The 72,089-nt window shown below is 40.5% G+C and overlaps 1 protein-coding gene and 1 non-coding gene across 2 annotated transcripts; both read right to left on the bottom strand.

Moving 5' to 3' along the window:
* Positions 1-22,580: 22,580 nt before the first annotated feature.
* TEKT3 (tektin 3) lies at positions 22,581-68,702 on the bottom strand. Its single transcript, XM_047709163.1, has 8 exons — positions 68,566-68,702; positions 58,004-58,611; positions 55,423-55,506; positions 49,669-49,739; positions 45,456-45,599; positions 35,271-35,493; positions 32,259-32,413; positions 22,581-24,097 (listed from the first exon to the last, which is right to left on the bottom strand). The coding sequence occupies exons 2-8, from the start codon at positions 58,580-58,582 to the stop codon at positions 23,881-23,883; spliced, it is 1,473 nt and encodes a 490-aa protein (XP_047565119.1). The 5' UTR covers positions 58,583-58,611; positions 68,566-68,702; the 3' UTR covers positions 22,581-23,880.
* LOC125088225 (U6 spliceosomal RNA) lies at positions 36,786-36,891 on the bottom strand. The gene has a single exon (XR_007123627.1). It is a non-coding gene; the product is annotated as a U6 spliceosomal RNA (small nuclear RNA).
* Positions 68,703-72,089: the final 3,387 nt, after the last annotated feature.

The following is a 72,089-nucleotide window of genomic DNA, read 5'->3' as shown; positions in this document are numbered from 1 at the left end:
CAACACGTTCAAGTTCTTTATTACTACTGCTATTACCGGAGACAATGTCTTATATAAAATATCACAGACTGGTGGCTAATGAACAATAGAAACTTATTTCTCAAGTTCTAGAGGTTGGAGGGCCAAGACCAAGGTGCCAGCAGATTTGGTGTCTGGTAAGAACCTACTTTCTGGTTTGTAGATAGCCATCGTCTTGCTGTGTCCTCACACACTAGAAGGGACAATGGAGCATTCTAGGGCCACTTTTAAGAAACACATTGATCCCACTTAGGAGAGTTCCACCTCCCAAAGGCCCCACCTCCTAATACCACCACCTGGGACATTAGGTTTCAACATATGAATTTGGGAGAGAGACAAACATTCAAACCAGAGCAGACAATAAACACTAGTGCCTGACGGAACATTTTTCTCTACTTTTTCTTATTTTGGTTCATAGAAGATGGACCTTGCTTTCTCCTCCCTATGGAAGAATATTGAAAAAGAACACAGCTGACCTTTCTCTAACCCTTCAAGGGTCCTTAAGGGAAGAATGGCAATCATGGATTCATCGTGATTCATCATGTTATTAGTTATAAAGTTAAAGGGGGATCAATTAAAAAGTTGGAGTATCTCTAATAAAGGCCCAAAATACCCCAAAACCAGTTGGGAGTATTAAAAGGACATTGTTGAATAGAATGGAGAGGGGAAATCATATTCTCTGAGATCACAAGCTTTGAACTTCTCAGATTGTTTTCCATTTTCTGAAAATCAAAGAGGTAGGATTTTCTACTTTTATCTGTCTCTGAGGATACACAGTTCTGCTTATATTGTTTTCACAAGTCACCCAAATACAGTCTCTCCAGGGCACATGAGTTACCCCTCATCTAAATACCTTACACAGAAATATTCTAAACTTAATTTGCTGGAAAATTATCTTCCTGACCCACACACCTGATGGGAAAATATTTCCTGCTAAAGACTGCAGAAAATGAGATATGTTTTAAAGTCAACTTGTACTAAATATGTGCATCCCGTAAAATGAGGTCTACCTAATTCATGTAAGCACTTCATTTTATTTTCTTTACACATTACCCATTGGGTTTTTTTTTTAATCTTTTTGTTGTTGTTATTGCCTGCCTTCTGTTTTAAATCCCCAGTTCACAAAAAAGAATCAATGACTTAAAAGTGGCTTGTTAATAAGAGTGTCATGAAAACAGTAATATAAATACTACAGCTCAAAATAAAATCATAAATATAAACAGGAAAGAGGATTCCAGCCTAACTTAAATATAGACTGTGGAGCTGCATGTGCTAGAACAAGGGATAGGCTAGCAGATCTCTCACAAACAACCCCCAACTAAAGACTTAAAGGGGAAACCTGACAATGAATTTTAAAATCGGATTTCACTGGAGGCTCCTGGCTGACTCAGTCGGTAGAATATGTGACTCTTCATATTCAGGTCATGAGTTTGAGCCCCACATTGGGTGTAGAGATTACTTAGAAATATAAAACAATAAATTAAAGATTACACTTGACAGAGGAACTTACTTGTTTCTACTCTGCAATGATTTGTCTGCTTAGGAATTCTGTTGAACAGGAGACTAAGATTTTGCGTCATTTTCCAACAGTGACCTTTTTCACAAACCTGTTGAGAAATTTTTTTTTTCTAGAACAAGTGCAAGATATCACTTTCCAGTTGTAAATTGAATATTTTTTATTTAAGAACTTAAAACTTCAAAGCTAACATTCAAAGCCTTCTCCAAAGCATAAACAAATTTGAGTCAAAATATTTTCCCGAAGTTTGGGAAACCAGTTTCATAGCTTTTGACACATTTATGCTTGGCAAGGAAGTCAAATAAGCATGTGGAAATCATTAGTACCGTTCACTACCTATTTCCAGGTCTTCGTCTTCTGCGTGCATGAAAGCACCACATCTCCCTGCTGCCTTTGAAGAGAGGCATGGCCATGTGACCTGCTTTAGTCAGAGAAACAAGAGTGGAATAATAACTTTAAAAGTCAGTGTGCGATTTGCCATGTTCTCTCTCTCCCTATCACCATGAGGCATCGTCCATGTTCCAGGAGTGGCTGTCCCACCATCCTGGATCGCAGAGTGAGGAAGACATGCAACACTGCCTTCAGTGGACACGCGCCAGACATGAACTTTGCTGGGTGAGATTTGGGGCTCATTTACCCCTGCAGCATAACTGAGCTCATTTGAAGTGATACATAGTGTTGGAAATCTTTAAGCAGTGGACATAGTTGAGGGAAGTCGAGTATTAACAGCATATGGTATGGAAGAACAACGTCATGAAGGGTGGTAGGAAGGCCTGTGTTTGTTTTAGTTTGTGGTTGGATTAAACCATCGACGTACCAACACTTGAACTCACTCTTGAAATATGAGTGACGTGTTCAGGGAAGCAGAGACTGGTGACGTTTCTCTGTTGGAAACTATGGTACAGGAGAAGAGGTGTTTGGCTGGTGACGTTCTTCTGTTGGAAACTATGGTACAGGGGAAGAGGTGTTTATTTTAGTTAACAATTATTTTGTGAGTCATGGTGAGGATTGGAAAATGTGCGTAGGGGCCAGGTACATGGAACACTGGCTAAGTAGGCATCGAGGAAGGGAGTTGCCACCAAAGTCAGAGAAGTTGTTCCTAAAGGTCAGTCTTCTTGGTATTATGGTATTACTAAACACCACGCAATAACACAGGAAATGCACTCACATTGGACACTGAAATTGAGTGGTGCCTATTTCAGCACATGGTCTGAAGGTGTTGGCAGGGATTATAAGATTTTTTTTTTTAATTTTCTACACAGATTGTATTGGATTAAAGGGACTCAAATGAGTATTTGAAATTAGGACTAAGTTGTGTGGTTTTGGGTTTTGTTTTGTTTTGTTTTTTTAAGCCTTATTTCACGACACTGCTAATGTCAATTAAGGCCATTTCAGTGACGCCAACTGATTTGCCTATGTGACATGTGGTATAACTTACCTACATACGCGGCATTCTCGAGGATTCTTAAAACGATGGACACTTGGTGCAAATAACTTAATTGGAAAGAATTTGACTCCTTCCTGATATTTGATGATTTTCTCCAATTACCAGAGGAAGAAATACATGATGTTATTGAGTAGATGATATTTTAAAACTGTAACCAAATGATGCCACAGAATTTGAAAAATTCCAGTTTGAAAAATTCTAGTCCACTAAAAAATGCCATAGGGACCACTCACTGCTACCTCCCAGCTTCCGAGTTTAATATACTCTTATACTTCTGGATGTTTGAATAGGTTCAGAGAGGATGAAAGAGTTAGCTCTACCTCAGATTCTTTCTAACAGAACCACCTAGAATTTGCTTCTAGTTTCATTGGCCTAATAGCTGTGAGTTAGAATTTTATGCTTTTGATATGCTTAGATTACTATTAAATTTATGTACATTTTCTTTTAGTACTTTCATGATCTTTATTTTTTAAAATTTTATTTTTTAAAGATTTTATTTATGTATTTGAGAGAGAGAGTGCAAGCAGGTGGTGGGGAAGCAGAGGGAGAGGGACAAGCAGATTCTGTGCTGAGCACAGAGCCCAATGCAGGGCTCAATCTCACAACTCTGGGATTATGACCTGAGCAGAAATCAAGAGTCAGACACTTAAGCAGTTGGGCCACCCAGGTGCCTCTGTGTTTTCATGGTTTTTAAAACTCCATAACCAGCTAGAACTTATGTCAGTACATCACATGAAATTACAACCTAAAAAAATTTTTTGCAGATAACCAGTTCTTGAATAATCCATTTTTTCTCCTACTATTATGAAGTATTGATTTTGTTAGATCCATATGTATATATGGCTATTTTGGACTTTCTATTTCATTGATCTGTCTGCTTATCCCACTTCTAATCACTATTGCTAAAAAATATTGCTTCAAGATGGGATACCTGGTGGCTTAGTAGGTTAAACATCTGACTCTTGATTTTGGCTCAGGTCATGATCTCAAGGTCATGAGATAGAGCCCCACAATAGGCTCTACACTTAGGGTGGAATTTGCTTGAGATTCTCAAGATTCTCTCCCTTCCCCTGCACCCCACCGCATGCTCACTCACGCTCTCTCTCTTAAAATAAATAATTAAATCTTGAAGAAAATACTGCTTCAGGAATAATAAACAAGTAAGAATGGCTGAAAGATTTTTTTTTTAAAACCATGTTGAGAAATCTACGTGCAGTATGACTCTTCCAATATCTTTAATTTCTCATTCTCTCTGCTGGCTTCTTTCCCTTTGCTCCCAAATGTGAACATGCTTTTCTTCTATCTTGAAAAGACTTGCGTTGACTTCCTTGTGTTTTTCCAGTTGTTGTTTTTCTGTCCTTCCTTTCACTGCCAGTCAACCCCTGCTACCCATAGAACATAGTCCTCTTTCCCTTAAATTCCTGTGTTATCTGGCCACACTGTGCTCCCCAAAGAGAACTATTAAAAGTTATCAGCGGCCTCCCTCATGTCCTTCAGGTCTATTTCTGATCATCAACCTCCCACAACCCCTTACATAAAGTTACACCAATCAACACACAGCCTGGACTCCTTTCTCCTCTCTTGCCACTGCCACATTCTGGACCTCCTCTGTCTTTTCTGAGGTGACTTCCCTGTCTCTTTGTTCTTCTTGTATTTCCCCTACACACTTTTCTTCCAAGACTGGCTGACTGGCCTTGCTCAAGTTATTTAACTTCACTCTCCCTCGATTCCAAAGATCATGCTGTGGTTTGCTCTGTGTTCATCAGGAACAACCTGGAACTTTCTGCGGCTCAGTCCATGATCTTTCTGTCAACAATACCTGGACCTAAAAATGAGCTGCTGACCTTCCAATGGACTTCCAGAACAGCTCTGGTCCTTGACATTCCCATGCTATCACTGTCCTCGGCACCTCTAAAACATCTGGATGTGAGAGAAAGCAAGCCCCTAAGGCACAAAACCTTAACACACGGTTTTTCTTGAAGCCCTCCCATTTTTCCCCTCTAACACTGCTACTGGCTTGTTCTTCTTACTTCCTACTTCTTCAGTAGCTTCCACTGAGAAGTTCATTAAAAGATTCTCTGGATGACTGCTGTCAATGGATCAAATCCGAATTTATTAGCCTGGCACTCAAAACCACCAGAATCAGTGCACAAACTGTATTTGCAACATCGGTACCCTCTGCTATGCTGACTTATATTGGGGTCAAAAGGATTTAGATTTCAATCCAGACTCAGCCTCTTAGTAGCTGTGTGGGTTTAAGTAAATTACTAAGACTCACTGTCACCAAGCCCAAAGACCTTGGAATGGCTTAGCAGATGAAATTGACCTCCTGTATCTTGTGTGTACCAAGCACTAAAGAACCTTCAGTGATCAAGAGACGTGTGTATCCAGCACAGAGACAGAACTCGACCCATCTTGTGCAACAGTCATGGTAACATATCTGGACTCCTGAAGATGAACACAAGGCCTCTCCCCCTTCTTCTTTGCTCTTAGAGGTCAACAAAGTGATTCTCTCTTCTTATTGCTAACCCCCTTTTGATGAATGGAGCTGTCTTATTTATTTGTGTCTTCCCAATACTTAACACACTCAACAGATGGTCTATAAAACTTTGCTAATAAGTGCTTGTTGAGACCACCCATCGTGGTATACAGAAAAGATCTCCAAGAAACAGAAGACCCAGGTTTATATCTGGAGTTGCACTACTAAATAGCATTCCTGAGCTTTGGTGGCCTAAATTTTCATGTAGAACTCTAATCAGTGTTCAATAGCCATATGTGGTTGGTTGCTACCATTTTGGACAGAGAAGATATGGGATATTTCCATCATTGTCAAAAGTGTTATTGCACAGGGCTGATAGATAAAACATCACAAGAGAGTTGGTGTGGCTGGCAATAAGATCACAAAATAGTATTTATGGGAAATGCCTAGAACAGAAGCTTCACTAACAACAGAAACACAGCTGCATTAAGTGGAAGAGATAGCCAAGTGTCTCTGGGATGGACTCCCATGCATCTGAAGAATTAGATTAGTGGAGATTCAGATAAACAACTGAAAAACCTCATCATAATCCTCTGGGAGTTATCTGGACTCACTGGATGATAGGAAGGAAGAAGGGAAAGAAGCCCCACCTTCTATGGGAGTCTTTAGTATTAAGCTGAAGATACAAGACAATTCCAAAAGCTACTGTGAGGCCCCCAATAGGAAATGGTGATTTTTCAGATCATTAAGCTTCTTGACTAAGAAATTGAGCCTCGAGGTGAAGAGCCAAAAAAGTACTGGGTGGTGTTTAGCTCAGAGAAGATTGGGAGGAGCCATGTAGGAGATTATAACTTTTCCCAACATAGAGACTTTATTAAATGACCTTCCTCCCAAGGAAATGACCTTCCCAGGATCCTCTTCAATATATTTCTATAATATATTACCTTTAATAATAGCCCTTGGCCATATTTGGTTTTATCAGCCATACTATAAGTTCCTAAAGGGCAATGATAGTTTCCATTCTTCCATTCTTCATATCACAACCAGAGTGGTCTTTCAAAAATCAAGATGTGTCTCTTCTCACCTAAAACCCTTCCATGGCTACATACAACAAGTGAAATCAAGATCAAACTCCCACAGCCAGCTACCTGCATACTTTATGGGTCTTGGTGAAAAATGAAAATGCAGGGCTCCCCATTCAAAACTTTTTAAGAATTTCAGAATATTGATGGGAGAGCATAAACCAAGCATGAGTCCTTCCTGAGCCTAGGGCCCTGACTGGCTGACAGGTATCTTGCCCATGAAGCCAGTCCTATTGGTATCTAACACCTCTATATAACCTCCTCAACCTTCCAGGTTTTTAAAAAGTGAGATGTAGTGAAAAGAAGGGCCATATGTACCCCAGTGTTCATAGCAGCAATGGCCACAATCACCAAACTGTGGAAAGAGCCAAGATGCCCTTCAACAGACAAATGGATAAAGAAGTTATGGTCCATATATGCAATGGAGTATTATGCCTCCATCAGAAAGGATGAATACCCAACTTTTGTAGTAACATGGACGGGACTGGAAGAGATTATGCTGAGTGAAATAAGTCAAGCAGAGAGTCAATTATCATATGGTTTCGCTTACTTGTGGAGCATAAGGAATAACACAGAGAAGGAAAGGAAAAGTGAATTGGGGTAAATCAGAGAGGGAGACGAAGCATGAGAGACTGTGGACTCTGAGAAACAAACTGAGAGTTTTAGAGGGGAGGGGGTGGAGGGATGGGTGAACCTGGTGGTGAGTATTAAGGAGGGCACGTATTGCATGGACCACACCCAGTGGGACCACACGTGCCCTCCTTAATACAATGAATCTTGGAACACTGGGAAAAAAAATTAAATTAAGATGTTAAAAATAAATAAATGGTGATTCTTTCTACCTAGAAAATGCCCGGGGGCGGGGGAGGGGCCCCTTTCATCCCCACCACTTTGCATATTGATTTCTTACCTTCCAGATAGTTGCTTAAACGTCACAACTTCAAGAAAACCTACCAAGGTCTAAGTCCTCTCATAAATTCTCATAACTAACTTAGTTCTGTGTATGAGTATCTGATTGTCAGTTAATCCATTGGTCCGTAAGCTCCATGACCTCAGAGACCGTGTCTATCTTGTTCATCAAATTCTCTCCAGAGTCAGGTAAGGCCCTAGCACCTGGAATGTACTCAGCAAAAATCCATGTATTAAGTGAATGAACAGACTGAATTGCAATTTTCCACATACCATTTCTTCAGAGATTTGGTCAGTGAGGAGAAGAAGAAGAGGACTCCTCAGGAGAGCATATCAGAGTTCCCGGTCTATTTTCCAGTTCCTAGATTAGCTTCCTTCCATATGCCTTGCTCTGCTCTCTGCTGAGGAATCAACCAGCCAGCGAGCAGGGACCTAGAGTAAGGCCACGGCTCCAATTACTCGTTATTGAACCATCTTGGGTCTCAGCGTCTTCTCACTTCCCACTAGATTGGACTTATATTTTGTTTAGGGACTTAATTGATTACATAAAATACATAATTAGCATATTTCTTTTTTAATTTAAATTCAATTAATTAATATATAGTGTATTATTAGTTTCAGAGGGAGAATTAATTAGCATATTTCTTAAGGTCCTATGGGGTTTTAAAAAAGAGTCCCAGTGGGTTTTAACCTCTGCACTGAAGGAACATAGTAATGGTTTCCAAAGAGCCAAACTACATAGTCTTTACAGTTAAAAACATGACACTATCTTACCAAACCAATCACAGTATTTGCCTCTAAGAAGAGAGAGGCTGGGACTAGACGCAGTGGTCAAAGGAGAATTTAGCCTCACTAGTAATGTTTCATTATTTTAAAAGGATAACATATTTCTATGTTATCATATAATTTTGTGAATATTAAAATATAAAATATAAATCCTGTGCTGCATTGCCCTGGCTATACAAAATTTAGAACTTAAATCCTTAAAATTAGAATGTCCTAGCCAAAAACAAATAAATACATATATATAATAAAAATATATAATATATCTATAAAACTATATCTAGGGGCACCTGGGTGGCTCAGTGGGTTAAATCCTCTGCCTTTGGCTCAGGTCATGGTCTCAGGGTCCTGGGATCGAGCCCCGCATCGGGCTCTCTGCTCGGCAGTGAGCCTGCTTTCCCCCTCTCTCTCTGCCTGCCTCTCTGCCTGCTTGTGATGTCTCTCTGTCAAATAAATAAATAAAATCTTTAAAAAAAATCTATATCTAAATACATATGTAGTTATATAAATATAAATTGTTTTATATATATATATATATATATATATATATATATATATATATATATAGTTTAAGTGTTAAAAATAACCAGCTGCCTTCATTATATCAGTCATAACTGACTTTACCTAGCTTTTCGTCACTGGATTGATTTCGTTGACTAGTTTAATTCCTAAGGTCATGCAAGAATATTTGCTACCAGATCCTTCCAAGTGATCAGGCTGGAACGTGTACAAAGTCCTTCGACTATGTGTAGCCCATATGTGCCTCTCCCTCTGCTTGCCCTGTTGCCATCTCAAACTTAACACTAGAGAATGTCAAGCTCCTTTTATTTTTCATAAATGGAATTAAACTATATACCATTATACCGCTTGTGCAGACGTGGAAATATGTGTATTTGCATATTGCACTCTAAGTTAGGTCCTGTCTCTTGATTTATGATAGCTCCGTACACTTAAAGTTACTTTCTAGGTCTTGGTTCCCCTAAATGGTCTTCAACACAATCTCCTATTTTTCTACTGGACTGTATACTGGTATGATAAACTAAAACTACTTGAGGTTGCCTGTCCCCACTGGCGCATTCTTGCATTTCAAGGCTTTGGTTCATCTCACTGTGGTCATCAGCACTCTAATTTATAGTATGAATAATAAACCTAAGCTCCAGTTCTAAATCAGAGTTCCCACCCCACCCCACACCTTATTGTTCGGTTGTTTTGTAAATAAGCATCGGAAGGTATAGTATTATTGTAGGCTTGCCCTTTCTCATCTCTCCAAAAGAAATACTCCCAACTCTTGCTAGGGTTTGAATCACTGCAACAGAGAGGTGCAGAATCTCCAGCTCTGTGAGGCCACCTTCCTGCATGGCAGTAATGAGGCAGAACAGGACAGTGGCTCCCTTTTTTAGACTGAGCGTGCATTCTGCAGTTTACTCCAGGCTAACTCTCGAGTTCCAGGTTAGTTCTCTGTTGTTTCCCCAATACAGAAGCTCTATCTTAGCCTAATTCTTGCTAGAATACTTTCTTATGGAAACTAATGATTTCTCTGTCTTCAAAACACTCTTCACATAAGTAGACGATAAAACAAGTCAGATAGCTATTTGACATTAGCTCAGAAGCATGCCCCGGGTGGGTGACTGGTCCTCAGTATTTTCTTCTGTAAAGCAGGGACAAGACTCCTACCAGTAATCACTTTATAATGTGAAGAACCTCAAATGAGTGTAATATACAAGTTTTAAGCAAAAGCAAATCAAAGGGAACTCTCCTGTATGTCTAGTCATACCTTCAGCAAGTGGCTCCCTTTCTCTTCTTTAACAATTGCATTCATTCAAAACCACTATACATTTGAATGAATTTATGATTTTTAATATTTGAATGTGAGCTCTCTTCAAAACCAAATCCAAACTCCTAATCAGAGTCAGTTGTTACAGGTCAAACAATCTCTTGCCATCCTTGCACAATTTTAGTTCGGATGGTGGGTTTGACTCCCTCGATACCTACGCAAACCTTCTGAAAATATTCCCTACCATACTGTAGAGGCCAAAGTTTTTTTTGAAAAAACAAAACAAACAACAAAAAACTCCATTTCCCAGACCATCGTGCTGCTCAGGCTCTGGATGTGATTGGGGTCATGTTGAACGGGCTGTAGCATGAGACTGGCCTTTGGAATTCAGCTCCATAGGAAGAGAGGAAGGACTCAAGGCACGAGATTTTTTCCTGTGGATGACAGATGTCATGTTTTTGGAGTTGGTAGCTGTGTTTACCACTTCCTGATTTAGCAGAGGTGCCTTTCTGATCCCAACAGAAATAGTGCTGGAGGGCGCCTGGGTGGCTCAGTGGGTTAAGCCGCTGCCTTCGGCTCAGGTCATGATCTTGGGGTCCTGGGATCGAGTCCCGCATCGGGCTCTCTGCTCAGCAGGGAGCCTGCTTCCCTTCCCCTCTCTCTGCCTGCCTCTCTGTCTACTTGTGATCTCTCTCTCTGTCAAATAAATAAATAAAAATCTTTAAAAAAATAAAAAAAATAAAAAAAAAGAAATAGTGCTGGGTATAGTAGCAGTTAGTGGTGGCTTCTCAACTCAATGAGAGATTTCCCAACCCATAAAAGGCATCTTCTTTGGTGGCCTAGTTTAGCGACGTAGTTTGGGAGTAATTCAGAAAATCAGCCAAGAATCTGTTTCTTTAGCTTTACCAGTGACCCTAGAAAACTTTCAATACCCTATACAGATGGTCTCCTACTTAAGATGGTTTGACTTATGATTTTCCAACTTTATGATGGTGCAATAAGCATTTGGGAGAAATCATATTTCAAATTTTGAATTTGGATCTTTTCCCAAGCTAGTGATATGTGGTACAATCCTCTCTCGTGATGCAGAACAGTGACAACCTGAAGGTCCCAGTCAGGCAACCATTCTTACAACCATTCTGTACCCATGTATCCATTCTGTGTTTCACTTTCAGTAGAGTATTCAATTAATTACATGAGATATTCAACATTTTATTACAAAATAGGCTTCGCATTAGATGATTCTGCCCAACTGTAAGTTAATGTAAATGTTCTAAACACATTTAAGGTAGGATAGGCTAAGCTATGGTGCATGGTAGGTTAGGTGTATGCCTTTTCTGACAATATTTTCAGCTTATGATGTGTTATCAAGATGTAAACCCATCATAAGTTGAGAAGGTTCTGTGTTTCTTTCTGTCTAATGTAGCTGGAGGAGATCATCCTCTCATGAAACTGTCTAACAGGGATAGTCATTATTTTACCTTGATAGGTCTCTCTCATCCCAGAGCCCTTGAGCATTCTCCTCCTCAAGAGATAAACATTATCCTTCTCTTCTTTTTTTTTTTAAATGTTCCTTCCTTTATTTATTTGGTAAGATGCAAATGATTTAACAGTAAAGTATACCTTCCTCTGAATTTATTTAAAGATCCATTTTTTTTAAATTTTATTTTTTATAAACATATATTTTTATCCCCAGGGGTACAGGTCTGCGAATCGCCAGGTTTACACACTTCACAACACTCACCATAGCACATACCCTCCCCAATATCCATAACCCCACCCCCCCAACCCCCCTCCCCCCATCAACCCTCAGTTTGTTTTGTGAGATTAAGAGTCACTTATGGTTTGTCTCCCTCCCAATCCCATCTTGTTTCATTTACTCTTCTCCTACCCCCTCAACCCCCCATGTTGCATCTCCTCTCCCTCATATCAGGAAGATCATATGATAGTTGTCTTTCTCCGATTGACTTATTTCGCTAAGCATGATACCCTCTAGTTCCATCCACGTCGTCGCAAATGGCAAGATTTCATTTCTTTTGATGGCTGCATAGTATTCCATTGTGTGTATATATACCACATCTTCTTTATCCATTCGTCTGTTGATGGACATCTAGGTTCTTTCCATAGTTTGGCTATTGTAGACATTGGTGCTATAAACATTCGGGTGCACGTGCCCCTTTGGATCACTACGTTTGTATCTTTAGGGTAAATACCCAGCAGTGCAATTGCAGGGTCATAGGGTAGTTCTATTTTCAACATTTTGAGGAACCTCCATGCTGTTTTCCAGAGTGGTTGCACCAGCTTGCATTCCCACCAACAGTGTAGGAGGGTTCCCCTTTCTCCGCATCCTCGCCAGCCTCTGTCATTTCCTGACTTGTTCATTTTAGCCATTCTGACTGGTGTGAGGTGATATCTCATGGTGGTTTTGATTTGTATTTCCCTGATGCCGAGTGATATGGAGCACTTTTTCATGTGTCTGTTGGCCATCTGGATGTCTTCTTTGCAGAAATGTCTGTTCATGTCCTCTGCCCATTTCTTGATTGGATTATTTGTTCTTTGGGTGTTGAGTTTGCTAAGTTCTTTATAGATTTTGGACACTAGCCCTTTATCTGATATGTCATTTGCAAATATCTTCTCCCATTCTGTCAGTTGTCTTTTGGTTTTGTTCACTGTTTCCTTTGCTGTGCAAAAGCTTTTGATCTTGATAAAATCCCAAAAGTTCATTTTTGCCCTTGCTTCCCTTGCCTTTGGTGATGTTCCTAGGAAGATGTTGCTGCGGCTGAGGTCGAAGAGGTTGCTGCCTGTGTTTTCCTCGAGGATTTTGATGGATTCCTTTCTCACATTGAGATCCTTCATCCATTTTGAGTCTATTTTCGTGTGTGGTGTAAGGAAATGATCCAATTTCATTTTTCTGCATGTGGCTGTCCAATTTTCCCAACACCATTTATTGAAGAGGCTGTCTTTGTTCCATTGGACATTCTTTCCTGCTTTGTCGAAGATGAGTTGACCATAGAGTTGAGGGTCCATTTCTGGGCTCTCTATTCTGTTCCATTGATCTATGTGTCTGTTTTTGTGCCAGTACCATGCTGTCTTGATGATGACAGCTTTGTAATAGAGCTTGAAGTCCGGAATTGTGATGCCACCAACTTTGGCTTTCTTTTTCAATATTCCTTTGGCTATTCGAGGTCTTTTCTGGTTCCATATAAATTTTAGGATGATTTGTTCCATTTCTTTGAAAAAAATGGATGGTACTTTGATAGGAATTGCATTAAATGTGTAGATTGCTTTAGGTAGCATAGACATTTTCACAATATTTATTCTTCCAATCCAGGAGCATGGAACATTTTTCCATTTCTTTGTGTCTTCCTCAATTTCTTTCATGAGTACTTTATAGTTTTCTGAGTATAGATTCTTAGTCTCTTTGGTTAGGTTTATTCCTAGGTATCTTATAGTTTTGGGTGCAATTGTAAATGGGATGGACTCCTTAATTTCTCTTTCTTCTGTCTTGTTGTTGGTGTAGAGAAATGGAACTGATTTCTGTGCATTGATTTTATATCCTGACACTTTACTGAATTCCTGTACAAGTTCTAGCAGTTTTGGAGTGGAGTCTTTTGGGTTTTCCACATAAAGTATCATATCATCTGCAAAGAGTGATAGTTTGACTTCTTCTTTGCCGATTTGGATGCCTTTAATTTCCTTTTGTTGTCTGATTGCTGAGGCTAGGACTTCTAGTACTATGTTGAATAGCAGTGGTGATAACGGACATCCCTGCCGTGTTCCTGACCTTAGCGGAAAAGCTTTCAGTTTTTCTCCATTGAGAATGATATTTGCGGTGGGTTTTTCATAGATGGCTTTGATAATATTGAGGTATGTGCCGTCTATCCCTACACTTTGAAGAGTTTTGATCAGGAAGGGATGCTGTACTTTGTCAAATGCTTTTTCAGCATCTATGGAGAGTATCATATGGTTCTTGTTCTTTCTTTTATTAATGTGTTGTATCACATTGATTGATTTGCGGATGTTGAACCAGCCTTGCAGCCCTGGAATAAATCCCACTTGGTCGTGGTGAATAATCCTTTTAATGTACTGTTGAATCCTATTGGCTAGTATTTTGGTGAGAATTTTTGCATTTGTGTTCATCAAGGATATTGGTCTGTAGTTCTCTTTTTTGATGGGATCTTTGGTTTTGGGATCAAGGTGATGCTGGCCTCATAAAATGAGTTTGGAAGTTTTCCTTCTATTTCTATTTTTTGGAACAGTTTCAGGAGAATAGGAATTAGTTCTTCTTTAAGTGTTTGGTAGAATTCCCCCGGGAAGCCGTCTGGCCCTGGGCTTTTGTTTGTTTGGAGACTTTTGATGACTGTTTCAATCTCCTTACTGGTTATGGGTCTGTTGAGGCTTTCTATTTCTTCCTGGTTCAGTTGTGGTAGTTTATATGTCTCTAGGAATGCATCCATTTCTTCCAGATTGTCAAATTTGTTGGCGTAGAGTTGCTCATAGTATGTTCTTATAATTGTCTGTATTTCTTTGGTGTTCGTTGTGATCTCTCCTCTTTCATTCATGATTTTATTTATTTGGGTCTTTTCTCTTTTCTTTTTGATAAGTCTGGCCAGGGGTTTATCAATCTTCTTAATTCTTTCAAAGAACCAGCTCCTAGTTTCGTTGATTTGTTCTATTGTTTTTTTGGTTTCTATTTCATTGATTTCTGCTCTGATCTTTATGATTTCTCTTCTCCTGCTGGGTTTAGGGTTTCTTTCTTGTTCTTTCTCCAGCTCCTTTAGGTGTAGGGTTAGGTTGTGTACCTGAGACCTTTCTTGTTTCTTGAGAAAGGCCTGTACCGCTATATATTTTCCTCTCAGGACTGCCTTTGTTGTGTCCCACAGATTCTGAACCGTTGTGTTTTCATTATCATTTGTTTCCATAAATTTTTTCAATTCTTCTTTAATTTCCTGATTGACCCATTCATTCTTTAGAAGGATGCTGTTTAGTCTCCATGTATTTGGGTTCTTTCCAAATTTCCTCTTGTTATTGAGTTCTAGCTTTAGTCATTATAGTCTGAAAATATGCAGGGAATGATCCCAATCTTTTGATACCTGTTGAGACTTGATTTAGGACCAAGAATGTGGTCTATTCTGGAGAATAGCGGAACAGACTTTTAAAAGTCCTGATTTTGTGCTCCGTTGCTCCGCCACTCGCCGGGAGCCGGCCCTTCCCCCCGCAGTCTATCTTCCAGTCGCTTTGGATTCACTTCTCTGCCAGTCCTACCTTTCAGATAGTGGTTGATTTTCTGTTTCTAGAATTGCTGTTCTTCTTCTCTTCAATCTCCCGTTGGATTTGTAGGTGTTTGCAATCTTTAGATAAGCTATTTAGCTGATCTCCTGCTACCTGAAGTAGTCTCAGCCTGCTACTTCTCCGCCATCTTGACTCCTCCAAAAAGTTATCCTTCTCTTCTTGAAGCATGAACAATAAACACCTCAGAACTTCTACCCAATATGTTGGTAGTTACTCATCCTGAGTACCAATTAGCCAGAACAAGGATGATTCTGAAAATATCACTAGATATCTCTGTGTTTCTAGATTGAGACTTTTCATCAATTACTCTCTATATGTCATAATTAGACTCCTTTCTACATTACCTAACATTATCACACTGCAATACTTACTACTCATCTTATTAATATGTCCCTGTATCTCCTGAGCCCCATATGAGTAAACAAATATGTTGAGAACTATGGTGGGAATGAAGAGAGTCCAAACCAACTTAACAACAGAAGCGATCTAGTCCTGAACTCTCTTTTCTCTCTAGAGGAGGCTAGGGAGCTATTTTTTTTTTTTTTTAATTTTTTTTTTTTTTATTAATTTTTTTATTTTTTTCAGCATAACAGTATTCATTATTTTTGCACCACACCCAGTGCTCCATGCAATCCGTGCCCTCTACAATACCCACCACCTGGTGCCCCCAACCTCCCACCCCCCACCCCTTCAAAATTCTCAGATCGTTTTTCAGAGTCCATAGTCTAGGGAGCTATTTTTGTAGCTGTAACTCAACCTCAGATGAAAACATAAAATGCACACATATAGGAAAGAACTTATTTTAGTTAATTAGCACCAAAATGCTGGTGTATGTGGTCACTAAACACAATCAATTCCCATCTGGGACTGAATGTTCTTTAAGAAAAATATGCTGGCAAGACCCAGCACATAGAAGTCAATCCTACAGCCCATCAGGGTCTGTGGTTATTGCTGACAGAGTTCCAAGAGAGGTTGAGTGAAGGAGAATTTGATTTCTAAAACTGAGTACCTTCTATTGAACTGTCGGATATTTTTTTCCTTCTATCTGAAAAAACAGAGTATACACCCAGTTATCATCCTTAAATTCTACTTAAAGATAGAATCAAGGAAGTTTAGAGCTAAGACTTTGAAAGACTATGGTAAAATTAATCTATTGTGTTTATGAGACTGCTCAAAATATATCCCCATGAACATCTTTGGGGAAAAATAGCACATTGGTTGTAAAATATTTTTTTTAAAAACCCACAACTTTGAGAACATCTTATTCATTCTGAAGTGTTTAGAAAGAGGCAATGTAGTAATGTATCAGTGATTTTTTTTTCAATTTTTTATTTAAATTCAATTTAGTTAACATATCTGTATTATTAGTTTCAGGGGTAAAAATTCAGTAATTCATCAGTTGCATATAACACTCAGTACTCATTACATCAAGTACCCTCCTTAATGCCCATCACCCAGTTACCCCATCTCCCTACCCACCTCCCTCCAGCCCTCAGTTTCTTACCAATAGTTAAGAGTCTTTTATGATTTGTCTACCTCTCTGTTTTCATCTTATTTTATTTTTCCTTCCCTTACCCTATGTTCATCTGTTTTGTTTCTTAAATTCCACATATGAGTGAAATCATATTTGTCTTTCTCTGATTGCCTGATTTCACCAAGCATAATACCCTCTAATTGCATCCATGTCAATTGTGAATGGAAAGATTTAATTCTTTTTTTTATACTTTCTTTCTTTTTTTTTAATTTTCAACATAACAGTATTCATTATTTTTGCACCACACCCAGTGCTCCATGCAATCCGTGCCCTCTCTAATACCCACCACCTGGTTCCCCCAACCTCCCAACCCCCGCCACTTCAAACCCCTCAGATTGTTTTTCAGAGTCCATAGTCTCTCGTGGTTCACCTCCCCTTCCAATTTCCCCCAACTCCCTTCTCCTCTCTAACTCCCCTTATCCTCCATGCTATTTGTTATGCTCCACAAATAAGTGAAAACATATGATAATTGACTCTTTCTGCTTGACTTATTTCACTCAGCATAATCTCTTCCAGTCCCATCCATGTTGCTACAAAAGTTGGGTATTCATCCTTTCTGATGGAGGCATAATACTCCATAATGTATATGGACCACTTTTTCCTTATCTATTCGTCCATTGAAGGGCATCTTGGTTCTTTCCACAGTTTGGTGATCGTGGCCATTGCTGCTATAAACATTGGGGTACATATGGCCCTTCTTTTCACTACATCTGTAGGAAAGATTTAATTCTTTTTGATGGCTGAGTAATATTCCATTTGTTATATACAATTATGTATTTTATGTCATATATATATATGTCATATATATATATATATATATATATATATATATATATATATGGCGCCACATCTTCTTTATCCATTTCTTTGTCGATGCACATCTGAGCTCTTTCCACAGTTTGGCTATTGTGGACATTGCTGCTATAAACATTGGGGTGCAGGTGCCCCTTCAAATCACTGTTGGTATCCTTTGGATAATTACCTAGTAGTGCAATTGCTGGGTCATAGGGTAGCTCTATTTTTAACTTTTTGAGGAAACTCCATACTGTTTTCCAGAGTGGCTGCACCAGTCTGCATTCCCACTAACAGTGTAAAAGGGCTCTCCTTTCTCCCCATTCTCACCATCTGTTGTTCCCTGAGTTGTTTATTTTAGCCATTCTGACTGGTGTGAAGTGGTATCTTATTGTGGTTTTGATTTGTATTTCCCTGACGCCTAGTGATATTTAGAAGAGAACCTATCTGAGTTCAAATCCTGACTCTCAAACTTACGAGTGGCTTGACTCTGGATTATTCTACTTGCCTCAGTCTCAATTTCCTCATTTTTTTAATGTGGATAGTTAAATGTGTGCACCTTAGAGAACAGCTGTGATTGTGAAATAATAGTTATAAAGTTCTTCTACACAGCATGAGTTGATTATCACCATTATCATTACATGTGTCAATAAGAGATGATCATCAGCCCAGAGGCCAGATGTCACTCATGCTTTACTTTTAAGCAAACTTTCCAAACTTAAAGCTTCTTCAATGTCTCTGTCCTCAATTCTAAATCTAACAGTGCCATCATTTTAAACATTTTATTGTTGTTGTTGTTGTTGTTGCTGAGAACAATCTGGAGACCCTCTAACAGTATAAAATAGTGATTAAGAGCTCATATCCCAGTGTCACAGAAGGGGATTGAACACTCAATCCAGCATTTCTATCTGAGTAACCTCTGACTAGTTGCTTAACAACTGTGGGGTTATGCAACCTCTCTGAGTCTCAGTTTCCCCACCTGCAATAACAACTGTCTCATGAGATTGTTGCAATTATGATAAGAACGTAGTAATGAGCAACTCAAGAAACTTGAGTCATTAAAATTATCCAAGAACTTAGTAGTTCAAGACAACAGTTTATTATTTCTTATGATTCTGTAGGTTGGTTGGGCAGTCCTGCCTCCCCTGGGGTCAGCAGAGGCACTGGGAAGGCAGGAAGATTCCAAATGGTCTCATTCATATGACTGGCAGCTCGTGTCGCCTCCCCAGGAGCCTATCTGCAGCTATTGGCTGAAGTCCTTTTCCACAAGAGCCTCCCCATGTGGCTGTTTGGGCTCCTTCACAGCATGGTGATCTCAGGGCAGTCACACTTCTTATATGGCAACTAGGTCTCAGGAGCGTAAAAGCAGAAGCTTCCAGGCCTTCTCAAGGCTTGGCCAAGAATTGGCACAGTTTTACACTGCAGTATGTTGGGTCAAGTGATCAGAAAGTCAGCCCATAGTCAAGGAAATGAGAGGACTTTGCAATGTCATGACTACTTGGAGGTATGGTTATTTTCTCCCAAGATCCTAAGAAATATCTACTACATCTACTTTTTAGGAAAATGAGAAAGTTGGTTGCCCCTACCAGCATTATTTTAAAGTGTCAATGCTTTGGGGTGCCTAGATGACACAGTCAGTTGAGCATCTGACTCTTGGTTTCAGCTCAGGTCATGATCCATGATCTCAGGGTCCTGGGGTTGAGTCCCGAGTCGGGCTCTGCACTCAGAGGGGAGTCTGTTTGAGGATTTCTCTCTCCTTCTCTCTCTCTGTCTCTCCCTCTCCTCATGCACATGTTCTCTCTCTCGCAAATAAACAAATAAATCTTTATAAATAATAAATAAATGTGTCAATGCTTTAATCTTTCATTCTGTGATATAGATGGTGATTTTAAATCTTGTCTGTGGCCCTGGCTTATTATTTTCCCCTCAGGTTGCCTGACCTCATCTCTCTTAAAGAGCCTCCATCTTTGTGACACACATCAAGTGGCCTGGGTTTGAAAGGTGGAAAGGATCAGCTTATTGCAAATAAATTGGATACCCCCTAAAACATATAACAATTTTTGTTATCAGTGAAGGCATAGGTTTCCATAAAGTACAGGTTCTCAGGCAAGCAGAGGACCGTTTGATGGGGATCAGGGGAGTAGGAAAAGCATTCCTTATGTCTGAGTGACTGAAGACCTAAAATACCCGAGATGAGAGCCTTGAAACTTAGTTCAAAGTTATCACTTCACCTTACAGGGAGGAGGAAAAAGTAACTGAGAAAAAGAATTTGTTTGGTTCCCACAGCTCTGTCCATCCATACACAATGAGATAGCATTCATAGCAGCAGTAAAAGGCTCCCTCTTCCCCAACAAGCTCCCTCCTCACTGTGCCATGAAGACACCAGAGTTGCATTTTGGTCCTGGGGAGCTCTTTAGAAGGTCCTTTTTCTAAAAGGAAAAAGTTGGAGAAGAAAGGGACTTCTATTAGCTCCCAGCAAAATTAGCAATAACAGGATCCGGAGGGAATGAGCTATGGGTCACAAAGCAGAAACTTCTAGATGTTGACAGAGAAAGATTTGAGCTGAACAGGATTCAGAACAACTTAGAGAAAAGCTAACTGTATTCGTGCTGCCTCTTCTCTGCCCTGGACCCCTTGCAGACAACAGTCTTCTAGGGCACCTCTAGATTCTTACCTGTCCAAGCTCACTCGGGGCTGCAAATCCTTCTCAACTCAACACTCAATAAATACACACTACCAAGGTCTAGAGCTGGTCTGCAAGGTGAAATAGATTGTCCAGCTCTGGTGAAGAAATTAAATATTGTCTCTTTTCCCCCATGAATGCATGAATATATAGGGTTCCAAAAATACCATCAGAGCACTCTGCACAGAAGGCTGGTCTTGGCAATCACGCCAAGGACGAACCCAGCGTTGCTGGGAACAGTTGAAAGGTCAGGGCTAGCAGAGTGGACGCTGACACTGACCAGCCACCCCGCCCCCTCCTGTGTGCCTTGAGCCACCCCTGACGTACAAAGGGAAGGACTCCATCCCTGCTTTCGGAGCAAAGCAAAAATTATAACCTAAAACCAGACCCCACCTCAGCTATTTACAGCATGAACTCAAGACTCAAAAGTGCCAGGTGAGGTGTTTATGAAAACACTTCCCCGGAAGCATAAATGGACATTACTAAAATTATAGGTGACTTGGCTATTTGGGGCAGTTACACGCATTTCTAAATCTGAATGATGCTTGGGGAGGTGGAAGCCTTTGACGGTCCAGCAGCCCTTCTTAAAGCCACATACTATTAAAGATACTTGGGGATTGAGTATATAAAGCCACATCCCGTGTTGATATTTGCAGTTGTGTGATTCTCAAACAAGATCGCGCTTTGTGTTTCTTAGCTGTTCGTGGATTTCAGCATTAGAATATTTACCCTCGTGAAGCGGCCACAACATTTAAGACGAGCAACCGAAGGTTTATTTGTGGAACTTAGCCCATGGGTTACCGAAATAACAAGAAAACTGGCTTTTTCGGTGTCTGAACTGCGTTTTCTTCCCATCACATTCTTGCAATGCCAGCAACATATGTTTAAGGGAATAAACTCCGCAGGCATACAGTCTTTAAAAAAAGTAACAATTCATGGAAAAAGTCGGCAAGATTTTCCCCGAAATATATAACAACTTAGAGACGTGTGGAATTTATGTTTATTCTTACTGTCGTCTAAAAGTGATGACCATCAACGCTTAATTGCCCCTATTGCCTAAGTGCTCGAGTGGCACTTAAAGATCTTTGTTTCCATTAGAAGCGACGGGAGGACAAAAACTTACAATTTGATTTCTAAAATGATATATTGAGACGGCAAAACTATCTCCAGTCCAAGCTCACCATGTTTAAGTCAACTTTTCTAGCATTTTGAGATGTTTCATGAAGTTGACTAATCAAGGTCTGAGAAACTTTTAAGAAACACAGAGAGAGAGAGAGAGAGAGAGAGAGAGACAGAGAGATGGGGTTTGGGGCTAATCAACAGCAGTTAGATGGGAGTAAAGAGGACAGAGAGAGAGATGCAAACTAGCTAATGGGTGAGAGGGGGCTGCACCTAAGTGACAAGTAGGAGACAGGCAGAAAGTCTTTCCCTCCGGTAATCCCAACTTCCCATCTCAGGATTTCTGCATCAAAGGATTCAAAGTCAAAATGCTGTCGACATCCTATCAGGTTGAATTCCAGATGGTTCAGAAAACACTAGAAGAATTAGAAGAAATTACAAGTAAATCTTGAGATGAGGAAGAGCTTTCCCGGTGTAACTCCAAAGGCATAAATAAATCATAATGGAAACATTTGTACACTTCACCTTCTGTACATTAAAAACCATAAACAAAATGTAAAAGTGAGTGCCGTATAAAGAACCCATGTTCAGTACCTATGGCGAAAGTGTCCTATGATTGATATACGGAGAACTCTCACAAATAAATAGGAAAAAAAAAAATTAAAAAAGAAAATTCCCCTTCCTGTTTGGGGGAAATAGGAAAATAACAAAAACAAGCAATTAGCAGAAAAAATTCAAGGACCCAAGGAACAGTGCTCTACATCACTGGTGTCCAAAGAATAAGATGTTAAAGCAATTAAGACCATTTTTATACTATTAAATGGTAAAAAAAAAAAAAAAACACAAGTTATCAAAAATGCAGAAAGACTCACCCTCTCATAGACTGTTGGTAGGAGTGCAGAGTAACACAACTCTCAGGAGGGCAAAATGACAACACTCCATAAAGGCTTTTTTCCCAAAAAATTGGTTATAGAACATTCTAGAACTTCCTTACAATGGTACGTCAAAAAGCCATTAAAATGAAGTTGTGAAAAGATATTTAATGACATGAAAAGAGTAAGTAGGATTCAGCACAGAAGCATAAATGGGCTGAGGTGAATAAGGTACTGAGAATGGTATCAGACACATAGTAGGTGTTTTATAAGTACTAGCTACTTTATTTGGAATGATTCCGATTTTTGAGAGGAACACCAGTGTATAAGTACAGAAATAAAAATCTATACATATCAAAGTACCTAGTTTAGAAAAATAGAAGACATTTATTTTCTTCTTTTTTTTTTTTTTTTTTTTTTGTCTGTATTTTCTCAAGCTCCCACAAGCAAAACATATTGGGTTTTGGAGGTGGAAAGGAAAGATTTTCAAAAATGATGCTGTGGATAAACAGAAGGTGACATATTTATATATGGAAATAACCATAAACATTACCTATTACCCACATGTGTAGATAAATATTATACATATACACAGAGAGTCAAAGCAAAGGAATTGAGAGCACAGAAAAGAAAATGTTGACAGACCTCAGTGATCATTTCTGGGTGTTGTGATAACATGTGCATCTTAGGAGTTGGTGTGTGTGTGTTTTCATTTCCAAAATATGTCATGCAAATGTTTTTCATTTATAATAAAGAAAAAGTTATTTTAAACAAAAACGCCTGGGATACCACAGGACCTCCTGGAATTTAAGCAATGCCCCATTTTGCAACTCATCTAGGGTCAACGCCTCTGCCATCCTGGACCTCTTTGCACTCGGTTCCCTTGGAAAGAGTTACCAAGCCCTGTTGATTGGTGAGAATATGTTTTGCATTTCTCCTTTCTTTGTTTCTACTGCTATCACTCTAATATCGTTGCCCAATCACAATTTCATACAGCCATTTCCCTGCTCAGAGACGTCTGTCAGCTCCCCTCAACTCCTTGACCTGGAGATAAAGACCTCCCCACATTATACCCTTGGAATTATGAATCACAGTCAAACCGGTCTCCTTACTATCGTTCCAAATCCCCTGTGCGTTTTTCCACCCTTGTTTTTGCTCAGACTACCCCAACCACCACATACCCAAGGGCCTTTCTCCTTTCCTCTGGGTTTCCTTACAGACAGAGCTAAAAATCCACCTTATTCGTGATGCCTGCCCCCACCACCTACCTAGAGGAAATGCATTTCTCCTTTCCAGCCTATTCATGTTACACAGGCGACAACAAGAATAATACAAATAATCTTTTTTTTTTTTTTACCTTCTCTATCAGATTGATTATATTTCTTTATATTCTTCCCACAGCTCAGAAGTCTAGTACATAGTAGAAAATGAAGGTTTGGATGTAAACAACAGATTCTCTGAGACAGCACACCGGTACATTTCTATCAACACGATCCTTTAATAAGTGACTATATTAGCACTCTGTTTAAATTAACTGCAACAGGGCTGTGGTTCCACTTTGCCGGCTCCTGGCGGGGCCCCTAACAGAAGCCCTCCAGCCGGAGGGTGTTGGGGAAGGTCTTGCGCATGCTCATGCATTTTTCCTGGTCAATGTAGAGGGAGTTGGCTTTGACCGCCAGGTCATGCTCCAGGGTGGCCTTGGTGTGGACCAGCGACTGCAGGGTGTCCTCCGCGTCCCTCAGACGCTGCTGCAAGGTCTGGATGGTGTCGTCTACCTCGTACACCTCATTAACAAGGCTGCGTGAAGAAAGAAACACCAGGTTAGGTTAGTGGAAATCACACTCTGGAGGCTGGTTATGGGCTGAATTAAGGGCCTGCAGGGTTACTGAATTCCTGCCGGAAGGTGGCTGCTGGGCTGAGTGCACAGGAAGCCCCCAGTGGCACAAGGGTCATCCCAGTGTCAGAACAAATGAGCAGAGGAAGCAATACTTGGGCTTCCTTGGTGTTCTAGAATCAGGCCAGCGCCACTCCCAATAACAACGCCCAGAATCCAAAAGGCAAGCTAAGCATATTTTAGGGACACCATCAAATTTACCACCAAGTTGTCATACACACACACACACACACACACACACACACACACACTTAAATTATTATTTTTTTTTTTTTTTAAAGGGAAAACTTGGGCGCCTGGGTGGCTCAGTGGGTTAAAGCCTCTGCTTTTGGCTCAGGTCATGATCCCAGGGCCCTGGGATTGAGCCCCGCATCAGGCTCTCTGCTCAGTAGGGAGCCTGCTTCCTCCTCTCTCTCTGCCTGCCTCTCTGCATACTTGTGATTTCTGTCAAATAAATAAATAAAATCTTTAAAAAAATTTAAAATAATTAAAAAATAAAAATAAAAAGGAAAAACTTATAAATGTGACTTTTTAAAAAATAGTACAAATCAGAAAAATCAAAGTTTTGCTGGATTTCCTTACATTTTTTTATCATCAAAACTGTTTTCATTGTTAGGAAGAAGGGGACACCCAAGTTTACTCAGGGGCTAGAGTTCAGCACAATGGCAGTGGGAAGGGTTATCGAATGGGACATTCCTGAAATTTTAATGCCCCTACCCCCCAGGAACCTCCTAAGGCAATGCCTCAAGTTCCCAGACTGAATATATTTGTAATTGTCGAAAATGTAATAAAACAGGATAAGGCTTGAAATCAGCTCCATAGAGGGTGTAACGGGTTGTAGTTCTAATTACCTTGTGATGATTTTTTTTTTTAAATGGCACATTTTTTCATGAAGACAAAAGAAAAAATTCATGAAAAAACGTATAGCATCTCCTCCAATTATATTAGTCAATATGGTTTCAATTTTCATTTCTCTGATTATTAGCAAACCTTTCCTAAGTGTCTGTTGGTCTTGTTGCTTGCGTCATTTCTTCTGTGAACTGCTTCTCTCCTTTGCTCCCTTTCTACTGATTTATTACTATTTATCTGACTCATTTGCAAAGAGCTCTTTCCATATTAGGCATATTGATTTGGGGAGGGGCCTCTGTTTTGCTTCTGGCAAATGTTTTCCCTAATTCGTTTTTTGCCTTTTTAAATGTAGTTATTATGTTTTTATTATATGTAAGATTTCAATTTTTACAGTAAACCAAATCTTTCTTTTTCTTTGTGATTTCTTCCATTGTGTTTATATTTAGAAAGCCTTCCCTTCCTAGGGAGCAATTAAGCAGGTTCTCCTTTACCCACTGATTTGACCAAATATATTGTGGAGAGATAACTATGTTGTCACTTGAGAAAAAAATTAGGAAACAGTATATAAAAAGACAATAATAATAGTAATAACAGCAACACACTTATTAACTACTTTATTATATATATATACACATTATACATGAAGTATACATATAAATATGTACGTATTTACTATCCTCAGTACTTTACATGATCAGACAATTTAATCCTCATAATAACACCATGAAGTAGATATTATGATTATCCCCATTTTACAGATGACAAAACTGAGGTATAAGGAATTTAGAGTTTTGCATGGAACTACCCATCGGCTGCTTTTAATTACCACGCTGCTCCCCTACCTAACTCCAGTCAACCGAAAACACAACTCCAAATTTATCAAATTGACTCAATATTAAGGTTATTTTATTTGGGAACTCATTTATCAACAGACTGGAGGTGCATGGAATTAATTAAAATATACAGTAATACAGGGGCTCCTGGCCAGCTCATTCAGTAGAGCATGAAACTCTGAATCTCAGGGTCATTAGTTCAAGCCCCACATTAGGCTTGGAGCCTACTTAAAAAAAATAAAAATAAAAAATAAAATAAAGCATACAGTAATGTAAAGAGAATAGCAACGATGACCACATAAAGATATGTGGGTCCCTAAGGATAGAAAGGGATTTCACCATTATAGAAAAATTTCCAAGTCATGTTAAAATCATTATTATACCCAGGCAACTGTCTGGCTTCACAGAACTCTGCAGCTGGAAAATAAATGTGAGAGGTCATCAGGCCCAGCTTCCTTGTTTAGCAGACAAGGAAACTGAGCCAAGAGACCCATGAGCTGCCTGCCGTCTCCACAGGCACGCGGCCCACATGTGTGTTTATAAGCTTTGCATGGTTATCCAGGAAGCTAAGAAGGAAATAAGGAGTCTCACTGGCCGTAATAAGGATCTGGGTCCCATTTACTGCCCCTACCATGTCAGCTCCCTGCAAGCAAAGGGTAGAAGCAGAGACCCGGCATGTTGGCGTCAGCATCGAGGACCCCCTTGGGTAAGACCATTTCTAATTGTAATCCCCACCGTGTAAGGAGGCCAGATTAATACACAGGAAGCCCAGTTAAATTTGAATTTCAGATCCATGTGCAATTGTTTTAGTGTAAGTATTTTTTAATTGTGATCAAAGACAGACAACAGAGAATTTACTGTCTTAAACATTTTTGGGCGAACAGTTCCCACAGCCTTCCCTCCGTTCACACTGCTGTGCAATCACCACTACCATCCATCCACAAAACTTATCTTGCAAAACTGAAACTCAGTCCTCATGAAAAACTAATACCCCATTGCCCCTGGCAATAACCATTCTACTCTCTGTCTCTCTGGATATTTGGGATATATCTGTATTGAAAATCATTCACTGTTTACCTGAAATTCAAATTTTACTGGACATCCCCGGTTGCAAAATCGGGCAACCCCACCACAAGGCCCGTGTAGTGCCCAGCACAAAGTGGGCTCCCACGCAATATTAAAGTGGCACCAAAGAGAAATTTTTCTACCCCAAACCCTCCGTGCTCTCTTCTTCCTAAAGACACAGTTTTTTTTAAAGATCATTTTTTATTTATTTGACAGACAGATCACAAGTAGGCAGAGAGGCAGTCAGAGAGAGAGAGGAGGCGGAGGCAGGCTCCCCGCTGAGCAGAGAGCCTGATGCGGGACTCGATCCCAGGACCCCAAGATCATGACCTGAGCTGAAGGCAGAGGATCTAACCGCTGAGCCACCCAGGTGCCCCCTAAAGACACAATTTTAAGGAGATGTACCAATTCACAAGCTGCAGTTTAGGCTGAGTGGAGTGGAGACTAGAGTGTAGAGAAGGGGGTTCTCATTTTAGACTCCATAGAGATCTATAAATTCCTTGAATTCATTTTAACATCAGACTGCATCTTGATCTTGTGAAACTGAACAAGACAACTTGCAGGGGAAAATACGGTGGAATGTTTGACACCAAAGAATAAAGGAATAATTTCTTCGCAGTGTTACCTTGTGTTGCGTCGTAGTATGAGAAAACAAGAGGAAACAGCATTCATACCCAATGATAATGTATGCTCTAGCCACATGATGGAAACAGGCAAGCAACACTTTGGAAAAAAGAGAATTTGTACTTGAGGTGGGGGAAGAAACTCAATATGATGTTGACTGAAAATGTCAAGATAGGGGTGCCTGGGTGCCTCAGCCAGCTGAGTGTCTGACTTCATCTCAGCTCATGATCTCAGGGTCCTGGGAGTGAGCCCCAGTAGGGCTTCCTGCTCAGCAGGGATCTGCTTGTCCCACTGTTCCTCCCCTGTCCTCCCCTCCACTTCCCTCCCCTGCTCATGCGCCCATGCTCTCTCACTCTCTCTTTCTCAAATAAATAAATAATTTTTTTAAAAAGAAAGAAATAGAGAGGGAGAGGAAGGAAGAGAGAGAGAAAGGAAGGAAGGAAAGGCGGGAGGGAAGGAGAAGGTAGGGAAGGAAGGCAGGAAGGCAAAGTGAGGTTAGAAAATCCCAAAGGCAGCGTGATCACAATTTTGTTAACATGCCTGGTGTCAAGTACAACAAAATGCTAACCTCCATTATCCCTTCATGGCACAATAAATCGAAGATGGGTTTTATTTTTTATTTTTCCTGTTTTGTTTTGCTTTGTTTTTTCCTATCATGAACAGATGCTACTTTTAAAATCAGGGAGAATGAGGTAAATATTTTACAAAAAGCAAACACAGTTCGGAGGGACTTAAGCTCCCTTTGACCTTTAGTGACCAACACCGTAACAGGGCAACAGGGCCAACGTATCTGGCTTGGACAACGCAGCGATCAGACTATTATGGTCTAGATAATATGGACTGCTCTGCAGAGCCCACTTTTGGGCGTGCCCTCCTCAGGAGATACACCTGCTGGAGGGGTCCTCGCTCAAGACACCTGCAAGCAGCCCCCAAGGGGCAAGGTGCTCACAAAAGACTCACAGAAGCAACAACACATAGCGCATCTCCCTTCATCCTAGAACCTGTACTGCAAGGAAAATACAAAGGCTTTCCATGGGGCGAGGGAAGGAACTGAAACCTACTGTGCCCGAAGTTCCCTTTGGTCTCTGATGGGTAAACACAAAATCTGAGAACCGATCTAAAAGCTCCTTTCTGTTGTTGCTTCCTTCAAGGTGGATTAAAAAGAAAAGTCTCTTGGAAAGATCCCAGGGTATAAAATAGTGGGGAGGTTGTGGCAACCGTGCGGGGGGATAGGGTTGACCAAGGGTGGGGGGAGGGAGTGTATAACCGCCCCCTGCCCCCCTCTCACTTTCCCCTGCACTGGTAAGAAGGCTTCAGAAGGAGCCCCAAATCCAGAGACAGGAAACAGAACACAATGATCTATGAGTCCTTACTCCTAGCTGACAAACACTAGCCTAGTGGAAAATTTATCTGGGAGGGAACTTTTGACAATACAGATGTTGAAAGATCAATGATTATTTTTAATTTAATTTAATTTTATTTTATTTTATTTTATTTTATTTTATTTTATTTTATTTTTGGAAAGGGAATTCAAGATCCAGAAAATTCAGGCAGCTAGTTCCCTTGCCTCCCGTTGCTGCGTGAATAGGCCTGGGAGGTCCTGGACTTCCCTCCGTTTGTGCCTTTAGAAACACACTCTCACCCATCTTTTAAGGCCACCCCTCTGCCTCGGCTTCCTTGTTCTTGGCAGATCACAGAGAGCCGTTCTGCTGAAACCGCTCATTTTGGGGGGGAATTACAGAACTGAAAAAACATTTTGCATTCAAATACAAATAAAGCTACTGTCACTTTTTTGTTTTTCTAAATGCACCAAGATTACTGAAGCAAAGCAGAACCTGGTCTGGTCTGTCACCAAGAGCCAAAAAAGTTTAGAGTTACTTTTGAAAGAACCCGTTCGGAACACTGTAAATGAAAATAAAAGTCTCAAAATGAAAACTGCCGTTTTTCTCTGTCCTCGCTCCCGTGAGTCTGTGGTCTTTTTGGCAACGATACTTGGATGAGAAATCCTTACGGAAACAAAAGGAGGCTTTTGTGCTAAAGTCAATAAAGGAGCAGAGGAAATGGACATAGTACGGATTCTATGGGAAGCAAAGGGAAAGTAAATTCTGTGTAGCTCTGAAGGGGGGAGAAAAGTAAAAATCATTCAGTTTCTGTGCAGCAACCTTCAATGCCTCGTTGTCTGATAACTCCAACGTCAAATTAGACCACTGCTCAAAACCCTTTTAAAAAGCAGCCCCGGGGGCGCCTGGGTGGCTCAGTGGGTTAAGCCGCTGCCTTCAGCTCAGGTCATGATCCCAGGTCCTGAGCCCACATCGGGCTTTCTGCTCAGCAGGGAGCCTGCTTCCTCCTCTCTCTCTGCCTGCCTCTCTGCCTACTTGTGGTTTCTCTCTGTCAAATAAATAAAATCTTTAAATAAATAAATAAATAAATAAATAAATAAATAAATAGCAGCCCTGGCCGCTGCCTTCGGCTCAGGTCATGATCTCAGGGTCCTGGGATCGAGTCCCACATCGGGCTCTCTGCTCAGCAGGGGGCCTGCTTCCCCTTCTCTCTCTCTGCCTGCTTCTCTGCCTACTTGTGATCTCTGTCTGTCAAATAAATAAATAAAATCTTTAAAAAAAAAAAAAAAAGGCAGCCCTGGGCTTGTCTGATGCCAGGCTGAACAATTGATAGATTTCTGTCCATACTTCTGGGGATTCCTCGGAAACTTTCAGAGAATGCAGCTTTGCTCAGCTACCCCTCGTAAGATTTGCAGAAAGCCACAATTCGTGATCTAATTCTAACCGGCCAGATGGCTGGGTACTCACTGCCACAATCTTCAGAAGCACGTGGACACCACAGATGGGCCTCTGGAGGGGAGGAGAGGTAATCCTAAATAATGAACGGACTGGGTAGGAAGAGGAGTGCTGTGGAACCCACTTGGGGAAATGTGTGGCCAGCCTGGGTGCACATGCATATGGCTATGGCCCAGACAGCAGATCTACCAGGAGAAAGGCAGCTAATCCATTGGCATATATGCTCAAACATGCTTCTTAGCATGCAACACAGACAACATGCATGGGTACAGGTGGGGGTTTGCTGTAAAGATCACCTCTGTGACCCTCAGTTTCATCCTCTATGAGAGAGAGATGGGGGATACAGTACCTGCTTTGCTGACTCGCTCCGTTAGGGCATTGAGGAAGTGGGATGAGATCAGCCGCCCGATGGAGGGGATGATAAAAGGACCATATGTGTATAAAGATGGGGAAGCAGAAACTTCCCACACAGAAGCTGATTGGTTGAATAGGGCTCTGCAGTGAGGCAGGCAAGGGCTCAAACGGTGCCTTTACTTACCACATCATGCAACCCGCTTCTGCCTCCATTTCCTTATTTGTGAAATGCAGATACTGAATGAAGTAGTGTAAGGGGCTGAGGACAGGGCTCAGCCCAGAATGAGAGCCATACATAATCACCCATTCTTCTTTTGCCATTTCACTGTCTTTCTTGTCTTCATCATTGTTGGCCTCACAACCATCTTCCTTACCCTCCAAGAAATCCACACTTGCTTCCTTGGCAGGGCTCAAAGCCATTTAATCCCCAGGATCAACCCCTTGTGATGATAGAGTCCCATCAAGGAACCTGGCAGGAGATGAGACTAGTGGCATCTCCCCACAGCACCAGAAAAGAATTTGGAGTTCGAGCGCGGCCCCTTTGTTCCTCCAGTTGCTATAAATTTGATTTGATTCTGCAGAGACCATTTCATGACCTGAGAAAAGGCAGGGAGAACTCCACAAAGAAAAGGCAAGCTGGTAGGTATTGGGAAATTGGAAATGAAGCCAGAATGTAGGAGGGGGAAAAGAGCTTTGCCTGGTTCCTGATGAGCCCATCCTAAGAGGAATGCTCAAAGTTTAAATCATCATCATAAGAAAAGACGCCTAGCGTTGGGTAGATAAATGGCGGCATGAGAGTTTTGCCAGCCTTGTATATGGGGGATGTGCTTGATGAAGCCCAGTTCTTTTCTACTTATACTGAGAACAGAACAAACTGAAGTGACTAGGGAACCACGAGGGTGGTCTTAATGGGGAGAGTAGATACTAAATGCCAAAAAGGCCAATGGGAACCAATGGGTGAGAACAAATAGAAAGGGGCCTGTGGAACTAGTACCAGGAGTCCCTTATCTGAGACTGAGTCCCAGGCCTTGAAAACCACACAGCAAGCAATGCACGCTGCTGCTTTTAAGAGACAATCTGGAAACTCCAGACCCCAGGGAAGGGCAGATTGTGAGTGGCCCCCCGGAGTGAAGCTTCACATTCATTATCACTTTTTTTTTGTATCTAGTATTGATATCATTTCCTTTTTTTTTTTAATTGTGGTAAAATGTACATAACACAAAAAATTTACCACCTCAACTGTTTTTAAGTGTGCAGTTCGGTGACATTAAGTACCTTCGAAGTGTGGTGCGCCTATCACCAGCATCCATCTCCAGAACTTAACTGTCCTCCCCAACCGAAAGTCCATGCCCGTTATTAATAATTATTAACACTTCCAAAGAAGGATCCTACACAATGATTGTTACTGGGTTCTTCCATATGACCGGTGTGAAAGCAGAAAGAAGGACCTTCATAAAGAGCATGGAGCCACCATGGGGCTGGTGGGTGGCCCCAAGGAGCGCCCCAAGCTTGCCCCTCCTGCCCAGGGCCCACTGCCGTCTCACCGTAGCTGAGCCATGTCCCGGCAGAGCTCTATGTTGGGTCTCCTTGTGCGCTCGTCCAATCTGGTCTGAGCCACTTTCAGGAAGGCAGACTTGTCCTTGATGGCCTTCTTGATGGATTCTATGGTCATTTCAGTCTGGAAGATCTCCTGCAGGGTCTGTAGGAAGAGAAGCAAATGCTTGAGGCCTCTTGCAATTTGAGGACTGAGGCCTGCCTTGCCCTCTCCTGGGGGGGAGGTGGATTCTCTGAGGGCCTTGCTCCCTCCCAGCCCTGTCCCCGGGAATCTCTGGAGAGCTGACTGTGTGTGTCTCTTCCTAACTCCAGGTGAAATATGCCAGGCGGAGAGTAGTCACACCACAGAAATGAGCAAATTCAACAAATTGGAGTCTTCTTCCCACCCACAACCCCCAGATCGCCGATTATTAAATATTTACCAGTACACATGTGTGTGTAACTCTGAAAAATGGGGAGGCCCTGAGATTCGAGTGGCCCTTGCATCCCTCCTCACATCGGTATGTTCTGCCTCTTCATCTTCTTACAAGTGTCACAGAGATGTTTTCCTGCTAGTGGAGGACTTGCCTTGAAGCAAATCAAGTTCAAGTTTCTGAGGGTCTCACTTGCAACGAAAGACCACAGGCAGATTTGGAGTCCTCCTTTTATGTTCTTTTTTCTTAAAGGAGGGTCCCCCAAACTGCATAAACCCGGATCCCTCCCTGGTCTCCTCACCCATGCTCGGACAACTCTTGTTTCTTCTACGACCTTGGTACCCTCCTACCCCTGGCTCACAGGCCCAGCTATGTACATTGCACAGTGGTCCTGCTCATTCCCTCCACTTTGACCAGCTCACCTTGAGGTGACCCCTGTACTCCAAGACCCAGTGGCCCTCGTGAAACTGTACGCTCAAAGTTGACAATAACCCTCCCCAATGTCTCCCTCTCCTTGAAACCCTTGCCCTGTTTGTCTTCTCTGGCCAACCACTGTCCTAATTCCTTGCATCTCCCTATAGCTGCCCCTCACCACTTCCCAGTGCAAGGCTCTGTCTTGAGCCACTTCTCTGCTCTGTCCTTTCTCCACAGCAGAGCTCTCATGGAACCTCACAGATTCGGCACTTGTGCAATCCAAGAGCCCTGAAATCTGTCGCTTAAGTTTTGACCTCCCTCCCAAGCGTTCAACAACCTGTTGAAGATCATTGCACTGTTCCTTTCACCAAAGCTGCCCTCAGGGTTTCCTGTCCCATGAAGCCATCCCTGTCTCTCATCAGTGGACGTAACACTTCCTTCTGCTACATTTAATGTTTTATCTGAGGAGTTCTTTCTGCACCTTTCTGGTCTTTTCTACTTTCATGTCCCGTCTGGCTCTAAGATGCAAGATGGCAAGGCCAGTGTGTTGTTCCGTGTGCTTACCCCAAAGCCACCCAGCACTGTACTTCAAATGTAGCAGTTCTGGCCTGAATGCTATCTTCTTCCCCACCCCCAAGTAAGTTCCTGTGTTGAAGTCCTAACCCCCAGTATCTTAGGATGTGATTGCATTTGGAGGTGGAGCCTTTGAAAGAGGTAATTATGCTAAAATGAGGTCATTGGAGTAGGTCCTAGTGCAAAAGGACTGTTGTCCTTATAAGAAGGGGAGATTAGGACACAGACATGCATGGAGGGAAGAACAAGTGAAGACAACGGGAGAAGATGGCCATCTCAGGTCAAGGAGATAGACCTCAGAAGAGACCAACCCTGCTGACACCATGATCTTGGGAATTCTAGCCTCCAGAATTCTGTTTTTTATTAATTTTGTTGTTTATGCCACCCAGTCTGCAGTGCTTTGTTGGGATAGCCCCAGGGAACTAATGCAGAATTAAATAAAAATTTGTTGAACAAAGGGACTCCATCAGGTTATCCTTCTAGAGGCCTTCAAAATTGCCTCGTACTGCCCAATGATTACCTTCCCACCAATGTCCTGTACAGTGTGGCTCCAGGCTCCCCTCGCAAGCTCCTCTGCCAGGCCACACGACAGATCCCAACTCAGCCTCTGACTGGCTACCTCCCAAGGCTTCGTTCGAGATATCACCCCACCTGAATGTTCCCCTCTTTCTCCAAACCCCAACGACACTTTCTGCATCTGTTATCTGGCAATCGCAATTTGTAATTTTCTATTGTTATTAATTGTTCATGAGCTTTTCCTATATATACAGATCACGAATATAAGCTTCCTGGGACCCAAACTTCATATTATACTTCTCTCTGCCCTTCACAGAAGGTAGCACACTGTCTGGCCCAATAAATATTTGCTGCCCAAAGAACACACCATGAGAAGGGAACTTAAATTGCTGCAGTCTGAGAAAATAAGGTTTCCCTCAATTGGATAATAATGGTGCCTTCCAGCACACATGGCCGACTGTGTCAGGTTCTTAAAATAAGAAGTGAAAACCTATAGGTAGCATAAATCCACAGAAATAATAAAAGCTCTAAGACCAATGCTCAATAAAGAAAGAGCTCCTTGTTTATCTTGAAACACTCAAATCCTGCTTAAATCCTTCATTTTATTGTCATTGTAAAATGTTTATGCTTAGAGGACTTTAAAAAGTTCAATATCAGAAACACTTTGAACCACCTAATAGTTTCCTGTATTTGGTTTTGTATTCCAGAGAAAGGGCCTAAAATAATTTAACAGAAAACATTCCTACCATATGTTCTAATAATAAATTCACTTCCTAGCTACATACAGTGATTCATTAAACTTTAATCATAATATTTTTGTTTCTATTAAATTCTAGGAACCTTTCAGTGCATAGTGCATTCTTTGTATTCCAAAAACCAGTGGATTCCAATTTCATTTTGACACCTGGCTACCTGGCTAAAATAAATGGTGTGCTTTGTACTGTTTTTAATTTTTCTTAGTCTGTATGGTCAGGAGGCCATACATCTTACGGCGTCTCTCTGGGAGTGGTGAGAGATTTGTGGTCCCAGAGCCCCCTGCTCTATCTCTCTGGGTCAGCTAAGGGGTACCACCGGCACTTGATTTACCTTTGCTAAGTGAATCTGAATCTTATTTTTAGCATCTGCGGTCTCAGCAATGCGATTGGTGAAAGACAAGTTCACTTTGTTGAATTGATTCCACATCTCATTGGCAGTCACAACCAAGAGGTTTTGAATGTCATCTCTTAGCTTGGCAGAGGCTGCTCGTTCACTTTGGGAACGGAGAATATTGTCATCTGTAAATTTGGCCCAGGACTCGGGCACTGAGACCCTGAGAAGAAAAAGTAGAACCATACAATGGTGACAATGATGAATCAGCCTAGACAGTCTCTAGGTGATCATTCATTTTGTGAAAGGGGAAACCCCCTATCACTGAATCCTAGTTTATTGAATAAAATGTAAACATCAGAGGAAAGCTTATTTAAAACTTTTCTTAATGGTTCCTTATATTTCTGCTTAGTTTCTGTAAATCCAGGGCACACACTAAGTCCCCTGCCCAATTGGTAGGGAGGGAAGCAAGGATGGGGGAGAATGGGTGAAGGATATGGGTATTGTGGCTCATAAGAAATGTGTCTCACTGGCCTGAGAAGCATATGAGAAAATATCCAAACTCAGGAGTAATCAAAGGAGTACTGACAAAAACAGCAACATACTAAGGACCCTTCATCGGAATAGCAAAGACTGTCGAGAATGATAATTTTCTGGTGAGCATATTTTTTTTAATTAATTTTTTATTTTTTCAGCATAACAGTATTCATTATTTTTGCACCACACCCAGTGCTCCATGCAATCCGTGCCCTCTACCATACCCACCACCTGGTGCCCCCAACCTCCCACCCCCCACCCCTTCAAAATTCTCAGATCGTTTTTCAGAGTCCATAGTCTCTCATGGTTCACCTCCCCTTCCAATTTCCCTCAACTCCCTTCTCTCCATCTCCCCTTGTCCTCCATGCTATTTGTTATGCTCCACAAATAAGTGAAACCATATGATAATTGACTCTCTCTGCTTGACTTATTTCACTCAGCATCATCTCTTCCAGTCCCGTCCATGTTGCTACAAAACTTGGGTATTCATCCTTTCTTTTTTCTTTTTCTTTTTTTTTTTTACAGCTTTATAAACATATATTTTTATCCCCAGGGGAACAGGTCTGCGAATCGCCAGGTTTACACACTTCACAGCACTGGTGAGCATATTTTTAAAAGGTTTCTCTCCTGCAGGCAGGAATGTGGGATTGGTAGAACCATGCTGGAGGACAACATACACCAAGACGCTAATACATGTGTATAACCCAGAAATTCCATTTATGGAAATTTTTTACTGAAATATAATTGACATATAACATTGCATTAATTTCAGGTAGGTGCACAATGTAATAATTTGATACGTGTCTACATTGCGAATTGATTATCACAATAAATTTCATTAACATCCATCACCATACAGAGTTAGTTATTTTTTCTTCAGATGAAAACTGTTACGTTCTACTCTCTTAATAACTTTCGAATTTACAACACGGTATCATTAACTATTGTCACGAAGTTCTACTTTACATCTCTAGGACTAAAAATAAGGAGTGTTTTGTGAAATTGTGTGACATCCTTGCCCAAGACCCATGCTCATCTTCTCTGCATCATTCTGATGTTAGTATATGGAGCTGCCAAAGCAAGTAATATAGAAATTTATCATAAGGAATTAATGCAGCCAAAATGTATACATGAGGATATTAATTTTCAGTAATATTTAGGACTATCATTTAAAAACTTAAAACAGTCTAAGTGTCTAAAAGTAAAGAAAAAGTTGAGTAGATTATGGTACATTTCACTTGATCTTAGCCAAAAGACTGAGAAGCAATAGGTACATTTAAATAAGGTAATTCATATAGCATGCAAACTTGTGTTGTAGAGTATTTTCACAGTGTTTTTGATATATCAGGAAATGAAAAGCCACACAGACTATAAAAATAGTATGTCTGTAATGCCACTCTTTAAAAATACAAACCTCGGGAAGATGGCGGAGAAGTAGCAGGCTGAGACTACTTCGGGTAGCGGGAGATCAGCTAAAGAGCTTATCTAAAGATTGCAAACACCTACAAATCCAACGGGAGATCGAAGAGAAGAAGAACAGCAATTCCAGAAACAGAAAATCAACCACTTTCTGCAAGGTAGGACTGGCGGAGAAGTGAATCCAAAGCGACGGGAAGATAGACCGCAGGGGGAGGGGCTGGCTCCCGGCTAGTGGCGGAGCAACGGAGCACAAAATCGGGACTTTTAAAAGTCTGTTCCGCTGAGGGACATCGCTCCAGAGGCTTAACTGGGGTGAAGCCCAGGCGGGGTCAGCGCGGCCTCAGGTCCCGCAGGGTCGCAGAAGGATCGGGGGTGTCTGAGTGTCGCAGAGCTTACCGGTATTAGAACGGAGAAGCCAGCTACAGAGACAGAGCCGAGGAGTGACTCTCAGCTCGAGGTTGCCTTGAACCGGTCGCAGGCTCGGTCAGCTCGGAGCGCGGCCGGAGGCCAGGGTGACGGGAGTCATTGGGCGCTGTTCTCTGAAGGCGCACTGAGGAGTGGGGCCCCGGGCTCTCGGCTCCTCCGGGCCGGAGACCGGGAGGCCGCCATCTTCATTCCCGTCCTCCGGAACTCTACGGAAAGCGCTCAGGGAACAAAAGCTCCCGAAAGCAAACCCGAGCGGATTACTCAGCGCGGCCCCTGGTAAGGGCGGTGCAACTCCGCCTGGGGCAAAGACGCTTGAGAATCACTACAACAGGCCCCTCCCCCAGAAGATCAACGGGAAACTCAGCCAGGACCAAGTTCACCTACCAAGGAGAGCGGCGGAATTCCAGAGGAGAAGAAAGCAAAGCACGGAACTCATGGCTTTCTCCCCATGATTTTGTAGCCTTGCAGTTAATTTAATTTTTTTTTCTTTTTCAATTTTTTTTTCTTTTTCTCTTCTGCTAAATTTTTTTTTAACTTTTACCGTTTTCTTTTTTTAACGTTTTTAAATAGTTTATCTAATATATATATTTTTTTCCCTCTTTTTATATTTTTTCTTTATCGGCTTTCTTTTTTTAAATAGTTTCTTTTTTTTTTCTTTCTTTCTTTCTTTCTGAACCCCTTTTTATCCCCTTTCTCCCCCCTCACAATTCAGGATCTCTTCTGATTTGGCTAAAGCATATTTTCCTGGGGTTGTTGCCACCCTTTTAGTATTTTACTTGCTCCTTCATAAACTCTTATCTGGACAAAATGACAAGGCGGAAAAATTCACAACAAAAAAAAGAACAAGAGGCAGTACCAAAGGCTAGGGACCTAATCAATACAGACATTGGTAATATGTCAGATATAGAGTTCAGAATGATGATTCTCAAGGTTCTAGCCGGGCTTGAAAAAGGCATGGAAGATATTAAAGCAACCCTCTCGGGAGATATAAAAGCCCTTTCTGGAGAAATAAAAGAACTAAAATCTAACCAAGTTGAAATCAAAAAAGCTATTAATGAGGTGCAATCAAAAATGGAGGCTCTCACTGCTAGGATAAATGAGGCAGAAGAAAGAATTAGCGATATAGAAGACCAAATGACAGAGAATAAAGAAGCTGAGCAAAAGAGGGACAAACAGCTACTGGACCACTAGGGGAGAATTCGAGAGATAAGTGACACCATAAGACGAAACAACATTAGAATAATTGGGATTCCAGAAGAAGAGGAAACAGAGAGGGGAGCAGAAGGTATATTGGAGAGAATTCTTGGAGAGAATTTCCCCAATATGGCAAAGGGAACAAGCATCAAAATTCAGGAGGTTCAGAGAACCCCCCTCAAAATCAATAAGAATAGGTCCACACACCGTCACCTAATAGTAAAATTTACAAGTCTTAGTGACAAAGAGAAGATCCTGAAAGCAGCCCGGGAAAAGAACTCTGTAACGTACAATGGTAAAAATATTAGATTGGCAGCAGACTTATCCACAGAGACCTGGCAGGCCAGAAAGAGCTGGCATGATATATTCAGAGTACTAAATGAGAAAAACATGCAGCCAAGAATACTATATCCAGCTAGGCTATCATTGAAAATAGAAGGAGAGATTAAAAGCTTCCAGGACAAACAAAAACTGAAAGAATTTGCAAATACCAAGCCAGCTCTACAGGAAATATTGAAAGGGGTCCTCTAAGCAAAGAGAGACCCTCAAAGTAGTAGATCAGAAAGAAACAGAGACAATATACAATAACAGTCACCTTACAGGCAATACAATGGCACTAAATTCATATCTCTCAATACTTACCCTGAATGTTAATGGGCTAAATGCCCCAATCAAAAGACACAGGGTATCAGAATGGATAAAAAAACAAAACCCATCTATATGTTGCCTACAAGAAACTCATCTTAAACCCGAAGACACCTCCAGGTTTAAAGTGAGGGGGTGGAAAAGAATTTACCATGCTAATGGATATCAGAAGAAAGCAGGAATGGCAATCCTTATATCAGATCAATTAGATTTTAAGCCAAAGACTATAATAAGAGATGAGGAAGGACACTATATCATACTCAAAGGAACTGTCCAACAAGAAGATCTAACAATTTTAAATATCTATGCCCCTAACGTGGGAGCAGCCAACTATATAAACCAATTAATAACAAAATCAAAGAAACACATCGACAAGAATACAATAATAGTAGGGGATTTTAACACTCCCCTCACTGAAATGGACAGATCATCCAAGCAAAAGATCAACAAGGAAATCAAGGCCTTAAATGACACACTGGGCCAGATGGACATCACAGATATATTCAGAACATTTCATCCCAAAGCAACAGAATACACATTCTTCTCTACTGCACATGGAACATTCTCCAGAATAGATCACATTCTTGGTCCTAAATCAAGTCTCAACCGGTATCAAAAGATTGGGATCATCCCCTGCATATTTTCAGACCACAATGCTCTGAAGCTAGAACTCAATCACAAGAGGAAATTTGGAAAGAACCCAAATACATGGAGACTAAACAGCATCCTTCTAAAGAATGAATGGGTCAACCAGGAAATTAAAGAAGAATTGAAAAAATTTATGGAAACAAATGATAATGAAAACACAACAGTTCAGAATCTGTGGGACACAACAAAGGCAGTCCTGAGAGGAAAATATATAGCGGTACAAGCCTTTCTCAAGAAACAAGAGAGGTCTCAGGTACACAACCTAACCCTACACCTAAAGGAGCTGGAGAAAGAACAAGAAAGAAACACTAAACCCAGCAGGAGAAGAGAAATCATAAAGATTAGAGCAGAAATCAATGAAATAGAAACCAAAAAAACAATAGAACAAATCAACGAAACTAGGAGCTGGTTCTTTGAAAGAATTAATAAGATTGATAAACCCCTGGCCAGACTTATCAAAAAGAAAAGAGAAAGGACCCAAATAAATAAAATCATGAATGAAAGAGGAGAGATCACAACGAACACCAAAGAAATACAGACAATTATAAGAACATACTATGAGCAACTCTACGCCAACAAATTTGACAATCTGGAAGAAATGGATGCATTCCTAGAGACATATAAACTACCACAACTGAACCAGGAAGAAATGGAAAGCGTGAACAGACCCATAACCAGTAAGGAGATTGAAACAGTCATCAAAAATCTCCAAACAAACAAAAGCCCAGGGCCAGATGGCTTCCCGGGGGAATTCTACCAAATATTTAAAGAAGAACTAATTCCTATTCTCCTGAAACTGTTCCAAAAAATAGAAATAGAAGGAAAACTTCCAAACTCATTTTATGAGGCCAGCATCACCTTGATCCCAAAACCAGACAAGGATCCCAATAAAAAAGAGAACTACAGACCAATATCCTTGATGAACACAGATGCAAAAATTCTCGCCAAAATACTAGCCAATAGGATTCAACAGTACATTAAAAGGATTATTCACCACGACCAAGTGGGATTTATTCCAGGGCTGCAAGGCTGGTTCAACACCCGCAAATCAATCAATGTGATACAACACATTAATAAAAGAAAGAACAAGAACCATATGATACTCTCCATAGATGCTGAAAAAGCATTTGACAAAGTACAGCATCCCTTCCTGATCAAAACTCTTCAAAGTGTAGGGATAGACGGCACATACCTCAATATTATCAAAGCCATCTATGAAAAACCCACCGCAAATATCATTCTCAATGGAGAAAAACTGAAAGCTTTTCCGCTAAGGTCAGGAACACGGCAGGGATGTCCGTTATCACCACTGCTATTCAACATAGTACTAGAAGTCCTAGCCTCAGCAATCAGACAACAAAAGGAAATTAAAGGCATCCAAATCGGCAAAGAAGAAGTCAAACTATCACTCTTTGCAGATGATATGATACTCTATGTGGAAAACCAAAAGACTCCACTCCAAAACTGCTAGAACTTGTACAGGAATTCAGTAAAGTGTCAGGATATAAAATCAATGCACAGAAATCAGTTGCATTTCTCTACACCAACAACAGGACAGAAGAAAGGGAAATTAAGGAGTCCATCCCATTTACAATTGCACCCAAAACTATAAGATACCTAGGAATAAACCTAACCAAAGAGACTAAGAATCTATACTCAGAAAACTATAAAGTACTCAGGAAAGAAATTGAGGAAGACACAAAGAAATGGAAAAATGTTCCATGCTCCTGGATTGGAAGAATAAATATTGTGAAAATGTCTATGCTACCTAAAGCAATCTACACATTTAATGCAATTCCTATCAAAGTACCATCCATTTTTTTCAAAGAAATGGAACAAATCATCCTAAAATTTATATGGAACCAGAAAAGACCTCGAATAGCCAAAGGAATATTGAAAAAGAAAGCCAAAGTTGGTGGCATCACAATTCCGGACTTCCAGCTCTATTACAAAGCTGTCATCCTCAAGACAGCATGGTACTGGCACAAAAACAGACACATAGATCAATGGAACAGAATAGAGAGCCCAGAAATAGACCCTCAACTCTATGGTCAACTCATCTTCGACAAAGCAGGAAAGAATGTCCAATGGAAAAAAGACAGCCTCTTCAATAAATGGTGTTGGGAAAATTGGACAGCCACATGCAGAAAAATGAAATTGGATCATTTCCTTACACCACACACGAAAATAGACTCAAAATGGATGAAGGATCCAATGTGAGAAAGGAATCCATCAAAATCCTTGAGGAGAACACAGGCAGCAACCTCTTCGACGTCAGCCGCAGCAACATCTTCCTAGGAACATCACCAAAGGCAAGGGAAGCAAGGGCAAAAATGAACTTTTGGGATTTTATCAAGATCAAAAGCTTTTGCACAGCAAAGGAAACAGTGAACAAAACCAAAAGACAACTGACAGAATGGGAGAAGATATTTGCAAATGACATATCAGATAAAGGGCTAGTGTCCAAAATCTATAAAGAACTTAGCAAACTCAACACCCAAAGAACAAATAATCCAATCAAGAAATGGGCAGAGGACATGAACAGACATTTCTGCAAAGAAGACATCCAGATGGCCAACAGACACATGAAAAAGTGCTCCATATCACTCGGCATCAGGGAAATACAAATCAAAACCACCATGAGATATCACCTCACACCAGTCAGAATGGCTAAAATTAACAAGTCAGGAAATGACAGATGCTGGCGAGGATGCGGAGAAAGGGGAACCCTCCTACACTGTTGGTGGGAATGCAAGCTGGTGCAACCACTCTGGAAAACAGCATGGAGGTTCCTCAAAATGTTGAAAATAGAACTACCCTATGACCCTGCAATTGCACTGCTGGGTATTTACCCTAAAGATACAAACGTAGTGATCCGAAGGGGCACGTGCACCCGAATGTTTATAGCAGCAATGTCTACAATAGCCAAACTATGGAAAGAACCTAGATGTCCACCTACAGACGAATGGATAAAGAAGAGGTGGTATATATACACAATGGAATACTATGCAGCCATCAAAAGAAATGAAATCTTGCCATTTGCGACGACGTGGATGGAACTAGAGGGTATCATGCTTAGCGAAATAAGTCAATCGGAGAAAGACAACTATCATATGATCTCCCTGATATGAGGGAGAGGAGATGCAACATGGGGGGTTGAGGGGGTAGGAGAAGAGTAAATGAAACAAGATTGGATTGGGAGGGAGACTAACCATAAGTGACTCTTAATCTCACAAAACAAACTGAGGGTTGATGGGGGGAGCGGGTTGGGAGAGGGGGTGGGGTTATGGATATTGGGGAGGGTATGTGCTATGGTGAGTGTTGTGAAGTGTGTAAACCTGGCGATTCGCAGACCTGTACCCCTGGGGATAAAAATATATGTTTATAAAGCTGTAAAAAAAAAAAAAAAAAAAAAAGGAAAAGAAAAAAGAAAGGATGAATACCCAAGTTTTGTAGCAACATGGACGGGACTGGAAGAGATTATGCTGAGTGAAATAAGTCAAGCAGAGAGAGTCAATTATCATATGGTTTCACTTATTTGTGGAGCATAACAAATAGCATGGAGGACAAGGGGAGATGGAGAGGAGAAGGGAGTTGAGGGAAATTGGAAGGGGAGGTGAACCATGAGAGACTATGGACTCTGAAAAACGATCTGAGAATTTTGAAGGGGTGGGGGGTGGGAGGTTGGGGGCACCAGGTGGTGGGTATTGTAGAGGGCTCGGATTGCATGGAGCACTGGTTGTGGTGCAAAAATAATGAATACTGTTATGCTGAAAAAAATAAAAAATAAATTAAATAAAAATACAAATCTCGGGCACCTGGGTGGCTCAGTGGGTTAAGGCCTCTTCCTTCAGCTCAGGTCATGATCCCAGGGTCCTGGGATCAAGCCCCACATCAGGCTCTCTGCTCAGCAAAGAACTTGCTTCCTCCTTCCTCTCTGCCTGCCTCTCTGCTTACTTGTGATCTCTGTCAAATAAATAAATAAAATTTTTCAAAAATAAAAATAAATAAAAATAAAAATCTCTATGTGTGTGGAACCATATTGGAAGGACTAATAGTTAACATTGGGCATGGTGGGTTTACAGGTGGCATTTCTTTGTTGACATGATGGAATATCGAAGAAGAATCTTACTGTTGACTAAAGGTGTTAGCTCAGGCCACAATGACCCAAAATAACACACTCCATGCTCCATACCTTGACATTCCATGAAGAATGGCAAAAAATTCATGCTGGAAATAGAGAAGGCCCTTGATGGAGGGCAAGGTGCTCAGAGTGTCTGGTTTGATTTCAGCACATCTCCTTCCCCAGAAGGAGAAGAAGATGATTCCTGCTCACCTCAACCCAAGTAAGGGGCATTTCAAGCAGACCGCTTAGGACATAGGGTTTGAATCTGATTCAAACTTGAAGAATCTAAAAATCAAAGTTGACACATGCTGCTCCTAGTACAGGAGCAGTAAGAGATGGGGCTGCTTTGGGGGTGACCAGCCCCACAACAGGGAATCCATGTGGGGGTCACTTGAAAAGGGGGAGAGGGGTGTCAGCTTGGGAAGGAGAACAAGGGAACTCTTTGAGGTGACAAAAGTATTCTTTATCTTGACCCTGGTCATGGTTACGTGGGCACAGAAATTTGTCCAAACTCACCAAAATGTATGCTTGGACCAAATGCATTTTAGTGTGTAGGTGAATTTCACCTCAATCAAGCAAGTTGACTTTTTTAAGGGAATGGCTGGAAAAAGACCATTAACTCAAGACTGCATCCAGGGGCCTAGCAAAGAAACCACTGTTTTAACAAGCAGTGGTAATAAAACGTGAAGTTGTTTTGCAACTTTTACCCCATGGAATCCAGGGCATCCAGCCGATTGGCAATGCCTTCTTTTCTTTACATTTATTTGTGTTTTCTAGGCTTTTCTGTTTCAAGTAGCTATTATCTTCATAGTTAGAAATACAAACAACAAATTTTCACCCTTTTTTTTTTTTTTAGCTTTTTAAAATATTTATTTTGGGGGTAAGTTTGACTTACAACGTCCTATTACTTTGTACACACTGATTCCACAATTCTATACATTACTCAGTGCTCCCCACAATAAGTGTAAATAGCAAATATTCTTCTACAAAACAATAGAGAAGGCAAGTGCCAAGTCCTGGTTGAGGAGTACACATGCTTACTGAAGACTGATCCAAAGTAGGGTATGTCTTTCATCTTCCCCACATCTTCCCACATTTTCCATTTTAACATGTAAGCTGTGTCATTTTGAAGGGAGAGAGAATGAATTAAATGACATCGAAATCATAGAGGTAGTTGGAGCCCAACTTACGTCGCATCAACCCTCTCCACACCGCGAAAGTAGCTGACACCATCCGATGTGTTTCGCAGATGGTGGCATTTATCATCGATTCTGAAAGCTGCCTGTTTATCACTCAGGTCCTTCTCTAGCTCGTGCTGGGAAGCTCTGTTAGCTCTGTAACAGAGAGTGGGGAAATGGAGCTTCAGGTTTAGGAAATAATTTGATATGAGGAAGAGTAATTGGCCCTTCTGTGCTGGGACCCACCTACTACTGCTGTCTGGGTCTCTCCTCTTTTCACACAATGTCCAGCTTCCTAATTAAAAGGAGCCTTCCCTGGAGATGTCCATACATGTGATTAACTAAAACCCTGTCCACACTGCCCCTCCCATCATGTGTGGTGGGATTTGAGGGAGAAGAGGTGTAGATAAACAGAGGGCAGGTATCTGGAGCCCCAAGGCTGAGATCTGTCTTCCTAACACAAGCACTGTTCCAGGCTGGACCCTGGTTTAAAGTGATCTATCCACATCAGTGCCTCTCTTTCCTTCTTCTTTTTCTACTTCTATACCCTAATTCCTCCATTCTTTGAGTGAAGTTCCCCCAAGAAGTTCTGAGACATTTATATCCAGCCTCCTTCCTTCCATAGCTGACCTCAGTTTGTGGTCAGGTGAGGCCTAAGAAGTTTTCCGGGAGATAGAAACCAAGCGTCAATATTGAGCTCTGGGGCCAGAGACAGAGTGCCTGAAAGGACATGAGGAATTGGGGCCCCCAGGCTCATCTCCTCCAGTAGCCACTCTCCTGGGAAGGAAGGGGCTCTGAGATGCATGGTGTTCCCTTCCCTGCCAAACAGAGAGGAGACTTGGCACCTCACTACCAAAAAGATAGGCCCATGGGGTGGGCATGGGTGACAGGTGACCCATATCTTTCCTCATGTGGTGGTTGATTCAACAAATAATTACTGAGTATCTACTACCTGTCGGGCACTGTTCAACCCCAATGCATCAATGGACAAAGCAAGCATCTCTTCTCTAAAGAAGTTTACATTCTAGAAGGAGGAGACAGGCAATACCCCTAACAAATAAGCAAATCGTGTGGCTAGCAGAACAATGCAAAAACAAAGCAAAAAAGGAAGCAAGACTGTGAGTGATGATTTAAATGAGATGGTCAGAATAGGACTCCTTAAGGAGGAAATGTTTGAGCCAAGACTTGCAGGAGGAAGTAGCAGATCATGCTGGGCCTCATTGGAGGACATTGGAAGGAGTCAAGTTTTCCTCCTAGTGAAGTGAGAGACCACTGATTTAGAGTTTTAAAAGATCATTTGGTGCTGGGTTTAGAACAGATTGCAGGGGACATGGAGACCCATTAGCAGATGGGTATAGTTACCCAGGTGAGAGATAATAGTGGCTTGGACCGAGAGGGTAACAATGAAGGAGGTAGCAAGTGTTCAGATCCAGTAAGTTTTAAGAGAGCCAAGAGACATCTCTAGGAGATTAAACATGAAAGGGTGGAGGAGAGGTGAAGCTGAGTAATTGAAATAACAGAATTCCATCAACAGAGGTGAGCAAGTAGGCCGGGGAGAAGACAGAAGTGCAGCCAACACACTGAGCTTGAGCATTCATTAAACATCCAAGTGCAGATACCAAGGAGGTTGCTGGAATTTGGGAGACAGGTCTGGGATGGAAATAAAAACTGGGGGATCATTAGCATATAGATAGTATTTGAAAAATCAGGACAACCAGATGATCATCATTTCAGTGTTCCTGGCACCCAAAATGGTCTTGGCATACAGGAGCCACTTGGTAAAGCCTACGTTGAATTGAATAGATTAATTCTAGCTGCAGCTTCCCCTTAGCTTAGCTCATACATTTAGGTAAGTACTTGACCTATCAGAGCTCATCTTTTTGTGTGAAATAGAAATGAGGGTAGTAGCATGCCAGTAGCCTGTGTTTTGTGAATCTTGAAAAACAATTTTTGTGAATTCTAAAACACATTCAAGAGGTAAAAGATGAGAAAGCTGCCTCCCCTTGCCATTCTGTGTTCAGTCTCCCATCTCAGGTTACTGTGTTGAAACTCTGGGATTAAAGACCTTTCTCACTTCTGGTCTAGGACCAAGATGCCCCCTACCCTTCCTCTCTTGGGCTGACACAAGACGTCCTCTGACCTAACCTCAGAACTTCCTTAAAGAAGGTGCTTGAGGCAGTACCCCACCTGCCTGTCTTAGAGCCCAAAATGGGAAAAATCTTGGCTACCATGTTGGTGCCTAATGACATTCTATTTTCAGCTGTGGTCCAAACTGAGGCCTTCGTTGTGTGTTCCAAAGCAAATAGCATTGAACAACCTCCTCCCATCACCTTCATTGGACCAAGCTCAATGACCATGTTAAGGATCCCATAAATTCTGGAGAAACCACCCCAGGAAATGAGGTAGGCATTTTATCAACTGTGTATTAAATGAAAACCCAGGTCTTTAAAGGCTCACCAACAAAGGTTCCACACAAGTGCATACGTGGAGTGAGAACTTTCTGCAAAGACCTAAATAGGGCAGAAAATGAGGCAGTTTGTAGCAGAGACTGATATGAGGATGTGGCTGTTCCACAGTGGGACAATCTGGGCAAGAAGAGTGAAGAACGTGGAGGATGAGCTGCAGATTTTAAGTTACACAAGAAAATAAGATTGGGAACTGGACCCAAAGAAAATAGAACAGACACCATTCTGTGAACCACGCTAAACTGTGGTTCTGTGATTTCTAGGGAGCAGAAGCCAAAAAGTAACACCAGAACAACACTGCCTTGTATTTATAGCTCAGGTAAATTGTAGTTAACCAAACCATGTGTAGTCGGTCATCCTTAACTAATCTTCTACCTATCCTCAACATTTCTAGAGTAAAGAGCCCTTCCAATCACAGTGAGGGAGAGGTCCCAGCCAGCTAAACCTCACCAACCTGCAGAGCATCAATCCAATGGGCACAGTGGGCAAAGCAAGCAGAACTGATACCTCTGTAACATTTATTCCTTTCAGGGTCTCTCTCACAACTTATCCTTGACAGCGTCAGTATGAGCACAAGCATCCTTTCCTTCCGGTGACATTTTGATGCTGCTTCCCACGGCCATAACCAGATGAACATTCACCTTTCCAGTCATGTTGGGAAAGAGGTTCGACCAATGTGTTTTCGATGCTGACAGCTGTTATCATTGCCTAAGACCTTCCTTTGATTATTATTCTTCCCCACCCCAATCCCCACCACAAATATTAAGTACCTACTATCTACTATTGCCAAGGAAAGAAGGATCTGTATTCTGGGAGAGAGTAGGATGGGTGAAGAGTTACAGTACTGCACTGGTGTAACTAAAACACCAGGGAGCAGGTACCAGGGTCCCTAGGAAATCAGAGAAGGCTGAGTCTTTAAGGAGTTATGGAAATAATCATAAAAGTGAGCCACAACTCATTACTTTTCCAGCTATTGGGCTGAATATACACAAGTCAATCTCTCCTCAAAGAATGAAAGTCTTTTGAGTTTAAAAGAAATCTTAGCCAGGGCACCTGGGTGGTTCATTCGGTTAAGCATCTGCCTTCAGCTCAGGTCATGATCCCAGAGTCTTGGGATGGAGTCCTGTGTTGGGCTCCTTGCTCAGCAGGGAGTATGTTTCTCCCCGCTACCTCTACTCCTTCCCCCCGTGCATGCTCACTCTCTCTCTCCTCTCACTCTTGCTCTCAAATTAAAATCTTTAAAAAAAAAAAAAGAAAGAAAAGAAATTAATCTTAGCCATACTGCAAGTTAGGGCAGAAATTCTGTAGCAGCCCAAAATTATTTTTTAAGATTTTATTTACTGATTGATTTGAGAAAGAGTGTGTGCACACATGTGTGTACACGCAATTCGGGGGCGAGGCAGAAGACAAGGGAATCACAAGCAGACTCCATGCTGAGCACGAAGCCCCCGCTGGGGCTCGATCTTACGACACTGAGATTGCGACCTGAGCTGAAACCAAGAGTCTGATGCTTAACCGACTGAGCCACCCAGGCACCCCTCAAAACTACTTCTCTAGCTAAAATGTTAAAGCAAGCACTCCAAGTACTCATCTTAACCTCCAAATAAAAAGGTGTATGTGCACGTGTGTGTGTGTGAGTGTGTATGTGTATCTATATATAAGAAATCCTTACCTAGGAAGCTAAGAGAAATTTGAGTGGGAGGCACAAAAACACAATTTTGAGACAGATTTTAAATTGTATAAACATTGAAAGGTCTTACGCAAGTTGAGCAATGGCCTTATCCAAATGCAGCTTCATCCTTTCTTGACAACACAGAATAATATCAACCTCCTACTCGATTGAAAAAAAAACACACACACATTAATGTTTCATCATTGGGTATAACATCCAAAGCCAACAATGTAACAAAACATCAGCAAAGGAAAACTGTTTCTGGAAAAAAATGTCAAGTAAGACAATAAAACAATTTTTACACCCACTTACTTACCTCTATACCTTCATGGTCCTGCAATCTAAACATTAGACTGAGGTTCACCCCTTTCTAGGGCTATAAGAAAATTATATTATGGAACAAGTTGGGACAGGAGTAAAACTGTAGGATTTGTTTTGATCTCTGACCCTTAACAAAAACAGTATAACAATAAGGTAATAAATAAATTCTGGTGATGTGCAAGGCTGAACTTGATGCAAGCTTTTTTTACAATAACGATTCTTCCAAGACAAAGTTTCCCTGGGGAGGAAATGGGGCAGCCAAAAAGGGACTTCCCTCTGGCAATGCATATATCAACAGACCCAGATCTTTGGTCCAAATAGAAACTTGACTTCCACACTGGGAGGCCAGCCCTCCCTCTGTTGCCTGTGCCTGACAGCTCAGCTCCTACCCTCACAAACCCCGCTGTGTACCCCTCTACTCGACCACACACGGGGCATTCTGATGCCTCCAGGATATATACTATTACATAGCATGTGTTGTGTCAGAGACGTTTTAAGTAAACACTCTTCACTTCCCTCTGATGTTTAGAAAGAGCACATGGTCACTGTTTTCACTTTTCAAACACGGAGCAATCACACTATGCATACCATACGGTTTTGTGGCCTGCCTTTTCATCTTGTTTATTTTTATTTATTTTAAGATTTTATTTATTTATTTATTTATTTATTTATTTATTTATTTATTTAAAGAGTGCAGGGGCAGGGGCCGAAGGAAAGGGAGAAAGAGAACCTCAAGCAGACTCCCTGCTGAGTGCAAGCCCATCCGGGCTCGATCTCCCAACCCTGAGATCATGACCGGAGCTGAGATCAAGAGTGGGACGTTTAACCAACTGAGGCGCCCAGGGGCCCCCACCTTTTCATTTTAAACCTGAACATTTTCCCAGGACATTAAAACACACCATGATGAACCACCTCAGTAAATGTTTAGATGCCACCCAAAGGCATGGTTTTTTTCCAAGGTTTTGACAAATACGGCCAAATGTCCTTCAGAGAAGTTGTACCCATTTACAACAATAAATGAGAGTACACTTCCTCTCCTCACCTACTAAGCGATCACTACCAAATCCTCTCCATTTTTGCCAGTGTGATAGAACCCCTCCCCCAAACAACAAACATCCTGAAATTTGCAGGTTAATATTTTAACTGTGTATTGGCTCCTCATTTGACTTTCTTCTTTTGTGAATTACCTGCTTCTTCACTTTTTCTGTTGTTTTTTTCTTACTACTTTATAAGGATTCTTATATTTAAAATTCAATCTTTTCCATCATGGATGTCATCAATGTAGATATAAATATATACAATATAAAAATATATGTACATTTTTAACCAGTTTCTACCTTGCCTTTATATTTTTGCATCATGAGTTTGATATTTAGACAGCCAAAATCTCTATGCTGTCAAATTTATTAAGTATCCCCTTTTGGCCTCCACTTTTGCTAATTTGGTTATAAAGGTCTTCTCCACTCCAATATCAATTACTGCTCAACTATATAGTCTTCTTATTCTTTTATTGCTTCACATAAAAATATTAAATATGCTTGGAATTCATTTCAGTGATAACTCTACTGACTCATTCTTTGATCCTCTGAATTAATGAAGTGAAAAACCACATTCCCACCTCGTGTTGTCATCAAGGTTCCACCTGCCCTTACAGGTAGCAAAGGTTTTTTGCACATTTTCATAGTGAGCTGTGCAATCAGTCTTTGTTTTAGTGTTGTTCAGTCTTCGTCTTTCTCTACGGCTTGGGGGGTGTGTGTGTACCTAGTTCACTAAGGTGTTGCCAAAGGATGAGTGGAATACTGCTTGGAAAATACTACTTAACACCCAAAATCCTAGTGAGCTTTTATACTACATATACACGATGCATGTAGTGGGAATTTCTAGGACTTTAATGGGGGGAAAATGCATTTAATGAAACTCTTGCTATAAAAAATATTGATTAAAAATATTGATCAATGATTACTATATTTGAATTTAAATGATGCCATGGAATAAATGTCAGATGGTTAGGGGCAGAAGGGTTCATGGAAATAGGGAATGCCTACAACCAAAGACCTTTGGAATTGTCTCCAGCAATAATTTATCTATTAATCTGTAGGCAAGATTCATTTGGCTTTAAAAAGTTCAAGGAGGGGGTGCCTGGGTGGCTCAGTGGGTTAAGCCGCTGCCTTCAGCTCAGGTCATGATCTCAGGGTCCTGGGATCGAGCCCCGCATCGGGCTCTCTGCTCAGCAGGGAACCTGCTTCCTCCTCTCTCTCTGCCTGCCTCTCTGCCTGCCTCTCTGCCTGCTTGTGATCTCTTTCTGTCAAATAAATAAATAAATAATCTTTAAAAAAAAAAAGTTCAAGGAGTTAGCCTGGTCTAGGAGGACCAAAAAAGAGGGTACCCTGATCAATTCCCCAAGAGAAGCCATTCTGTGAGAATTTGGTGGAATATCACTGATTGAATGTGAAAGCCAACAGAATTCATGAGAAAATATTTCAATGCGGCCACCTTCTTCAACAATAGGCCTTTTAAGGCTACTTCCTTTCTTTGCCAATGTTTATTTAGTTATTCCAAAAAATTAGACCAGTATTGTTTAAATAAAAAGATATGCTAATATCACTACTTTGAGTAAGCTAAGGATACACTCATTACTTGAATTAATTGGCAATGATCAAGGTACCTTTCAGTTAACAAACTATTACTTTAACTGTAGATTTAGTTATTTTGAGATAAAGTAACCTCTGCTACTGGTCTAGAAAAATATTAAACCTCTAAAGCAATGGTGGTGGTGGTTGTTTAAAAAATAGATTTATTAAGATATAATTCATATATGATAGAGCTCATGTATTTGACTGTACAATTCAATGGTTTTTTAGTATATAAAACCATCACCAGAACCAATGGTAGAACATCCTCATTACACCCCAAAGAAACAACATACCCCTACACTGTTACCCAGTTTCTAATCTCTGGAGCCTGATTCTCCTAGGCTACCAGGAATCTACTCTCAGTCTCTATAGACTTCCCTAATACAGACATTTCATGGACATGGAATCCTGCAATGTGCAGTCCTTTGTGGCTGACTTCTTCACTTAGCATAAATTTTCAAGGATCATCCATGTAGTAGAATGTTTTAGCATCTTTTTATGGCTAAATAACATTCTATTGTATGGCTATACCACATTTTATGTATCACTCAGCAGCTGACAGACATTTGCATTGTTTCTAAATGGCTGTTATGGATAATGCTATGGACATTCATGTATAAGTTCTTGTGCAGGCATGTCCTTTTTTTTTTTTTTCCTCTTGGGCAGATACATAGGAGTAGAACTACTGAATCATATGGCTACTCTATCTTTAACGATTTTCCAAAACAGGTGTATCATTTTACCTCTACACCAGCACATCCTCACCAACACCTGTTATTATTTGTGTTTCTGAGTATAGACATCCTGGGTTGGGGCGGGGGTGTGAGGTAGTATTCCATTGTGGTTTTATTTGCATCTCCCTGATGAACTAATGATGCATTTTTTTAATGTGTTTATCAGCCATGTGCATATTCACTTTGGAGAACTCTCTGTTCAGATCCTTTGCCTAGTTTTTGTTGGGTTATTTGGGGTTTTTTATCTTTAATTTTTAGAGTTATTTATATATTATAGATAACCTTATCAGATATATAATTTGAGATTTTTCTTCTATTCTATGGACTGTCTTTTCACTTTGTTGATGACGTTCTTTAAAGCATCAAAGTTTGTCCTTTTGATGATCAATTGATCTCTTTTTTCTTACGTTGTGTGTTTTGGTGTCAGATTTAAGAAATGGTTGCCGACTCCAGTGTCACCAGTATTTATGCCTATGTTTTCTTCTAAGAGTCTTACAATTGTAGCTCTTACATTTAAATCCTTGATCCACTTTTATTCAATTTTTTAGATATGGTGGGATGTCGGAGTCCAACTTCAATCTCTTGCACACAGACATCCAACTGTCCCATCACCGTTTGTTCATGAAAGCATTTCTTTCCCATTGACTCATCTCGGCACCCTTGTTGAAGACGAATTGATTGTAAAAGGGAGGGTTTATTTCTGGATTCTCAAATTCTATTCCGTTGATCTATATGCCTATCTTTATTGCCAGTACTACTGTCTCATGTATTGTAGCTTTGTAGTAAGTTTTTAAATAAAGAAGTGTGGGTCCTCTGAATTTCTTCTTTTTCAGTATTATTTTGGCTATTCTGAATCCCTTGAATTTCCACACCAATTTCAGGATCAGCTTGTCAATTTTTACAAAGAAGTCAGCTGGGAGTTTGACAAGGATTCTGTTGAATATATGGTCCATGTTGAGAAGTATAGACACCATAACACTATGTAAGCCTTCAAATATACACACATGATTTGTCCTTTCATTTATGTCTTCATTAATTCCTACCAACAATATTTTATAGTGGTTCTGAACTCCAGTTGTTCACTAAAATTATCTGGGGAATATTTTTTTTTCACTTTTTTTTTTTAATTTTTTTATTTTTTCAGCATAACAGTATTCATTATTTTTGCACCACACCCAGTGCTCCATGCAATCTGTGCCCTCTACAATACCCACCACCTGGTGCCCCCAACCTCCCACTCCCCACCCCTTCAAAATTCTCAGATCGTTTTTCAGAGTCCATAGTCTCTCATGGTTCACCTCCCCTTCCAATTTCCCTCAACTCCCTTCTCCTCTCCATCTCCCCTTGTCCTCCATGCTATTTGTTATGCTCCACAAATAAGTGAAACCATATGATAATTGACTCTCTCTGCTTGACTTATTTCACTCAGCATAATCTCTTCCAGTCTCTGGGGAATATTTTTAATACCAATACCTAATCCCCATTCCAGATTTGATGACAATGACGTACAAATGTAGATTCATCAATGATGGGGGGTGTTGGTCATGGGGGAGGCTATATGTTCCCGTATAGTAGGGGCTATATGGGAAACCTCTATGCCTTACCCTCAATTTTGTTGTGATTCTAAAACTGCTCTAAAAAAATTAATTCTTTAAAAAGGAATGGGGCTGTCTTCCCTACAACTGTATTTAAGAATAAACCTCATTGAGCATTTACCCATCAAAAAAGGCACCACTCAAATTATGTATACAGTATAATTCTAATCTTGAAGACATATTTGTGTGTCTTTAAGTTGGGTGGTGTCTAAGTATGATTAATAAAAAGAAATTCTCTGAAATTCTCTGAATAAACTGAAATTCTCCAAAGTTAACAGTGATTTCTGTCCAACTGAAATTCAGGTGATTTTTATCTTTCTTCATCCTAGTCTGTATCTTTTGAATTCTCTCAATGAACATCTATTACTTTTATAACCCAAAAAAATCTTTTCTAAATGCTATAAACATTTGATACTATATTGTATGAATATAAACATATTGATACTATACTGAAACTTCTTACTTATAAATGGCTTCATCTAACACAAATTTCATTTGTTTGTTTCTATACATTAAGCATATGTTTGCAACTACATTTCTTGTTGTTGACCGTACTTACCGTCAACAATTCAGTTTCTACTTCATCGTGAACTAGATCGATCCCCATTCTCTTCTCTCGATGAAATAGACATTCTCGGGCTACCTACAGATACACAAATAATGGAAAGCACTAATACAGAGTAACTAAAATCAGTGATGAGCAGTTCTAAGGATCTGTTCCTAAAACAAGTCAATAGATAGTCCCAATACCAACTTACCAACTTTTCAAGCCATTTTGTCCAAAATCCAGCATGAGATCCACCATAACAACTAAGTAAATCCTAATTGCTAGTTAAGAGGTAGAGTTCACCCTTCAAAGTGGTTTGGGAAAAAAATCTAATTTGGAAAGGTGACAAAATCAGGCATTTGGCATCGACTTAATTCCTACAAATTAACTTCTGAGAAAATTACTTAGCATTAATTTCTGCTATAGAAATAATATCCTGAAACACAGTCTCCAGGATATTATTTTCAAACATTTTCTACTGAGAAGAGTGAGGAAGAAACAAATTATTATCCTTAAAGAAGCCAAAATATTAGTGTAGCCAAAAATCCAAGTGATTACTTTTAAGTACCATTTATTATTTTCCTAATTACAAAAATAATGTGCTTTATCCATTAAAAAGAAAAAAAACATAGAAAAGTAGAAAATGATTTAACCATAGTCCTATCACTGTTTTGCTTGTTGTTTATAACAAAACAGAGGTTATAATGTCCTTTACAATTTTATATTATGTTTTTTAGGATTGACATTAAATGGTAGGCTCCAGTCGTAAAATATTCCCTGAGACAAAATATGCTAATGACTCAAGTGGAAAACAGCTTGGATGGCTAACAATCGATTATGAAAGAACATGATGCAAAAGTTAAAATACTTTTTTCAAAGACTATTTCATGACTTGGAGTAACCAGATAATGTTAATGTTTTCAGCCTAAAATGTAATAGTACATACACTGTAATCTGGACATCATATTACTGAACAAAAGCTTTGAATGAATGTATATTTTTTAATAGTAAAAATTCACATTTACAAGAAAATAGGTTGACGGGAACTCTGATTATTTTCATGTATATTCCTAAACTGCTTTTTGCAAATTCCTACTAACCCAAGGTCTAGTAGGATTCTACTCATCTTACCAGCAACATAGAAAGGCATCCATCTTCTTCACTTTGGCCACTCTAGATGTCATCAGTTTCCACCGTTGCAAATATGTTAGGCCAAAGATGGATATTTCCTTGATTTCTCATTTTTATTAGGGAATCTTAACACTTTTTTTCTTATATTAGTTGATCACCTGGATTTTCCCTCTTGAGATATATCTGTTTATGTGACTAATTCTAATTTTAATCAGGACCTTCCTACACTGTGCTGATAGTAAATATTTGAACACAGAAGAATATTTGGACAAAAATTGCAGAAAAAAATACAAATTAGACCCGTCTCACTGAAAGGAATAATGAAAGGAAGAAACAGGATGTCCCCCCAAAATTCAGAGGGTAAGTGGCTATCATTTTAAGGATACTCTAAAGTGGGCTGGGTAAGGTGGGGTGCAGATCAGCCCAGGATTCCTCAAAATAAGCCAGAGCATGAAGAAAGTACGGAAGGGTTTCTGATCCTGAAAAACATCTCATGGTGAGTTAATTTAAAAGGACATCATTTGAGAAGTCCTTTCTTGGAATTTCTGGTGGTTGTGTGTACTTGCGTGTGATTGTGTTTTGTGGGGGGAAGAGGTGGGTGTGCACAATAAGAAGTAACAATGTGCAGGGTCTCCAACAAACTCTTCAACCTGCTAGACTTCTAGCTGCTTAATTCTCTAAACTCTTCTGCTACAGATGTCATAATGAAGACCTACTGCAAATGCTTATCACATGGAAAATATCATACAAACATGAAGAAAAATGGTGTTTGCCTCATCAATATATAGATACCTTCTGAAATAATTTCTGTAATTTGTGTATCTTCAACTACAGAATGTCTTCTTTCAATGGTGGTGGGTAGAGTGGTGTTGGAGCTCCCCCCAGGCATCACACACTCAGTGGGGTGAGAGGTGGCCAGAGGCCAGCAACAAACTAACATGCTACCTCCACGACTGCAACATCTGGCTTAACCTCAGGCCCATTACTCTATTCAATCAAACTCACCCCACCTCCTAAAGTGGTCTCCTTGATCATTTCACTGTGCTCTAAAAAGATATCATAACATATACACAGGAGGCATTTCATGACACAGATTAAAAGATTAAAAGACTAGCACTTTTTTCCCCTCAAATATTATATACAATAATCCAGGGACAGCAATGCCCAAGCAGCCTTTTAAATAAATGGAAAGATGCCATTCTCACTATAAGGGTGTCTCTCTGTTTAACCTTTTTTGCTTTGCACTCAGAATTCATTCTACTTAAATGGTTGTTCTGTAGGATGTATAAAGCTCGTCATGGTTTTACCAACTCCTGGAAGTAGTTACAGATATACTGATAGGATGTTGGCTTCTATAGGTAAAGTGAAACATAATTCGACAGATAATAACCACAGTAATTCAGCCAGTGGATTATAATCATATAAATATCCAGTGTCTTTTATCATAAGGTCTTATATTTACCTGAAGAGGGGCTTCTGTCTCCATCAAAGCCCTCTCCAATTTTTTCTTAACATCAGTGAGTTCATTTGTCTCTCCAATCATTGCATCCAACTCATGAGTGATTTCAGATTTCCAAAATCCTATGTCATTGACTCGTTCTCCCAAATTCTGGGTGGAGTCTGCTTGAGTTTTTCTTGTTTGCTGATATTTGTCTTGAATCAGGCGAGATGTATCTACCCTTAGTCTCTCTGAATTATGTCGGGAAGTGTTGGATTCTAGATAGTTGGTCAAATTGGACCTGTACCAATCATCAGGAGTATACCTTGTGAAGAGAGTGGTTCTATTGGAAACAAAGGGAAGCATGGCACTCTCGCACACCTTCTGAGATCTGGTGCAGTAAGGACCCAAGGTCGGCAAGTTGGAGGCTACTTTGTAGTATGTGCTTGGTCTCCAAGGAAGGCTCAAGGTATGGGTTAAATTGTAGTGGGGGAAGCGGTCCCTATAGCTTGATGCCATAGTACTGATGGCTGGTAGAAAGTTGGTTGGTGTTGGTCTAGGGTGGGCATAAGTTGCCGTTAATGTAGAACCTAAAGGCTCCATGATGCTCAAACACTATTTGTAAATCTCTCCTGTTGGGCGGGGGGAGGGTGTATAAAAACAAACAGTCACATAAATTAATCTTTGGTAAAAATGTACAAATGAAAGCCACATTTGACTTTTAGTAGCAGTACTCCCTAACATATTAGGAATTTGTTCTAATTTGATATCCACCTTTACCAGTGATAATATGTTCCAAAAATATTTTTTCCCATCTCTGTTTCCAGAATATACTAAAAATTACATTTTTTTTTAAATTGGCCACTTGAATTTCTGAATTTTTAAAAAATCATTACTTAAATTCAAGTTATTATTATCTTGTAACAAATCTAAATTAAGAGCCTCAAGTATGCATTTTAACAGGGATACAAATCTTGCCTCTGCTATTTACTAGCTGTGAGGCATTGGGCAAATTAGTTAACCTATTTGTGCCTCAATTTTCTCATCTCTAAATTGGGAATAATAGTAGTACTTACTTCTCTGGATTATTATGAGAGGTAGTAATAGCAAGGTGTTACTTGGCAGCATTTCCCCTACCAAGTCATCCTAAATGAGCACCAAACTGGTATAACAACAGTGTGCTTGGTATGCAAACATACCTCAAGGCAAATACTTGGCTCCCTTCTCTTGGCAACTTGCCACCTCTAGGCACCTCCAGTATAGACACTTTAGGGCAGTTAGGAGGGCTAAGTAAGATAATGCTACATATTTGGAATGCTTATCATAGTTCTGGGCTCAAAATAGATGTTCAATAAATGTGAGCTTTTTAAACTACTAGGCCAGGGGCCCCTGGGTGGCTCCGTGGGTTAAAACTCTGCCTTCCACCCAGGTCATGATCCCAGGGTCCTGGGATGTAGCCTTGCATCAGGCTCTCTGCTCAGTGGGGAGCCTGCTTCCCCCTCTCTCTCTTCCCCCTCTCTCTGCCTGATCTCTCTCTGTCAAATAAATAAAATCTTTAAAAAATAATAATAAATAAACTATGAGGCCAAAAGTATATACAAAATAAAAGATAAATATACAGCTCCCAAAAAGTGAACCCTCTGAACACTGAACTATTCATTAGTAGTTGTTTCTGTCCAGATATTTCCTATTATATACCAACATATGTATCATTTTTAAGGCTATCTTAAAAATGCTACTTATATACCATTTATACATATGAACAGAGATTTTTTAGATACAAATATTGAATTATCTTAATATTATAGGTATTATTTAGAACATGCATTTTTTAAATATATATTTCTGATCTCTCCCCTTGTTAGAACATACAGATCCACTTCATCTTTTTTACCAGTTGAAAGGTATTCTATTGTCTGGAACTTTTGGTTATTATTACCCAGAAAGTCAAGATGCCACAGCCTATGACATACTTTTCAGCATGTAAACATCATTCTGTTTGGTTGTTAATGTCTATGGATCCATTTACTGAAAAGGAAAAATAAATCAGATCCAATTCTATAACCACCTCAGGAAAAAAAAATCATTTGATGATTATTTAAATAGCTATGTCTTGAGGCCTTTGGTCCCCAAACCACAAAATAATCTATTTGTAGAACTGTGGTTAGATTGAAACACACTCATTTCACATGCGGTGGGACAGCTGCCCACGCCATGGTGGTGGCCCACACAACCCTAGCTCCTCACCTCTTCCTAATTCTTCCCTCCCTCAGTCCCCAGATACCTTGTACTGGCCAAGCTTAGGAGTATGGTGGTAAAAGAGAAATCTTAATAATCATTTGCAGTTCTTCCCCTCAGTTTGAAAGTTAAACAGTTTTTTGAAAAAGTAAATTCAAAGCAACTTGAGACCTTAGGGTCTTCATGACTACTTTCAGTTCTAACCTCTTCTCCAGTCAAATCTAGAAATAATCTTGTCAGTTTTCTTTCGGCAAGAAACTTCAAGTGGGCTTTGGGCCACTCTTACTTGGATTTTCTTAATTCTTGACAGTAAAAGCTAGCGAATCATTTGGTCCTTCAACCAAGGAATTCTAAGTGTAGAGTTACCACATATGTTTACCCAACACCTATTATGTTGAAGTCTTGAGGCATCTAAACCCATGTTTATCAAATCATGAGTCATCTACTATGAGTGGTGATTTATGAAACGCAGAAGTTCATAAGCCAGAGGAGACAGACGGATTGAGAAATTCAATATAGCTTTAAAAAGTTTCCAGTGATATATCTTTTAATTAGGGATGGGATATAATTTAAAATCTGGAATCTGAAGCATAAAGCTCCAGATACATCTCTCAGATGTAGAGCTCCTGGTGTGTGGCCATAAGTTTCACATGGAGACAATATTCTACACAAGACACAATGTTCTATATGTTGCACAATGGAAGTTCTAGCTGCAGCCAGCCATCTTATAAGTCGTTCAGGAAGGCTGATTAGAAGACAATAGCACAGCAACATCTTATATTTTGGGTCATTATTGGTCAAGGAAACCGAGGGTATCATGGCCTAAGAAATACTTAAAAAATCAAAATAGACTTCTGACTCCAACCATGATAGAGTAATAAAAACTAGACTTAGCCTCTTATATCTAAAACACTAGACAAAATATATGAAACACCTGTCTTGGAAAATAAGCAGGACAAGACTCTGATCTCTGAGAAAAGAGAAACAAATAAGGCAAGCCATCTGATTGTCCTGTCATTCTGTCTGGAGGCAATTTCCAGATTACAGGAAAAACAGGTGAAAACTGAACAGATCCTGGCAACTTTGTGAGTTGAGGAGGAGATCAGAATTTTAGGAAGCTGGGACAGTTGGAAGTTGTGAAGCAGGATTCCAGAATAAAGCAAACTATGTAGAAAAATAGCTCCCTAAATCTATATAGGGGTCCACTTGCATCTTTGCTGTGCAATAGGCTGCACATAGATCAAGGGACACTACATGAACTTTGGCAAAGAATGATGGCAGGGTTCTATTTCTAGAGTGGGTGGAGAGACATTTTGAACTCAGACCAGTCAGAGTGGAGTGACAGCAGGGTTCAATTTCTAGAGTCAGTGGAGAGACATTTTGAACTCAGACCAGTCAGAGTGGAAAGTTGTTGGTGATTACCTAGAGCATCCCATGGAGACCCCAGAGGAGTCACACATTAGAGATAAGGCTGACCTATCTCCAGAGTGAAAGTACTAAAGATTCATCCCATCAAAGCTTAAAAAGAGGCCTCCAAGAGATCAAATTAATCCACAAGTAATTTAATTGCCTGACAACATCAAGACATTCAAATATGTAATATCACAATGTCCAGCATTCAATCAATATTACCAGACATGCCAAGTAGCAGAAAAAATTCTGACACATAATTAGGAAAAATTGTTGACTGCAACAGGAAAGATTTGATAGAACAAAGATTTGATAGAACAAGCAAACAATGTACAAGTATTTAAAAGAAAACAAGAACATAATGAAGGTAAAACAAGAACAAGATCTTTAAAAAAGAACCACAAAACAAACTGAGGGTTGGTGGGGGGAGGGGGGTTGGGAGAGGGGGGGTGGGGTTATGGATATTGGGGAGGGTATGTGCTATGGTGAGTGCTGTGAAGTATGTAAACCTGGCGATTCGCAGACCTGTACCCCTGGAGATAAAAATATATGTTTATAAAAAATAAAATTAAAAAAAAAAAAACAATAGGAGCAACAATAAAAAAAAAACAATAAAAAAGAACCAATGTAACTTTAGGAATAAAACATACAACATATACTTATACAGTATATACTAGAACAATTTTACTAGATGAGATTAACTGCAGGATAGACACCAGAGAAATAAAGATTAGTGAGTTTAAATCTAACTAAACCAAAGCACAGACTTTCTTTAAAGGAAAAAGAGAGAGAGAGAGAGAAAATCCTCAGTAATATAGGCACAATATCAAATAAACTAACATCACATATTTGGGGTGTCAGTCATATAGAAAGGGGAGGGAGACAAAAATATTTGAAGAAATAATGGCTGCATAGTTTCCAAATTTGATGAAAACTACAAATCCCTAGGTCTTAGAAGCTCCAAACACTCCAAGAAGATAAACACACACCCAAACACACATGTGTGCTCACACTACCACTATCATCACCATCACCACCATCACCTCAAGGATCATCATAATCAAATTGCTGAAAATCAGCAATAAAGAGAAAAACTTAAAGTCAGAACAAAAATACACTATTCTTTTTTTCAAAAGATTTTATGTTACTATATAATGGGTTGTAATGCATATTTTTAAAAGAATTGATATTCTAACTGTTCGATTTTAATTTCTAATATAATAAATATCAGTGGATGCAATCCACATAAAGTTCTTTGAGATACTCAACATGAGGTTGTTTGAGTACAAAGGGGTCCTGAGACCAAAAAGATTCAAAACAGAATTAAAGCTAATCAGCTAAAAGGGGAAGGGAAAAATAGAAGACTGACAAAGATACATAATCCAAGAGAAAAGAGACAAAAGTAAGACAGAATCAAGTAGCAAGATGGTAGACACAAACCAAATCACACTGATAATTATATTTATAATAAATGGTTAAACAGTCAAATTAAAAGACACAGATTTTTAAGCTGGTTTTTAAAAAGCAATATTGAACGATATGCCATCTCAAAAAATCCATTTTAATTGTAAAGCATAGATAAGTTAAAAATAAAAGAATGGGAAAAGGCACACCATGTAAATACAAATCAAAAGAATATTGAAGTGGCTATATTAATAACAAACCAAACAGATTTCAGGACAATAAATACCATCACAGATAAAGAGGGAAATAGGGATAAAAGGTTTAATCAAGGAGCTTTAATGATATTCAATGTCTAGGTAACCACCAATAGAATATTAAACACATAAAGCAAAAACTGGGAGAACTAAAATGAGAAATAGACCCATAGCTATAGCAGATATTTCAACACACTTCTGTCAGTAATTGTTAGAACAAATACAAAATTGGTAATAAATAGGCTATTTGAAAAATACAACTAACTGGACCTAATTTATATCTACACACCACTCAAAACAGCAGATTCTTTTGTATCTATATGAGATGACAGATGTTAACTAAACTGATTGCGGTAGCCATTTCACAATATATGTAAGATATTATGCTGTACATCTTAAACTCATACATGTTATATGTCAATTTATCTCAATAAAACTGAAAGAAAAAATATATTTAAACAGCAATTGCATACAATTTCCAACTACACTGAGAATATTTAACAAGGTAAACCATATACTGACCCTTAAACAAGTTCTCAATAAACATAAAATACTGAAATGATACAGAATATGTTCACTGACTATATCAAACTAAATTAGAAATCAAAAATAGAAAGATATTTGGAAAATTCTCAAATAGCAAGAAATTAAACAACACACTTTTTTCTAAGTAGGCTCCACACCCAGCATGAATCCCAATGCGGGGCTTGAACTCATGATCCTGAGATCAAAATCTGAGCCGACTTCAGGAGTAGAATGCTAGGGGTGCCGGGGTGGTTCAGCAGTAAGCGTCTGCCTTCAGCTCAGGTCATGATCTCAGGGTCCTGGGATAGAGCTCCCTGCTCAATGGGAAGCCTGCTTCTCCCTCTCTCACTCCACCTGTTTGTGTTCTCTCTCTTTCACTGTCTGTCAAATAAATAAGTAAAATCTTAAAAAAAAAAAAAAGTAGAATGCTCAAATGACTGAGCCACCCATGCACCCCTAAACAACACACTTCTAAATATCCTCTAGGTCAATGAAGAAAAATTAGAAAACATTTGGAACTGAATGAGAATAAAAACAGAGCATATCAAAATTGTGAGATGCAGCTAAAATAGTGTTTAGGCAGAAGTGTATAGCTTTCAATGCTCACACTAGAAAATTAGCTAAAATCAATGATCTTGGGACACCTGGGAGGCTCAGTTGGTTAAGCATCTGCCTTCAGCTAAGGTCATGGTCCCAGGATCCTGGGATCAAGTCCCACATCATTGCTCAGCAAGGAGCCTGATTCTCCATCTCTCTCTGCCCTTCCAACCCTGCTCATGCTCTCTGTGTCATTCTACTCTCTCTCTCTCTCTCAAATAAATAAATAAAATATTTTAAAATGTTTTGAAATAAAATAAAATCAATGTCCTCCACTTTATTCTTGATGGCAAGGTGTGGAGCGGAGGATTGGGGCAACAAAGTAAGACCAAAGTAGAAGGAAATAAATAATAAAAAGAGAAAAGTCAATGAAATAGAAAATGGACAAACGGGGGGGAAAAAGCAGTGAGACTCTAACAGTAAAATTGACAGACCTCTCACCAGACTGACCAAGATAAAAAGAGAGGAGATAAATTACTAATATCAGGAAAGAAAAAGAGATATTGACACAGACCCCCCCCACAAACATTAAACAGTTAATAAAACAATGTTACTAACAACTTTACTCCAAGAAATTTGACAACAGGGACGAAATGTACAAAATGCTTTAAAAAGACAAACACCCAAAACTGACTAAAGAAGAATTTGATCACTTGAATAACCCTGTAGTACTTAAAGAAGCTGCGTCTCTAGTTTAAAATCTTCCCTCAAAGAAAACTTCAGACCTAAATGGGTTTGTTCATGAATTCTACCAAAGTTTTAAGGAGGAGTTTTTTTAAAAGCCTATGGCTTACTTTGATGATGTGACTTTTACAACGTTTAAATCATTCTCTAAATTCTAACTCAGTCACATCTTAACAGGCCTATGAAGCACATACTAAGATCATTAACTGATGCTATAAATGTCTCCTATTTGCAAGCAAACTGAACAAATTCTTTGGAAAAATGGCTGAAAATAGCTGTGGAAAAATTCATACCCTAAATTATGCAATTGTTTTTCTATTATACTTTTGGCATGAACCGAAAAACATTTTAAGAAATGAAGTCAAATACAGTGTATTTATTTAATGTGGAGTCAATAGTTACTTACCTACTGGAAAAAAATGCTATAATTGTCTTCTATAAATATTAACATGCTAAAAATATAATCAATAACACAAAGACTATAGGTACTGAGAAGCCTCACTTATAATCCAGAAGATGACCTCAAGTAGGATAAACATATTTTATTAGCATATTTAGTCAAGATTTTAAAATCATAAATATTTTAAGGCATAAAAACCTGTGGATTATTTTGTACAGAAGACAGGACAAGAACAGATTTCCATGAATTTCTCCACATTCTGCCTCAGATAAGTGACCAGGATAGGCTTAACTGATCACATACAAACCCCCTTAGCTGCTTTGGTTGTATCCATCTAATTACTCACACTTCCAAACTGGGGCAAAAATGAAACACTGCCCCCACTGCATTAACGAGCAGCTGACTTTTTAAAAAATGTTGAAAATAGAACTACCCTATGACCCTGCAATTGCACTGCTGGGTATTTACCCTAAAGATACAAACGTAGTGATCCGAAGGGGCTCGTGCACCCGAATGTTTATAGCAGCAATGTCTACAATAGCCAAACTATGGAAAGAACCTAGATGTCCATCAACAGACGAATGGATAAAGAAGATGTGGTATATATACACAATGGAATACTATGCAGCCATCAAAAGAAATGAAATCTTGCCATTTGCGACGACGTGGATGGAACTAGAGGGTATCATGCTTAGCGAAATAAGTCAATCGGAGAAAGACAACTATCATATGATCTCCCTGATATGAGGGAGAGGAGATGCAACATGGGGGGTTGAGGGGGTAGGAGAAGAGTAAATGAAACAAGATTGGATTGGGAGGGAGACAAACCATAAGTGACTCTTAATCTCACAAAACAAACTGAGGGTTGATGGGGGGAGGGGGTTGGGAGAGGGGGTGGGGTTATGGATATTGGGGAGGGTATGTGCTATGGTGAGTGTTGTGAAGTGTGTAAACCTGGCGATTCGCAGACCTGTTCCCCTGGGGATAAAAATATATGTTTATAAAGCTGTTAAAAAAAAAAAAAAAAAGAAAGGATGAATACCCAAGTTTTGTAGCAACATGGACGGGACTGGAAGAGATTATGCTGAGTGAAATAAGTCAAACAGAGAGAGTCAATTATCATATGGTTTCACTTATTTGTGGAGCATAACAAATAGCATGGAGGACAAGGGGAGATGGAGAGGAGAAGGGAGTTGAGGGAAATTGGAAGGGGAGGTGAACCATGAGAGACTATGGACTCTAAAAAACGATCTGAGAATTTTGAAGGGGTGGGGGGTGGGAGGTTGGGGGCACCAGGTGGTGGGTATTGTAGAGGGCACGGATTGCATAGAGCACTGGGTGTGGTGCAAAAATAATGAATATTGTTATGCTGAAAAAATAAAAATTTTAAAAAAAATTATATCAGATTTCAACATTTAAGCAATTTATCTTTATGCATATACTAAATATGAATAAATAAGTAAATAAGTAAATAAATAAATAAATAAATAAATAAGAAGCTCCAGCCAGCCATCTTATAAGTCATTCAGAAAGACTGATTAGAAGACAATAGCATGGCAACATCTTATATTTTGGGTCATTAAGTTAATCCCTTTCTTCCAAAAAAATGTATAATACAGAACCCTCTTCACTGAGACTGGAAATATAAATTAACATACATTGGAGACCTATGTGGCAGCATCTAACAAAAAAGGCTGAAAAAGCACATTCCCTATCACTCAGCAATGCAACCTTTTGATATACCTAGAGAAACTCAAATACATACCGAAGAATGTAGAAGAATGTACAAGAATGTTTCTAACAGTTTTTAAAAGGAAACAGTCTAAAAGTCTATCAAGAGGAGTAGGCATATATCATTTGTGTTAAGTTCATACAATCATTATCACATAGCAGTTAAAATGAATGACCTACAGCACGATACCATTATATAAACTTTGAAAACAACACTGTATATTCGTTTTTGAACAAATACATAAGTAGAAACGGTCTACGAATATACAGAATGTAAGTAAACAGCAAGTTCTGGTAGGTGCGTATTGCTGGGAAAGAAGGGGAATGGGATTCCCAAGGGATGCATAGGAGGGAGGTCTCATCCACGACTGTAAAGTTGTTAGCTTGTTTGTTTAAGTGAGGCATGGATGCTTGAACACTCTACTTATTGCAGAAAATATTTCACTTTAAAAAGAAAAGAGTTGGGGGGGGGGGGTTGGGTGGCTCAGTGGGTTAAGCCTCTGCCTTGGCTCAGGTCATGATCTCAGGGTCCTGAGATCGAGCCCCACCCACATCAGGCTCTCGGCTCAGCAGGGAGCCTGCTTCCCCCTGTCTCTCTGCCTACCTCTCTGCCTACTTGTGATCTCTGTCAAATAAGTAAATAAAATCTTAATTTAAAAAAAGAGTAGAATATTTTATCAGAAACCTCGGAACACTTTGTCTATTAGTGAAACAATTTGCTTGTTTTCACGGTGGCCAAACAAGTAATATTATGCATTTCTGAAATATTTATCTACACCATCATAAGCATCCAGGGAGGAAACATAAAGGGGTTTGATCTAAAATGTCCAAACACAAGTTAAGAGCTTCAGGGTCAGAGCAGAAGAGAATTGGCCGCAGACCAAGAGGGAGCACCTGCCCTGATCAGAATCTTGGGAACTCTCCGGGAACCGCCAGGCGGTTGGACGGCCCTCCCCTGGGCGGCCCTTGAAAACCCAGCGGAGGAGGCCGGACCCAGCGCTGCAGTGGCAAAGCACAGCACCGCTCACCGGTATAAGAAATTACAGGAGTGAGCACAGGGTCGAGGGGTCGGACGCCCCTTTGCTGGTTCCGCATTTGGAAATAACTTCTCAGTCCTTGACAACAAGCATCAGGCATGGGGGGGGGGGGGTAGCAGGTGCCCGTGGGTCTGTGTGGTTTCTATTTTGAAGGGTGGGGGCAGGGAAGTGCAGATTAGGGAGAGGAATTCCAGGGTTACCAGGACTTCACCCCGAATTCTGAGGTCAGACGTTGGGGCTTCACTGGGGAAGGGGAGGCTGTAGGGGTCGTCCCAGCGGCAGGCAGGAGCCGACCAGACCACTCACCTGTCAGCGGCTGCGGGCGAGGGGCGGGGAAGGGGCGGTGAGCGGGAAGGGTGGCAGTCCCCCACCTACCGCCCTTGGTGGCTGGGACCCCAACCCGTCCGGTCCTGGCCCCGCCTTCCCCACCTGTGACGTCAGCTCCCGTGGACCACTCAACGACCGCCCCTGCCAGCTCGCCGGGAGCCCATTGGCCGGTGGGAGGCGGGAGGCGGGAGTGGGAGGAACGGAGGGAAACCCAGAGGCAGGCGGTTGCCATGGACGCTCTCGCGTCTCGTAACCACGGCTCCAGGGGAGACCTGCTGGGTCGCGGAGGTGAGGGGCGGGGGGGGGGGGGGGGGGGGGAGTGCAACCCAAGGGAGGGCCCGCGGTGATACCCCGCCTCTCCTGCGGCACCTGAATGGGAACTTCAGTGGCAGAGGGCTTGGTGGCCCATTCTAGGTGCAGGACAGCAGGCAAGCCTCCACATCTACACCTTTCTTCTGCCCAGCTGGACTTCTCCCATGGTGGCATTGTCTAGTGACCCTCCCCTCCTTCCTCACTCTAAAGAAAAGATTTGGGGTTTCCCTCACTCTCTTTTTTTGGCAAATATTTCCGTAAACAGAGGCCTCCACTAGTTCATCCGGGGACTGGGTCACCTGTCTCCCATACATCACTGTTCACCCTTGCAATTTCCTCACAACCGTGTGGTAGGAATTTATTATTTACACGGAAAAAAAATGCAAGTTTGGATAAGTTAACTGGCATAGGCAAGGTCACCCAAACAGTAAGCGGCAGAACCACTACTAAAATTTAGATCTGTCCGGCTTCAAGGCACTCTTTCCACAAGGCAACAGTCTTAATGGGTGAACAGGGAGACCATGGAGTTACTCTTAGCGCTAAAGAAAATACAGCCCTCAGTTGGTCAGTCTTGGGTGGTCTGGGAGACCAAAGGATGATAGCAGGATAAAGGGTGATAGCAGGATAAAGCACCATAAGATTGGCCCCTAGTAGACCTTAGTGATGTGACTAAAGGTTAGGGACCTCAGCTTTGTCAATGCAGAAAAGTGTTTCCATCTCCTTTCCAAGTTTATTAGAGGCTAACTCACATTAACTGAACTCATAGGAACCTGAACTAGAAAAGCAGGGATGGGGTGCCACCACAAGAGTTTATTTTAAGCAACATGGCACCTCAGCAATGGAGACAAGCCCAGAATATTTTCCCCACGCTGGAAAACCGCAGACAATATCCGATGATCAGAAGCTGCTCATTAGCCTGGCCACAGGACTAAACAGGCCAAGTTTAGGCTCACAGACCCCACCAGGGCACCAGGGCTCCCCAACCCTGTCCTTCTGTTCTCCTATGCTCCTTACCAGCAACTCTTTCTATTTCTGGCCTTGCAAACATTTTACCTTCAGATACCTTTTTTAAAATTCCTTCTTCTCATGCGCAGTGTATATTTTGTATTAATTCTCAGAATTCTGGATGGGGCTGTAGGCTGTAGACTTGTAAATGCTATCATGGGTCTAAAATGGTACTGGTTCATTTGTTTTGGTTTTTAGATTTCACATGTAAGTGAAATCATATGGCATTTGTCTTTCTCCGTTTGACTTATTTCCAAACCAACAAAAACAGACTCATAAATGCAGAGAACAGACAGGTGGTTACCGGAGGAGAGGGGGTAAGGAAATGGGTAAAATATGTGAAGGGGATTCAGAGGTACAATCTTCCAGATCCAAAATAAATGAGTCACAGGAGTGTAAAGTACGGCATTGACAATATATATGCTTTGTATCGTAGTAACTTGGTAGAGATGACAGATGGTATCTACACTTCACATGGTGAGCATTGCATAATATGTAGAATTGTCCATTTGCCATGTTATACACCTAAAACTAACATAACACTGTATGTCAGCTATGCTTTGACTGGGGTGGAAGGGAGCCCTACCTGAAAATGCTACCAGCCAAAAGGTCTTCAACAGTCCTAGAACAAATTTAACTGCCTGTTAGAGATGACATACTTTGTGTGTCTTTGTGCTTGGCACATGTCAAAATGCCTAATATCACCGCTTACTGAATATCAAATTCATTCAATGTCCTATCTACAAATAAATAGATGAAATTATAGCACAATTTGGTCCTTTGAATGACCCATAGAGCCAATGAAATTTTAAAACCTTCTGATCAAAATTTCTGGTTACATTGGTCAGCTCTGGTCTCCACAGAAAGAATTTCATGATTTAAAAAAATAATCCAGATGCTCTCCCCCTAAAATTGTTACGTGATCATCGAGTCTTTGACAGAATGAAGAGGTTAGTTGTCCCCCACCCCCGTCAGCTTTTTTTTACAATGGAGAGCTCCTATAATGCTTATTTGTCCCTCTTTATAAAGAGAATATAGCAAAACAGTGTACACACTGCTAATCAACCTCATAGTTGTCAGTAGCTTCATGAGTTCAGGGACGAGTCTGTTCATCTCTGTATCTGCTGCAAGAGAGGGGCATGATCGATGTTTGTTAAATAAAGGAGAGAATCTGTGATGATTGATGGGATAGAAGATCATCAAGTGTATGAAGTACAGAAACCACAAAACAGAGTTTGCCTCTTTTATAATTTGTATGAGCTATATTTTCATTTCCCCGCCCTATTTCACCAAACCTCCTCTCCAATCTCTTTGGGGCTTCCATCAGTCCTTATTCAGGATGCTATCAGCCCCTTCCCACTTTGTCTTCCTCATGAGAAACCAGCGTAGCCCTATCCATCTTTGGCCCCCAACCCTCACCCTCCAGCTCCATCCACAGGGTGGACTCATGCACACAGTCTGCCTCCTCTGTGCCTCCTCCCAGACTATAAGTGGTATCAGCAGGTTAGCCCATGCTGCTCACAACACAGCAATGCCATTCACATTCTAAGTCTAACCTTTCAGCAACCAAGTCTAAGCTTTGATGATACTCCTCAGAAATCTCTTTGCTGAGCTCTATGCATCTCCTTAGTTCACAAAAGACCATCCCTCCTAAGACTCCCATTTCAACCTAAATGCCCAAGACTCGTGGTGCATGGAAAACTTAGCCTCCAGCTATATGAAGACCAAGTCATCACCTTCCATAGCTGACTACCTTGTCTCCTCCTTCAAACCTAACCATCCTATCCCCCCTCCACACCTGACCACCCCGTCTACCCCTCACTATACTGTCTCTCCTCTATACCTGACTACCTCCCATCTCTTCTCTCACTCATGTCTTCATCCTTAGACAAAGGGGATTTTCCCATTAATGCTCACTCAGAACCATATTGTATCCCACCATTCAGATAACTAAAATATTTCCTTTACTCTCCAGCATCTTTCACTTCTCTTACTCCCTAGAGAACTTCCCCTCCATCTCCCCACATACTTCGTCCATTGTTGTTACTGAATTAAGGCACTAAGCTTTCCTGCATCGTCAAGTCATTGACCTCTACCTCTCTTCCTTATCCTGTCAAGTCCCTAATAACTGGGATATGACCATGACTTCTGCATAGATTTTTCCTGTGCCGAGTCCAAGGAGTCAA

The sequence above is a fragment of the Lutra lutra genome, chromosome 16 (assembly GCF_902655055.1).
Source record: "Lutra lutra chromosome 16, mLutLut1.2, whole genome shotgun sequence".
Lineage (NCBI taxonomy): Eukaryota > Metazoa > Chordata > Mammalia > Carnivora > Mustelidae > Lutra > Lutra lutra.
Note: the sequence above shows the minus strand (reverse complement) of the source record. Positions and strands in the feature narration are given on the sequence as shown.

Bases quoted from the DNA above. Each gene is read 5' to 3' on its own strand.
- TEKT3 (XM_047709163.1), bottom strand. From the start codon at position 58,582: ATGGAGCCTTTAGGTTCTACATTAACGGCAACTTATGCCCACCCTAGA. The intron at 55,507-58,003 runs GTAAATATAAGA...GTGTATCTGTAG, and splicing joins AGACAGAAGCCCCTCTTCAG to GTAGCCCGAGAATGTCTATT. The intron at 24,098-32,258 runs GTGAGACGGCAG...TTCTTCACGCAG, and splicing joins CGGGACATGGCTCAGCTACG to CCTTGTTAATGAGGTGTACG.